The sequence below is a fragment of the Ochotona princeps genome, chromosome 32 (genome assembly GCF_030435755.1).
Source record: "Ochotona princeps isolate mOchPri1 chromosome 32, mOchPri1.hap1, whole genome shotgun sequence".
Lineage (NCBI taxonomy): Eukaryota > Metazoa > Chordata > Mammalia > Lagomorpha > Ochotonidae > Ochotona > Ochotona princeps.
In genome coordinates, this window is record NC_080863.1 from 6,824,002 (window position 1) to 6,887,021 (window position 63,020).

Consider the following 63,020-nt stretch of genomic DNA (forward strand, 5'->3'; position numbering starts at 1 on the left):
AAATATTGCCTGAGCTTTTGCCAGCAAATTTTTGAATATTGAGCCCATCGTCAGATCCACGTTATCTACAAAGTTAATTCTTAAGTCGACACTATCTCACATTCAAGGTCATTTGTCTTAAGGGTGGGGAAATGCAGTCAAGGTGGAATTCACCAAGACTTCTCTCCACCACCACCTCCCCAGGTCCCTCTCCCTCCCGTCCGGAGCTGGGCTCAGCATGGACAGCGTGCAGCTCAGGTATTGCAGCAGGTGCTTAGATATCACATCTCACGGTCAGTGTGTGCAGACGTGAGCCCTGGTAGACGCATCTGTGCCAGGGGACACCCTCCTCACTGTCCCCATGATTGGACTTTAGAAGGTCCCGGACCCAAGGCTGAGGCTGTCACAAATCTTCTTGCAGAAACAAATAAATAAATAATATTGATTGGTTTTTTATATGAAAGGGAGAGCTATAAAGATCAGAAGTGGAGCCGCTGGGATTCAAACCAGGGGATGTTGGTACCTCAGGCAGAGGCTTAACTTGCTAGGCCACAGCAAGAATTTGAACTTGACTCTGGGAGACTGTAGGTCCCTTGGATTTAGGGTGTGAAGCGTTCGTGCGCACAGCAAGATGGCTTCAGTAATCCCTGTTTCTCACGAGGCCAGAGGAGTTGGAATAATAGACAAGTGAGAATATGAAGGTATAGGAGAGACTAGGACATGGCAAGCATGCAAGAGAGGCGAGGCAGAGTAGCTGGGCCCTCTGGGGGCTGGGCTATACCTTGTGGTCTTGGGTTTCATGAAATTCTGTGTCTTTATGCAAGAATCTTGGATTCTTATGAGGAGAATATGCCCTTTGTGTTTCTGTTTGTTGTGAGAGCTCAGAGTATGGGCAGGGGTGAGAACATGTCTAATACACTTAAGAATAGGGCAGTGCTGTGGTGTAGTACGCTAATCCTCTGCCTGCGGGGCTGGCATCCCACATTGGCAACGGCTGGTTTCCAAGCTGCTCTACTTCTGAACTAGCTCTCTGACAATGATCCTGAGAAAGCAGTGCAGGATGGCTCAAGTCCTTGGGTCCTGCAACCATGTGGGAGATGAGGAAGAAGTTCCTGGACCCTTGCTTTGGTCCGGTCCAGCTCCAGCTGTTGCAGTCATTTGGGAAGTAAAGCAGAAGATGGAAGAGCTCTCCCTCTCTCTGCATCTCAGTCTCTCCTCTCCGTGTAAATCTGCCGTTCAGATAAAAAAATAATAATAATAAATAAATAAATAGCCCAAGTTGTTTTTTTTTTAATCTGGCACTTGCCTAAATGTCGTGTGGAAGAATGGGATAAAGCAGCAGAAACACTGCACTGAGTATCAGCCAAAATCTCTAAGTAGACTGTGGCACATGCGTCCTCCCAGGGCCTCGCACACCCCACGGCCCTGCTGCCCCCAGCCCTCAGCCCCGGCATCTCCCCCCCTTCCACCAAACCATCCAGATGACCGTGTGCAGCACCATGGCCTTTCTCCGGTGGAATCCACCACCCTTCACGTTGTCACCCAACACTAGGATGATCATTCATCCAACCCATGCACGTTGAGTGAGTGCCATTTGCAGCCTGTGGCAACACAGCCCAGGTCTGCCCAGGGACAAGCATAGGTAAGCTGCATAGCAGTCTAAGGACACATTATTGCTAATAGACTGACAGAGGGCTCTCAGCCTCAATGGCTATGAAAGGGGGCAAAGCCAACCCAGAAACCCAATCCAAGTCTCCCACATGGGTGGCAGGAATCCAATTACTTGAACCATCACTGCTTCATTCTAGGGTCTGCATTGGCTGGAAGCTGAAGCTAGGAGTGGACTCCAGGTACTATGTTGTAGCACATGGACATCTGTCCACTCCTCAGAAGATCATGTCACACTCTTGTCCTGGCCATCTCTAAGATTTACAGAACTGATGGGAGTTCTTGGTGTCACCAGCCAAGAGAACTTTGTTCTATAGAATAGTCCCTGCAGCTGCTCAGCCCTCAGCCTTCACCACTACTGGATGGAAAATAAGCCAAGAAGAATTGGGACTGGGCCGAGCTGTAGGTGCATGTCAACTTTTTTTTTTAAAGAAGATGCATGCATTTATTTGAAAGTCAGAGCTACAGAAACAAAGGGAGAAACATGGAGAGAAACTAAATTCATCCATCTGCTGGGTCACTCCACAGATGGCCACAGTGGACAGACCTGGACCAGGCCAAAGCTAGGAACTAGAAGCTTCCTCTGGGTCTCCCATGTGGGTGCAGGAGCCCAAAACCTTGAGCCATCCTCCCGTTTTCCCAGACCATTAGCAGAGAGCTGGATTGGAAGTGGAGCAGACAGGGCATGCATCAGCATTCATTCATCACCGCCACATCAACCCCACCCCACTCTTCTTAAACAGTGACCCCCATGTTCCTCCACTCAGAGTGGTTTGCTGAGGTTTGGCCGGAGCAGTGTAGACTCAGGGAAGGCCTCAGCCACCTCTAACTTCCTGAGAAACATAATGATGATAATGATGATGATGATGATGGTAGTGGTAGTGGTAGTGGTAGTGGTGATAATGATGGTGACAGTGATGACAGTGATGACAATGGTGGTGGTGGTAATGATGGTGGTAGTGATGATGGTGACGATGCTGATGATGCTGATTGTTATAAATGGACATTGGACTTGATTCTTGGCATCATTTTTATTACCATTATTAATAGACTCTGAACTTTATCAAGTGCTTTTCCTCCAACTCCAGGATGCTCTTCTTGTTTGCTCTGTTTAGGTGGTGAGTTGGCCTGCAGGCCACCCTGTGTCCACTCGCCACCATGATGGTGACGGTTACCGTTTTCAGACACCAATGGGTCCAGATAGCTAATGCTGTATCCAGAATTCTTTTCATCCATTTTTGCAGGTGAAATGGGCCTGTTTTTCCCCTCCAGGCCTTGTCTGGTTTTAAAGCAATAATTAAGTTCACACCATTAAATGAATCGTTTGGTTTTTTCCGTTTCTCTATTTTCTGGAATAGCATTCACAGGATTGGGACTGTTTTCTCCATAAATGCTTTGTGGAACTCAGTGTAAAACGAAATGAGCCTGGGTCTCTGGGTTTCAATTTCTTGACTCGTTACTACTCTGTCCAAGTTTTCTATTTATTCTTGTCCAATTTCTCACTTTCCTGGGAAAGCATATGATTGACCTAATTTTTCAAATTTATTGGTGTTCCTTACTGTTTCTTAGAAATATTGTTTTACTATTTTTAAAAAGCTATCATCTCACTTTCCTTTTCCATGCAGCCCCTTGTGTAACTACATTTTCATCAGTGAGTCTTGTCAGTGCTTTTCTATCATATTTATCTTTTCAAAAGGCTTGTATTCCATTTGCTCAACTCTTTGGTTTTGCTTGTAATGTGCTAACATCCTCTTCCTCCAGGACCCCTTTACTGCTGCCCTTCCCAGCTTCATGTGACAGGTGCTTAGCGATCTTACAACTCGTGTCTTGTAAGCAACGCACCTGTGGCTATGCCTTTCCCCCTCGATGTGGCTTTACCTGTGCCTCTGAGTGTGACCACGTGGCTGACTCGCTCATTGACCTTTAAAGATTCTGCAACTGTCATTACTACTTGGTTTTTAATCCAAAACTTCATTTTTCAGTTTCCAAATGTGCAAGCTTGGAGAGATTTTGGGGTAAGGAACGTTGTATGGTGTTGACTCTTTGGAAGTGATGGAGGTGGCCTTATTCTCTGATGTGTGGTCACTTTTATGGATGTCTACATATGCTCCAAGAAACTTCGATTTCATGTTAGGGACAATGTTACATAGCTGCACATGTAGATGTACACTTCAGTTCTTAAGACAGTTGTACAAATTCTCTGTACACTTAATAAATTTTGTTTGCATGCTCTATAAACTTACGAAAGGAATATTTCTTCTAATGAAATAGTTCATTGGCCTATTTCTCACTAAGTTCTACTACTGTAGAAACTTCTACTACTTTTTAGTTGTGTATACATGTGCTTTATATACACACACTTATTATAAGTTTGAGGCTGTGTTGCCAGCTATCTATTTGCATAATTGTTAATACCTTTGTAATGTTCTTTATTTCTCTTACTGGAATATAGTGTTCCTCTTTTTTCTCCTTATTGACTTTCTCTTGGTCTGTACTCTCTTTTCCTTCTTTCCACACAAGAGGTAAGATTTTTTTTCCTCTTCTGGTTTGACAGTTAACCATTCTACTTTCATGTGCTAATATACAAATATCTATTAACACACATCAACATGCCAGCTTCCTCCAGTTACACAGCAAACAGTGTTGCAACATTCTCCTTTAAGCCACCTTTTTTTTTTTTCACAGTGTTCATGAACTTCTGACTTACGGCTTCATTCATTTCACTGCCCAAGTTTCTCCATGGAGGCTTTTGTCAGTGGCTTCCTGCTGGGCTCTCTGCTGAGAGAAGTACAATGGACATTTAGACACAAGGTTGGCAGGGTAGGTCCAGTCGGATTCCTTCAGGCAGAAGGCACAACTCCCCCTGCTGTCATGCCTTTGGTTCAAGGATTCCACACTCACCTGGCCGGACCAGTCCAGGCAACCATGCCCAGGCCTCTTCCAGCCCACGCCTCCTGCCTTCAGCCCAGGCCTTGCCTCTCCCTGCCTTCCTGCTCTTTCTCCAGGAAATAGATCCCATAGTGGCTATCTTCTGCTCAGTGCACTGGACCTGATGTGTCTGTTTCATTTACCGCTGTACCCCAGGCCCTTGGACCTGGAGCAGGCGCTCAGAGAGTATCTCTAGATGAAAACCAAAGCTACATCAATTGCGTTCATCTTGGAAGCAGGTGCCAAGTCTCCACTCCAACAGAGTTTACAATAAGATTAGAGTTTACAACAAGGAAGGTGAAGACGTGTCCTTCAGTCTTTCCCTCTGACCAATCAGCTAAAATACAAATCCCAGGGCTCAACTGACCACTCTCACCAGCACTCGCATAGAGTGGGCTAGAATGACAACACCTGCCCTGTGATTCCTATCCCAACCTCATACTGTGTTTTTTAATCCACCCTAAAATTGATTAAAACACACATATGAAACCAGCATCCCCTATGAGCATCAGTTCGTGTCCCAGCTGGTGCACTTCCAGTCCAGCTCCCTGCTTATAGCCTGGGAACACAGTGGAAGAGGGCTCAAGTGCTGAGCCCCTGCACTCTATGGGACACTCAGTAGAAGCGCCTAGTTCCTGGCTTCCGACAGACCCAGCTCCAGGTGTGCAGCCATTTGCAAAGCAAATCAGTAGATGAAAGACTGTCTCACCTTCTTTCTATAAATCTACCCTTCAAATAAAAACAATAAAAGAATCCATATATATATATATATATACACACACACACACACACACACACACACACAAGAGGTTAAGTGGGTTTTGCCCAAGATGCAAACCCAGATGCTTGCATTCCGGCCAAGGCACTTCCCACTGCGTGACACAGCCCACGCAGAAGGGAGAGTGAACAGAAAGTGAGAACGAATGTGATGCCAGCAAGTGTCAGGGAAGTTTCAGCAGGGCGTGGTGGTGCAGGCTTACTGCTAAGTGAAGGGGCAGACACAGATGGGAGGTTTTGCAACTCGGATGTCTTACAGATGTGGTCCCTGCAGCTCAGACTTGAACCAAAGAAGAAACAGGACAGAGATTCAGAGGAAAATAAATGTCTTATCAACCCCGCAGAAGACACAGCTGCACACCGGATGGAGTCTTCTTAACAAGTTCCACCAAGGGTTTCTCCTCAAAGTGAACCTGCAGGGACCTCTCCCCCTCCCAGTGCCACAACCCTGGGAGCTCCTGGACGCCCACCTGCAGAGTCACGTGTACTCAGAGCAGCCAAGCTGGAGCTGTGCAACTGACAACCGAGGCTCAGCTGCCAGGGCAGTGCCCCAGGGAGAAGACAGAGCCAAGGGCCATGTTGGTCATACCCCTCTGGGAACCAGCCAGGGAGTCTGACCGGGCATTCCATCACCAAAAGAGACTCCAGTACAGAGCTGATATCTGGAGCACATGGAACCCACAAAACCCAAGGGAGACCAGCTGCAAAGACGAGGATGCCCAGGGCAGGCTGCAGGGTCAGGGAGGACTCAGAAATGCCAACCTTGGTGACTGAAGTCAAGGAGCAGACACTCACACACACCTCCAGATGCCACAGTTCAGGGCTACTGTTTGGCAAGGAGCAAAGGCGCCCCTTGGGATGCCCGCATCCTGTGTCAGAACACCAGGGTTTGATTTCTGGCTCTGCCCTTGACCTCAGCTTCCCGCTAATGCACCTGGGAGGCAGCCAGGGCGTGGATGGAGCTCAGGGTTCCTGGTGTCAGCCTGGCTCCATCCCAATTGCTGCAAGCATTTTTGGTGAGCAAATCTGCAGGTCAAAGATCTATGTCTGTCTCAATTTCTGTCTGTCTGCCTTTAAAAAAAAAAAAACTAAAAGGCCAGTGTTGTGGCATTGCACGTAAAGATGCTACATGCAATACTATATCCCATATGGGCTCACCTCTGGCTGCTCCACCTCCTATCCAGCTCCCTGCTAATATACCTGGGAAAGCAGCAGCACATGGCCCAAGTGCTAGGGCCACCATCCCACATGGGAGACCTGGAAGAAGCTCCTGGTTTCTGGCTTCAGCCTGGTCCAGCCCTGCATGTTGTGACCATTAGGAAGAAGTGAACTAATGAGTTAAGATCTGGGCGTGTGTATGCGTGTGTCTGTGTTTTCCCCTCTCTGTTTACAAACTCTGACTTTTAAATACACAAGTAAATCTTTCTTTTTAAAAAAAAAATCCGAGTGATTAAATCAATATTCTTCTACTCATTTACGAAAAGGAAAAAATTAAAAGCAGTAGAACTTTGTCATTCAAGCTAACCTTTCAGTGGTACCCTGGACAGCTCAGTTAGGACAAGCTATTAACAGCATGGGTCTGGGAGCCGGGGCAGGAAGTGGGGCAGCTGGGACACACACCGGTGCCAATATGGGATCCCAGCGTGTGCAAGGTGAGGATTTAGCCATTGAGCCACTGTACCAGGCCCAGTCATACTCACTGTTGCAGTATTGATGGCGACATCACAACTCATGTCTCTGCTCTCACTGCTGCCTATCTGGGATAAGCCAGGAGCACCAGGAGAGATGCCTACACACACACACACGTACACACACACGTGAACATACACCAACAGGGCTGGCGCCGCTTACGGGAGCAAGATGGCAGGCGACTTGCTTCCAAGAACATTTATTGGAACCTTTTGCTTAAGCGTGAATGCGGACCACCCCCACCCCCAGCCACAGCCCAGTGAGACCGACGGCAGCCGAGCACACAAGAGCCAGGGAGAGGGGAGGCCGGGAGCCATCCGTCCCCATTATAGACAACGTCATTAAAAAAAATAAACTTTACAATAATACATTTTCGCTCATCTGTTGGGGGTATTATTCTGATAGTCTCATTTCTTTAAAAAAAGGAAAGAACGGAGAACCACATGATACACAAATGTGGATGTATATATACACACGGTGAAAGAGACTGTATGTGCAGCTGACTTGGGTCTCAGAGAGAGACTGAGAAAAAGAGAGGAGAGAGAGAGAAGGGACGCGGAGAGGCGAAAGACGCACATCCACCTGGCAGTCTCTTCTGCCCCTCAGCAGCCCCTCTCCACCAAGGGTCACCTCCTCCACAGACCCCCAAGAAATCACAATGCCAGCAAAGCTTCATTTTTCTTGGACTTGAAACTTCTGACGACCACTCAGAAGGAGGAGGAGGAGGAAGAGGGGGAAGCAGCACTCTGGAGCAGGTGCCCCAGGTAGGCAGGGCCACCCAGGAAGCTCAGGGCACATGGCCCTCTCCACAGGCATCCATGGGGATCCCCAAGACACACGTAAACACCCCAGGCTCCCCTACTGAGGACAGAGACAGGACACCTGCTCTATCTAGCAGGTAAGAGGAGGCGAGGATGGCAGACATGGGCTCCCACAGCCCTCTGCCCCCTCCCCAGGGCAGATGCCCAGCCGGGCCTGTGCTGCCTCAGCCTGCAGCAGGTACAGTCACACAGCCTCTGGGCATCTTGGTCTTTCGCTTCAGCAGGATCCAGAGAAGAAAATCCCCAGAGCGAATAGACGGTGTTTCTCTCCACCCTGCTTGTATGTTTGGCTTTAGAAAAAAAAAAAAAAAAAAACTTCTCCAGAGAAAGAACCTGGGAGAAACAAGGTGGGAAAAAACTTTTGTTGTTGTTTTTGCAAGGTGCATGTGGTGCCCGTGTGTGTCTGCGTGTGCTTCCATCCTGTCCAGTGGGAGTTCTTGTCTGTGGAACTTTCCAGAAACTGGACCAACACACAGTTCCCCAGAGAGGGGTGCCTACAAGGCCAGTTTGAGTATCAGGAGCAGGAGGGCGGTCCAGGCAGTCGATGGCCGGGCTCGGCTGGGGCCTGAGTTTGGTTTGATGACCTTGTTGCTCCCTGGAATGATGCTGGTCGTCAGCTGAGTCCATGGCACAAGGAGGAGGAGACAGAGATCCACAGAATGGAGAGGAGATTGGGAAAAAGAAAAAACAACAGCAGGGCTGCAGTCAGACAGAGCCAGGGACCCAGGCATCCCTCCAGCTGCCCCAACCCCTGGCCATCTGTCTGCCTAGAGGGAGCCTCCTCTGCCCTCTGTTGGCCCGACTGGGCTTCCTCAGAGTCTGGGTGGCGAAAGGAGGGAGGGCAGCAGCGGGCCCCTCCTTTCCCCTGTATCTGGGGAGCAGGACCTGTGCACCCCAGTGAGAAGGCAAATGCATGAAGACCTCAACGGTAGGCTCGCAGGGTCCCCCGGGACTTGAGTCTGCAGAGGAGAGCAGGGGAGAGAGCCACATCTCCTTTGTTCTGAGTATCCAAACCCACCATGCTAACGTGTCTCTCCTCCCTCCGCTCCATGCTCCTAACAGCCCAGAACCAGCGCTGAGCAGAGGCCCCAATGTGCTCATGGGCAAGAGCAAGAAAGGACCAGGAGGGCTTCTGCCCCTGCCCACCCCACAGGCGGATGGCGAGGGCCACACTGCAGCCTGTGCGCCTGCCCCTTGCCTGCCCCTCCAACACCTATACAGGCCGGGCATGGATGGGGCATGTGAGCCTGAGGCTGACCCGAGGACCCACCCTCGTGCACTCACCTCTGTAAAGCACATGCTCAACTCTTTGGAGCTGTTGACTTTCAGGCCCTGTTCCTGTGGGACAGAAGGCACTTGGTAAGTCCAATGGGCAGGGTGACTGTGCGCAGGTGGCATCAGGGACAGGGGACATGACAAGAAGCACTGGATTAACCCCACACAGCATAGCTCTGACTCCCATGAGCTCCCAAAGGACACAAGTGTAACCCAACCAATGGGCGGTCATCAACTGTGGCAGGTGTCTGCACCTTCAGAACACCATATCCCCTTGTCTTTGTCCTGAGCATCATGTGGCTCCCAACAGCAACTTGGCACGGGCTATACTGGATATCATGCAAAACCAAGTGAATGAATGAATGAATGAATGCCAGAGACCAGGAACAGCTTCTGAGTCCCCCCCCCAAAAAAAAAAGGATGCCGATGAACCCTTGTCTGGACTCGGTGGGGGAGGAGAGCTGTGATTGATTAGTGATGCTAGCCACTCTGCATGTCAGCCGGGCAACCCTGCCAGGTGCAAGCTATTTCAACCTTCGGGGCCAGGCCAGGCAAAGCACTGATTTGTGGCTAGTCTTCCCCAGTGTATGGCTCCAACTAGCCTTCTGGCCGATCTTCCCACAATCTGGACATAATCCCCGTCACCTCCACACCCTGACACCCATGGAGCATGGAGGAGGTACAGAGAGCTACATGTGGAGCTGCTGGCAGCATGCAAGCACTTACACACACACCCCACATTCTAGGAGACAACGAGTCCCAAGGCCTCCCAACCCCTGAGATTTGGGAAGAACATTTCACAGGGTCCTCCCAATCTGAACGTGAGCATCATCACGGGGTTCCCACTGGCTGCCCCCTTGGTGGCAGTGGGGAGGCGTGGTCCCTACAGTTTCTCCAAGAAAGAGGAAGCATCGAGTTGGAGAGAGAGAGAGAGAGAGAATGGTAGTCCTGCCTTCCTCTCCCTCTGTCTCTTGGGTCTGGGGTCCCCAGGCTCCCCTGCCAGCTACAGCCACCTGCTACTATCACCTCCCACATAGGCACCCTCTTCTACAGCAGAGCTTCCTTAGTCCCCAGCAGCTTCATAATTGCCAGTATCCACTGTCAGGCAGACGTCCTGAGCCAGCAAAACTAAGGGACGGGAGGCAATGTGGGCTGGGGGGACCAACACAGCACCCCCAAGGAGCCCCAGACAGGACGCGGACCTTATTCCTTCCCAGCTCCCAGCATCCGGTGTGGGAGGGGGCAAGGAAGGCTAGCAGGTCCTGACAAAAACCACATTGGAAGCAGAACGTGGGGTCTTCCTCTTGTATTTCCACTGGGCCTAACCTACCCATCTGTTTCTCTCTTTCCCCTGAGATGGATGAGACCACTGCCCAGAGTGACCAGATCCCAGGTGGGACAGTCACTGAGACCAGGCTTGCATGAGCCCCAGCCCCAGGAGCCCCACCATCCAACGGTTTACAGAACATTTTTCATGTTCACACTGTTCCAGCAAGGGCCCCCCACCATCAACCCAAATAAGTTTAGGCAGAGTCTGGGGGCTCCCAGAAAAGTGCTGGGGAGAAGGAAGAACAGCCGGGGACTCAAAGTCATTAGAGCGCCAAACGGAGGCTGCTGTGAGACAGAACACCACAGCGGGCACACCTGCGTACCCACAGGGCACCATGGGGCCAGCAACGGGCACCACCATCCTGCTGTGTCAGTGTCTTCAGCAAGCTGGCCTCGGAGGGCTTGGCAAGGAAGGAGTGTCATGGGGTACTGGAGTGGTCAGGTAGGGCCCAGAGAGGCATACGGGGGACACATCCTGAACAGCTGAGAGGCCCATCACTCTACCATGAACTTGAACTGGAAACTGTCTATGTGTTTGTAGCTTGGGACCCGCGAGCCCCCTGCCTTCCTGCCTGTCCATAGCTCATTCAAACATGCCCAGTGCAGTTAAGAGCTGTCCAGGGCAGGGAGCAGGTCATCAGATACTCCATGCTGAGTATGGCAAGGCTGCAGGCCAGCGGTGCCTGCGCAGCGGAGCCCTGGGAACAGGGAGCGGCACTAGGAAGCATGCAGCCCTGTACAGAGAGAGTCTCAGCCCAGGGACTGGCTCCAGGCTTCATCCTGGGCCCCGTGAATGCCCACCATGGACTTCAGCCAGCCCGTCGCCCCATTGAGAAAGGTGTCCCTACTGCCTGGCACCAACCAGCCTAATTGCTGTGGCCCCATCTGCTAGCTGGGATGGAGACAGTAGCGTTCAGGTTCCCAAGCCCTGCCTGAACCAGCCACCGTGCCCCGCACCCATTCACCACCTTATCCTGGCTGGCCTCCTGGGCCTGCCCTCCTAGTGGCTCCATCTAAATTCCTTTTCTCTCCTATGGGGGCTGGTGAACCCTTTGGTTTGTGTACATGTGTGTATGTGTGTGTGCATGCACACGTATGTACACACACACGCAGCCCTCCTAAAACCAGCTTCCCAGGCAGAGTCCACAGAGATGCTGAGTGGAGAGGCACAGTGCCACAGGGGCCCCCATGACAAGACCACCGCAGGCCACGACTAAAGCTTACTTAGCTGTTTACCCTCAACAAGACCAGAAGGATGACAAAACCCATGAAGGTGGCCACCTCTTCATCAGCATTCCCCAGGAACTCCTGGAAGACCCGGATGAGGCCTAGCACGGTGGACTGGTGGCTAAAAGTCCTCACCTTGCATGAGCCATATGCTCACTGGTTAGTGTTCTGGCTGCCCCATTTCCCTTCCAGCTCCCTGCCTGTGACCTGGGAAAGCAGTGGAGGATGGCCAAGGGCCTTGGGACCCTGGAGAAGGCTCCTGGCTCCTGGCGTTGGGTCGGCTCAGCTCCGGCCATTGCAACTACTTAGGGGGTGAGTAGGCTGATGGAAGATCTTTCTCTCTGTCTCTCCTTCTTGTAAATCTGTCTTTCCAATAAAAAATAAAGCTTTAAAAAATGTGGGTGGATGGATGGATGGATGGATGGACGGACAGACAGGTTGAGTGGATGGATGGACGGGAGGATGGATGGAAGGACAGATGGATGGATGGACGGACAAATGAACATTTGGCCGTGTAGTCTTAAGTTTGAAACCTTACTCCACCACTAACCAGAAATGTAATCTTAACTATGTTACCTGATCCCTCCAGGTTAGTCTCCTGGGTGTGAAATGAGAACACCAACATTGTCTGAGTACATTCGATGAGGCAAGCACAGGGTACTAGCACACTACACAGCAATTACAGTTAACAAACTGGGACCGTTTCATTTCTCTGGTGTCTCATACAATACTGCCGTGTAGCAGGTGCCAAATACACACAAGGGACTGGCTGTCGTGGTGCAATGAGTTAAGCTATGGCTTAAGATGCCATCATCCCATAAACAGTGCTGGTTTTTAAGTCCCAATTGCTCCACTTCCGATTCAGCACCCTACTAATTGCCTGGGAAAGCAGTAGAGGACAGCCCATAAGCCTTGGGACCCTACATCCACATGGGAGATTTATTAGAAGCCCCTGGCTCCTGGCTTCAGATCAGCTCAGCGCTGGCCATTGTGATCATTTGGGGAGTGAACCAGGGAATGGAAGATCTTTCTCTGCCTCTGCTTCTCTGTATATATGACTCTCCAATAAAAAAATAAATAAAGCTTTGAAAAAATACATAAATCTTGAACAAAAACTACTTGTGAAATGGAACACTTAAATGAATGAGCTAGTGACAAATGATCCCCTGAGTTCATCCCCACCACCCAGGTCCCCAGACTCCAGGGAAGACTCTCTGGGGCTGCCTCCTGGCCCCATGTGAACACGCTGCTCCTGGCTTCCTGCTGTCTCCCAGATCCCACAGCTCACAGTGCACCCTCCCCTCATTCCCCAAGCTCCAGGCCCACGGTCCTCACCTGGACAGACGTACAGGTGGTGATGACACTGGTCCCCAGGCCAGTGCTGTCACTCAGGTCGTCTGGCAAAGAAGGCGGCTTCTCCACCCGAGGGGCCTGAGTGGCCAGGATGGGGGGACTTTTCGGAGATAAGTTCACGTCTGTGCCGTTGCCAAAGGCCTGGATGGCGTTTCCTGGAGTGTGGATGCGAGACAGGTGGATGTAGCGACAGGGGGGCCCTCTACCCATCACCTCTGCACCCGCCCCCACCCTGACCATACCAACTTCCTCGGAGGAGGGGGCACCCATGAGAGAAGAGAGCAGCCAGAGGTAGGCTAAAATGGGACACACACCAGAGGAAATAAAGACTGAAGGATAGAGCAGGGGAAGACAGGAGTGGGGCAGCGGGCAGTGCCAGGATGGCAATAACTATCTCCTCATATCGATGTTGCAGCTCCCCTCCTTTAGAAGCTTCTCAGCCCCCAGTCCCTGGGCACAGAGCCCGCTGTCTCCTCAGCCATGTCCAGACACTTGCAAGGTCCCCAAGAACCCCAGGACCAGCCCTGCTCTCTGTCCCTCAACTTCCATGCCATGGGCATTAATTCACTGGAGACCATGCTCCTGGCATCAGGCTCTGTGCCCAAGGCTTGATCCCTATCACCAAGAGCCAAGAGCAAGCCGTACCTCTGCCCTACACCTGGAGGGCCATCTCGCCTAACTCTGCACTCGACGGCTCTTCCTAACAGCCACCCCACCTGCCGTCAGTGGAGCCACCTGCTGAAGCTCTCTCCCCACCAGCCTCTCTTCCCCTGCCCTGGTTCCCCAGCTGCTGCAGCCTGCTGGTGCAACTCTGTCCCTAACTCCACCATCCCCACACAGGAGCAGGTGAACTGCACGGAGAGGCAGATCCCATCCGGGCAGGGTCAGCTGACGGCCCTTCCATGACTCATCATCACCACCATCTTCAGGTCTGCCAGGCCACACTTTAGGAGACAGACGCTGGCCCACCTGTGCACTGAATGTTCAACCCCATGTGGCTGGGCTAATTCCCTCCATGGGCTTCTGGGGAGTCCAGAGGACACTGACCCTGCCTCTTCAAGCAACCACTGCCTTCCTTATTCACCCACCAAGGGCTACACAGCCTCTGAGAAGCCGTCAGGCATGGAGACATCCAGCCCCCATCCTGTGATGTCCTCCTCAGGCCTCCTCCATCAGACACACATGCTCATGAACATTACCCATGCACAGCCCCAGCAACAAGCACAAACAGGCAGGAGAGAAGGACAGAGGGGCAGACAGACACAAGGAAAAGGAGGAGAAGGGATGGCGCTCCATGCGGCCCAGGCAGCAATGGCTGTCAGCCTGCCAAGATCGGAGCTGTGGCTGCCGAATCCCTACATGCCCATGCTCTCTAACCACTGAGAAAGGGGTCCAGGGATGTCACGGTGATGTCACCAACTGCAGAGGAAACAGACGCACTACAGGGAGCGGGCAAGAGAGGACAGCTGCCCTAAAGCCCCTAACCTTCAGCCTTCGCCCAACACATACTCAAGGCCACCGTGGTGAACTTGACTGCTCTGGAGTCAGTCTCCAAGAGCTACATACACACACACCACCACCACCTCCTGCCGCAGGGAAGGCAAAAAGGAGACGGTAAATGCTGGGGTGTACCCAAGGACTCCCCACACGGTGTCCCCAACTTACGGAGGCACGGGTTCTCTGTGAAGTCGCTCAGGAACCTCTCGCACTCCTCCTCCGCATTGCCACTGCCACGACAGCTGCACCAGGGGGATATCACGATGCCCGTAGGGCTGGAGTCCACGTAGTTAGGAGTCATGTCAAAACCTGGCCAGGAGAAGGGCAGAACAGGAAAGCAGTGGGACCTTGCCTCTGGACCCCAGGCCCCTTGTGCACACGCGCACACATGCATCCCAGCTCACCATTCTTCCTGAGCATTGCTATCCCAGCAACTAACAGGGCTCAGCAGAGGGCACAGGGCTAGGCACGGGGGCGGGGGGGACAAGAGAGTGGAGAGGACACCCAGCAGGTCCACTCCCCAACCACAAGCTCACAGCCAGGTGGTAGGGAACCCAGAGCCTGTGGGCACAAGCTGAGCCAATCAGGCACCTTCCCTGAGCCTCAGTCTGCTCATCTGTAAAGTGAGAATGCTGACCCACACACCCTGTCCAAGCAGAGCATTGATCAAACCATTTACGCAAACTGCTCAGCACAAATGAAACCAATGGCAATCTCTTCTTACACAAAAGCTTTATAAAGGTTCCCCTTCCCCCAGGAAAACGGGGTGGGGTCTCTTCCTCCTCCTCCTCCTCCTCCACGCAGGGATGTCTTCCCTCAAGTCCCTCTCGCAGCTCTTGGTCTGCAGTAGCAAAGGTCAAGTTCAGGGTGCAGCGTACATGTGGAGGGGCAGGACTTACCGATCATGCCTGCGTAGGAGCCCAGACAGGCCTGGTAATTGTCCCCGGGGCAGCTGGTGAGCGTCCGGTAGGAGGCGCGACAGTTGGCGTGGAAGTCGGCCAGCCGAGACCTGTGGCAGGAGGGGACATAATGAAAGAAACAGGAGTTCACTTTGGTGGCCTTCCCTGCCTCCTCTGCCCGAGGCAGGTCCCCCTGGACCTAGGGAGCTTGGAAGGTGGATGGGAAGTGTAGGGACTGGGGCCAGGGTTGGTGGCTCTTCCCAAGAGCCAGGCACAAGGTGCAGCTATCCCTCTTCCTCCTGAATCACCCCCCCAACCCATGTCTTTCACAGCACAGCAGTCTTACCGCCTGCCAATAATCCTGACCCCAGCTTGTTGCACAGGCATCCTGTGTACTTCTAACGAACCAGCCCCCAGCAGACATTCCTGCTTGCCTCTGCTATGCGCCACGTCACAGCCTGACCACCCCCTCTAGCCACTTCCTCCAAGACCACCAGATAGCAGCAGCCCACTCCTCCCCAGAAAACTGGAACCCACCATCATCCACTGCATGTCCACCAGCACCCTAAGCACCTGTGCATGGCTCTTGGCCCAGCCAGGAGGTGCCAGCAGGCCCAGGCACGAAGCACGGAGCACACAGCAAGCCTTGGTGAGCATGTCTCTTCCCAACCCACCCTCCTCCAATCCAGTGACAAATAACAATCAGCTTCCTACGGATGGAGTCCTCCACCACACAGTCCTCTTATATTTGTGTCTGGTTCAAGGGCATTTTGCAAATGGAACTCAACTGGACAGGAAAGACAGAATCCCTCACGCTCCCTCCCAGCACTAAGCCCAAGTTCTCTGCCACAACGGTGGCCCATCTGAGAAAGGGGCAGGGAGACAGAGGAGAAGATGAGAGACTGAAACGGCCCGCCCGAGGAGGAAGAACTCAGACTCCAAATGAGGCTTACACAACTTAGGGTCCTAGAGGTTCAAGGCCACGCTCAGGGGAGGACCCCACAGAGAGAGAATAGGAAGTCCGGGACAAAGCCAGAGCAAGCACACAGCCCAGCCGCTGTCCGTTCAGAACCACCCTCCTGCAGACAGAACTCAGGGGTCCCAGGGGAACTACCTTAGTGCTTGCTGAGGGCAAGGTCTCCAGGGACCCCTGGACCTGCCACTAGGCCCCCCTGCTCACTCAGGACCAAAGCTCCAACCCATGAACCCTCAGGGAACACACGCAAACCCAGCCAGTAGCCCTCCCCTCAACGAGGCCTCACGTGTCCCAGGCCCTGCAGTCGATGGATGATCAGGAATGCCCTCAGGGAGGCTTTCAGTGAGGACTCTCAGCTTGGGCTGTGCCCTAAGTCAGGCCAGGCAATTCTCTGAGAGCAGCCACTTCTTAATGGGTCACAGCTGTAAACAGTGCTCCCAGCTTGTACTCTGAGAGGTGCTTTCCCAGTTGTGGAAGCAGGCTCTGCAGATGGGCAGTGGTAAAAGGCGCAGAACGCTGTGAGTGGTTTCCATACCAGCTCACTGTGCGCCTGAAGAGGCTAACTAATGAGGAGAGCTGGCACTGTGGGGCAGAGGGTTAAGCCATCACCTGCAATACTGGCATCCTATCTTAGAACACCGGATTGAGTCCTGTCTGCTCCACGTCCATCCTACTCCCTGTTGGTGCACCCAGGAATGCAACGAAATATGTCCCAATTACATGGGAGATAGAAATGGTAGCCTAGTGGATAAAGTCCTTGAACACGCCAGGATCCCATATGGGCACGGGTTCTAATCCCGGTAGTTCTGGTTCCCATTCAGCTCCCTGCTTGTGACCTGGGAGGGCAGCAGAGGATGGCTCAAAGCCTTGGGATTCTGCACTCATGTGGGAGACCCTGACAGGACTCCTGGCTCCTGGCTTCAGATTGGCGCAGTTCTGGCCACAGCAGCCGCTTGGCAAATGAATCATTAGACAGAAGATCTTCCTCTCTGTCTCTCCTCCTGTCTGTATATCTGACTTTTCAGTGAAAATAAAATGAAAGAGAGAGAGAGAGAGAGGGAGAGAGAGAGAGTTAGTTAGTTCCTGGCTCCTGTTTCTGCCTGGCTCAGGAATGGCTGATGTGGCCTGTAGGGGGATGGGGGAATGTTGATCAGCAGATGGAAACTCTTTCCCTCTGCCTCCCATCAATATCCCTTTTAAATAAATAAAATCAATAAATTTTATTTTTAAAATGGTTAAAAGGGTCTATTTGATGTTCATGTATTTTGCCACAATTATTTTCTTTTATATTTATTTATTTTTATTGGAAAAGCAGGTTTACGGAGAGGACAGACAGAGAAAGATCCTCCATCTGCTAGTTCACTTTCCAAGTGGCCACAATGGCTGGAGCTGAGTCCATCTAAAACCAGGAGCTGGGAGCTTCTTCCAGGTCTCCCCTCGTGAATGCTGGAGTCCAAACACTTGGGCCATCCTCTGCTGCTTTCCCAGGCCACAAGCAGGGAGCTGGATGGGAAGTGGAGCAGCCAGGACACCAACTGGCACCCATATGGGATCCTGGTGCCTGCAAGTGGAGGATTAGCCAGTTGAGCCATTGCACTGGGCCCACCACAATGATTTTTTTTTTAAAAAGCACTTCCATGTCCATCTTCCATCACTTAATCCTCAGCAAAGGCCCACAAGATCTCACAAGGAATTGAGACAGTCTCTAAGACACAGACTTTCACAAAGCTGAGCCTCAGCTTACAAATGTCCCCCCAAGGTCACAGACATACTGAACAGTGCAGCCAGGACTTAGACCCTAAGTTCCAACAATGAAGTAAGCACATCTTCAGGCAGACTAAGGACCTTCCAGAGTCAGCAATGCTGCTTCCCACAATCATGCTCTCTTCACACTCATACCCGCTGTCTCCTCACCACCAAAGCAAGAACAATAAATTGGGGGCCAGTGCCATGGCACAGCAAGCTAAGCTTCTGGCTGCTCCATTTCATTTCCAGCTCCCTGATAATGGCCTGGGAAATCAGCAGAGGATGGCCCAAGTGTTTGGACTCCAGCATCCACGAGGGGAGACCTGGAAGAAGCTCCTGGCTCCTGGTTTTGGATTGGCTGGACTCTAGTCATTGCAGCCCTTTGTGGAATGAATCAGCAAATGGAAGAGCTATCCCTCCTAACTCTTTCAACTAAAAATAAACAAATATTTTTTTAAAAAAATAAAACGTCTGGTTGTCCAACTCAACACAAGGCGAACACTTACTATGAGCTTTCAATTGTAGCGAAATTCACTAGGTAAACAGGATACTAGCAGCAGCCAACTTGGAAGAGGAAATTGAAGTACAGAGAAGGAAGGAGGAAGGTAACTTTGTAACTCTGATATCCTGAAAGACTGCATGCCCAGCAATACTCAGCCAATCAAGAACTGGGGGAGGGACCTGCACTTCTACCCAGAAAAAGGAGACAGGTAACTTTGTAACAATTCAGAGAGTTCTGGGAAGATTACACACCCCATAGCACTCATCACAGGAACTGGCTAAGGGTGAGGGAACCTATGTATCAGGGTCTAAACCACTTCGTGTAATTATTCCAGGTGCATCTGCTCATCAATCTGAGCTTGCAAGAGCCACAAGAAAGTTTCCCTTTCCCTGCACTTCCTGAGTCTGAGCTCATCTCTTGAGTGGACAGAGGAAGGCATTTTCCACACAGCGAAAAGCAGGGATACCCCACCAGGGCCCCCACATGACTCCCTCTAAAATGCCCAAACGAGCATCTGCCCTGTCCTGCGACCTTCAACAAGAGAAGGTCCCATGAGAGGAGCTGGGGTGGGTTTCCTTATTCCAGCTGCCCCAGGAAGCCAATACACACCTCCAAGGATGCCACCACCTGCTTTGGTCAGAGGGCTGCAGGAAAGCCCCAGAAAACCAGAATGCAACCCTGGCAGGTCCAGGACCAGGAAGCTGCCAGCCACTAACTAACTACCTTCCTTCCCAGCCAAAGAGGTTTCCAGGTGCCACCTACCAGCAGCAACAGAGAAGTCCCTTGCAATCCCATGCAGTCACACATGGGTTTCACCTCCGTCCCTAACCTCAGCTCACCACACAGCTCTCTCCTGCATCTTCCAGAGACACCATCTAAACTAGACAACTGAACACCAGGCCTAGGTGCCTTCGCTGATGACTTTTGCCCTAACCACAATATAGCTTCCAAGAGTTGCCTCTGCTGGTTCCTTAATCTTGTACCCTGTACAACCCCACCCGACAGAGGGAGTAACCGGGTGATGCCCATTTGTTCTCATTCCCAATCAATACGGAGTCCCTGGCTAGTGTACCTGGGAAAACAATGGAGGATGTGCTTGAACCCCTAACAAAATTGCAGAGACAGAGAGACAGAAAAACCTTCCATCCACTGGTTTAACCTCCTCCATGGCCACAACGGCCAAAGCTGAGCCAGCCTGAAGCCAGGAGTTTCTTTTGGGTCTCCCAGGTAGGTGCAGGGTCCCATAAGCAGAAAGCTGAATTGGAATTGCAGCAACTAGACTCCAACTGGCATTCATAAGATAAGCCAACGCCGCAGGCAGATTAACATGATACACCATACCGCTGTCTCCACAAATAAATATATATATTTTTTTAAAAAAGCATATGTCCAGGCACATCCTTGCCTAAACCGTAATCATAATTCCAAGATGTGCTACTCCAGATTTGTGGGACTCTGGGATGAAAGACTCTCACCAAACACCCACACTTTGCCACACTATCCAGCACATGGCTTTTTGCCCTCAGGTTCCTCTCAACTTCCCAAAATTCCCATTCATTGGGCTGCACCTGCTAGGTCACCGCCATGGAAACCAAGGGGCTGCTCCTGGTTGCAGAGAGGAGGAGGAGGAAAACGAAAGGGGTCCAAGACTTTACTGGTGACCTACTGTGAGCTCATCGGATCTTTGGCGCAGTCCCACAGGGCAGGCACAGTTCACAACCCATCCATGGTAGCTCAGTTCAGGCTAGGTGGCATTGTGCCACCCACTGCAGCAGGCACCATATAGCCTGGAGCAAATGAATGGGGCCCTTAGAAAGTTCCCAGAACTGGGAGTTACCATAGCAGGTTTTGCAATTTATGGGAAGACACCCCCCCCCCCAAAAAAAGCAATATGTTTAATCGAGCAAATGTGCCTCTGGCATGGCTTGGTTTGGAGGGTTCAGTGAGTCAAGGCATTGAGAATGGATATAAGGAGCTCCCCGACGGGACTGCACTGAGTCTGCACCCTCTCTGCCACCTGCCCCGGAAGACAGCCGCTATTCCATCCGCTCAGGACCTTCCCATTGCCATTAACTATTTCACTATTATGCTTTCTGCCAAGTAGAGAAGTCCCCTGGAGGTGACTAGAGGGAGAGACTTCCTTCAAAGCTCTAACACCTCCTGGCCCAATGGAACACCTGTCACAGGCTGGGCCAACCACAGAGCCTTTCTCTGCTAGCCAGCACAACCTCGGCACAATAAGGTAATACCACCTAGACTAGTGTGTTCCCTTTTATTAAGTAATTCTCATGAGAAAACACACACACACTCCTGTTAGGCAAGGAGAAAGGGGCCATGCTGCCAGTCCTGGCTGCTCCACTTCCCATCCAGCTCCCTGCTAATGCACCTGGGAAAAGTTGATCATTTTTTTATAGATTTATTTATTTTTATTGGAAAGGCAAATTTACAGAGAAAATGAGGGAGAGAAAGTTCTTCCATCTGCTGGTTCACTACCCAAGTGGCTGCAATGGCTGAATCTGAGCTGATCTGAAGCTAGGAGCCAGGAGACTCTTTTGGGTCTCTCCCATGGTGCAGGGTCCCCAGACATTGAGTCATTCTCTATTGTTTTCCCAAGCAGGGGGCTGGATGGGAGGTAGAGCAGCCAGGACATGAACCAATGTCCTTAGTGTTGCTTAGAGGTGGAGGTTTAGCCAGTTGAACCAAAGTACTGGCGCCCCAAAGGTAAATTTCAAAAAGGAAGCTATTCCCTATTGATAAAGTTGTGTTAAGATTGTCATTATGCAGGCTGGCACAGTTGTGTAGCAAAATTAGCCTCCACTTGCAGGACTGGTATGCCCTTTGGGAAAACCCTAGGATCTCTGAGTGCCAACTTCTTCTTTCTCACATCCCCACCCACTTCCTCCCACGTAGTCCAGAGCTCACTTGGCACCCATCACTCTCTGGGTGAGCCCTAAAGGTATCCATGGGCAGAGGACTGTGGCTGGAGCCACTGGACCCCAGCTAACTGAAGCCATCAGCCAGACCCTAAACACCATCAAGGATCCAGAACAGTGGGTTTGGGTGAAGCGAGACCAACCCAAGCCCTCTGGATTGCCACCACAGAGCCCAGAGGTAGGCACCAAGGTCACCTACAAGAGACACTGCTGGACACACCTCTTCATATCCTCCAAACACAGGTGGTGGGCATGCCCTCTCATCTCCATTTCCCCTATCCCTTCACTCAGGTTCCAAACCTATTATTACGCAGTAAGAAAGAAAAGAATTAAATGTATGCATCATTTGATTTTAATTGAAGGACTGTTCTATTTCATTGAACTGCTAAGTAAGCTGAACAAGAGATTGTGTTTACATAAGCAAACCCCAAGTCACTATAGACTTGCTGTCACATTAAGTCAATACTTATGAAGGCTCTCTATTTAATTATTCAGTGAGGATTGACTTATTATTGTGTTAAGACTGTGGTTAGCCTTGAGCTAGGTGGCCAGCCAGCTGAAAGATTTCTTTCAACTTTTCTCTGAATGCTGATAGGGTTCTGGTGCTGGTTCAGGTTTGGTTTCTTTCCTCCCTCCCCGTTCACCCCACCCTGAGACCCTCCCTTCTGCTACAAAGCACCATGCCAGAAGCAGCAGGTGGCAGCTGGTCCACCTCCCTACGAGTCATCCTAAGATGCAGCATTTCTCTTATGATCCCATTGCCCAAGTCCCATTCTCAACCAAGTTTCAGTCTTTATTCCTGATGCTCGCCCCGCCATCTAAGGACCTTCTCCCTCACCCCAAGTCTTGCAGCAGCACCAATGGTTCCCCCACCACAATGTTTCATGTCATCTTCATCCTGGGCTGCCTTCCCCCTGCCAGGAACACCTTACCCAAACTTGTCTTTCAGCAAACCTCTTCTACAGAACCCTGCCTAGACACACCTGTTCCAGACATGTTTCTGAGCCACACTTCACAGGCTCCAGTTACTACATTGCTCACACCAGCACCATGATCTTGTATCTTCCATCCTATCTCTCCCTTTAAACTGCAGATTCTTTCAGAACAGAAACCATCTTGCTCATGTTTGAAACCTCAGTGCCCAAAAAAGTGACCTACACCCAATGAGGACTTGGCAGGCACTAGATGGAGGGGAAGGAACGGAAGGGAAAGGTGGGTGGCTGGATGAGCTAAGGTTGGAAGTGCACAGGCAGGCAGATACATAAGTGGATGGGTAGGTAGCTGGGTAGATGGTGGATGGGTGAGTTAATGAATAGGATGGAGGGATGCATGAGTGAATAAGTAGAGGGATGGATGGATAAATGGATGGATTAATGTGCAGATGGATGGATGGACAGATGAATGGATGAGTAGATACAAAGATGGATGGTAGATGGGGTGAATAGACAAGTAGTTGGATGAGTGGATGGGTGAAAGATCAAGTACTGAGGGTGAGTGGATGAATAAGCAGGTGGAAGGATGGATGGCTAAGTGGGTCGATGGGTTAATGTGTGGGTGGTGGGTAGGGGAGTGGATGGATGGATGTGTGGATGGATGGATGGATGGATGGATGGATGGATAGGATGCCACACCTGGAAGCATGGAGACCTTCCCTGTAAGCAGCAAAAAGCCTGAGAACTCTAACACATTTCCTCGAAAAAAACACAACTACAGGCAGCCTCTTAGCTATCAGCCCACAGATGCATCCCTGGCACACTCATTTGGGTCCCGGGACAGCTCAACACTCACTTTCCCCTCTACATGAGTCCATCGTTCGTCCTTCCTCCCATGCTGCCTGGTAGCTGTTAGGACCTTGGGAAACAACTGTGGCTGTTGCCGGTAACAGCATTTGCTGAAAGAGGCCCCAGTGGCCTACAGAATTAACACACCTCCTTAAGAAGCACTCTGAGTGTGAGCAAGTGCCTTGGGGACCTACAGAGGCGAGACCAACAGGTCCCTGAGGAGCAGGGCTGGGGAAAGCGTCCTTCTCAGACCAGTGAACAAGCACAAGAAGATGGGGACAGGACATGGGATTTGGGTCCCAAACATTTGCCTGGCTCCTGAGCTACATAACCCAGGATCGTCACAACCCCTTTTGTGACTGTGTGTCTGGCACACTCACTCACTACAGTGTGTGGAGGGAGACCAGACCAACCCACACCTGCAAAAACACCTTCTAGAGACGGGAAATCTGGCATACGCCAATTGAGCATCTTTCCTCTTTACATGGAACAACAGGAGGACGCACGCAACAGTCCCACCACACTGATTCCCGGCATCAGCTGACCTGAAGGGCTGTAGGCCAGGGACTGGAAACAGATGTGGGCAGAGTGGACTAGAAGCCTGCACACCACTGCCCTAGACCTGCCAGGCAGCAGGAATGGCCAGTAGAACTGTCTGGCCCTAAGGAAAGCACTGGGGTGGGAGCTCCCTTCCCCTGCCCCAGACTCCTTTCCACAGTCAGCCGTGTCAACACCGATTTTTTTTCCTATCAGGCAGATAGCTGAGCAGCTATGCAAGCCCTCATCCTCTCCCTCATTATATAGACTAAAGGGCGCCCAGCACATCTCAGTAGCCGCCATTCATCAGAGCGACATCTATTCTAAGTGACATTTTCCCTGAGCTAACAAAGGCTACGACGCCAATTTCAGCACTCCATTCAGAAATTAATTAGCCAGTCCCTTACTGGCCAGTGTGTCCCCGGGGAGCTTCTCCTCCCACCTAACTCTGGGTGTGTGTGTGTGTGTGTGTGTGTGTGTGGTGGGGGTACACCTGTGCCACGAGCCCAGGAAGGGAGCAAAGGTGACAACGACAGGAGAGCGGAAGCATAAGCTACTGCCTCGCTGGAGCATGTAAGACCAGATTATTTGTGGTCCCAACTTGCTGATGCAAGATGAAAAATACAGCAAACCGTGGCTGCTGAACTCAGCTTTTTTTTTTTCCATATTTTCTTCCTCCTTCCCCCTTCGCTGAGGTTAGTGTTTTACAAAAAGAGCGTTAAGAAAAAATAAAATCTATATGCTAAGGAATTCCAGACTGCCGGCCTGAGACAGGCCCACAGAGCGCAGTATGTACTGGCCTCTGTCCCCATTGCACGTGCGATGCTCCCCCACATGTGTCCCCACGTACATATATGACCACGTGAAGGCCCCCACCACTCCCTGATAGACCCAGGCAAGGCCCCACCTGCCTCCTTCAGGGCCCTCAGTCTTGGCTCTGCCCCCAGCCTCCACAACAAACAGGAACATCAGATCTCCCTCTGACGTCAGAGGGCTGGGTGCCCCACCCCTGGTCGAGGCCTGGGATCCCATGCAGGCATTGCCTGTACCAGCACTGACCAAGTCATCTCCCATGAGGCCTCCTCATATGCAGTGGGCACACAGCCAACCAGAAGAGGAGACGTCCGAGGCCAAAGGTCGTTAAGTCAATACCGAATCTTCTGGAAAACCTCCACAGTAGAAAGGCTGAGCACCAGGACCTGGTGGATCTGAGAATCTGAACTTAGATAATGCATCCAGCAATGCCACTTCATGAATTGGGACAAAAATGGTGACTGGGGCCCAACACGATAACCCAGTAGCTAAATCCTCACCTTGCACGCGTCAGGGTCCCATATGGGCACAATTTGTGCCCTGGCTGCTCCACTTCCCATTCAGCTCCCTGCTTGTGGCCTGGAAAAGCAGTCGAGGACAGACCAAAGTCTTGGGACCCTGCACCCGTGTGGGAGACCCGCAAAAGGTTCCTGGTTTCAGACCAGCTTAGATCTGGCCCTTGTAGCCATTTGGGGAATGAAACAACAGCCAGATTTTTCTCTCTGTATCTTCTTCTCTCTGTAAATCTACCTTTCCAATAAAATAAATAAATAAATCTTTTTTTAAAAAAAAAATGGTGACTGGACGTGACAACTGGACGCCAAACACAAGGAACACAGAGCAGAAATGGGCATCCAAGAAAGTGACCTGCTTCTCCACGGGAGTACTTCATGCATCTCACACACACACTGTCCACACACACACAACCCACCAGGGCTCTGCTAAGACCAAAGTTCAAGGGTCAGGGGGCAAGACACAGAATGCAAGGCACGGAGGGAGAAAAATTTGCCTGGAAAATCAAGATCCAAGCCAGGGCAGGCCCAGCAACAAGGAGGAAGGCTGGAGACAGAGGCTCCAGCAGGAGGAAGGGATAGGTGAGGGATTTCTCAAGGTACAATCGAGAGGATGCCCAGGGCTGCTGGGCTCCAGCAGGCTCTGACAGCTCCAGCAGGAGCCTGGTCCTAACGCTGTGTGCGGAGGCGACGGTCCCCATTCAACACCTGCATCCACATAGCCCGTGACAAGTGTACATGGCAGAATCACAAGGGGAACAAGGCCCAGGAAGATTGCTTGTATGGCAGTAAGCTGGCACAGCCACCCGCCCTTCCCATCGCAACACAGCTCTGACTCCAAAGGCCTTCATCACACACTCCCTGGTCCCTCTGCCAAGGTCACCTTAAAATAATCTTTATATATATATATATATTTCATCTAAAATAACTCCACTGGGACAGTCCACGTGGAGTTCACTCAGTTGGCAGCCTGCCATTGAAGAGTTGTGACAAAGTCCGTATACCTTACTCCTACAGAAATGCTTAGGGTCTAGCCTAATGGCTCAATTGGCTAATCCTCCCCTCGCAAAGCACTGAGATCCCATATGGTCACTGGTTCGTGTCCTGGCTGCTCCACTTCCCATCCAGCTCCCTACTTGTGGTCTGGGAAAGCAGCAAAGGATGGCCCAAAGCCTTGGGACCCTGCATCCTCATGGGAGACCTGGAAAAAGCTCCTGGCTCCTGGCTTCGGATCGACTCAACTCCGGTCTTCGCGGCCATTTGGGGAATGAACCAGCAGATGGAGGAGGACCTTTCTCTGTGTTTCCCCTTCTCTCCATTAATCTGCCTTTCCAACAAAAATTTTTCCAAAAAAAAAAAATGCTTCAGCTCATGGCTCCTGATACATACATTTATAACTCATAACCCACTCGTGTAACTGATGTGCCGTCCACCTGGAAAACCAGCCACGGAGAAAACATGACAGAAGGAGGCTTTGTAAGGGCAGACAGAGCCTTGGGCAAGAAGTGACAACAAGCACGATGAAGGAGGCCAAAGTGCCAGAGAAGCAAGCGACACTGACTCAACGCCTCGGTACCCACAACTAATGAGCAGAGGAGCAAACAGTTCCATATGAAGTGCGTGGCAAGTGACAGCACCGTGTCACAGCCAGTGCAACTTCACCGGGAGCCAGCGGAACTCTGGCATCAAGGAAAGGCAGCGAGAGTGCTTTGTCCAACCTCTGGGTAAGACAAAAAAAGAGGGCTCCTTCCGTGGTGTCAGAAGTTAAGCTGCCACCTGCAGTGCCAGCATGCCCTCCAAGCAGGATCAGAGTTCTGCCTACTCCATTTCCAACCCAGCTTCCTGCTAACGGCCTGGGAAAATGGTGGAAGATGGCCCACATGGCTTGGGCCCCATCTCCATGTGGGAGACCTGGATGAAGCTCCTGACTCCTGGCTTTGGCCTGGCTCAGCCCTGACCACTGTAGCCATTGGAGGAATAAACCAATAAATAGAAGATACATCTCTCTCTCTCTCTCTCCCTTTCTCTCTATAATGTCGCCTTTTAATAAATAAATCTTCAAAAAAGAGAATGTCCAAGAACTGCACACCCTCTGACTCTAACAGGTGTGGGTGGGCAGGTGCAGGAGTGGGCAGGCAAGCAGCTGGGCCAGAGGTCCTCAGGGTGCCCGAGACAGGCTGTTCTCACATCCCCACAGGAGCAACAGAGGGACAGAAACAAAGACGGCAGGAGGCAGGTGCTCCTGCACCTTCCACACCCTTCCAGTACGCCTAGCAGGACCCAGAGGCCTAGGCTGCTCAAATATAGTCCTTGCCACTCAGAGGGAGATGCCCAGGGCTGGCTGAGGGCTCGCTGGCCAAGCAGGTGAGCAGGCCCTGAGTGCTGGCCCCTGGGAGCCCACAGCAGGGCAGCCATCTTATGGAGATGGATGTCTGGGAGAAAAGGAGGGAAGATCTGTCTGGGATTCGTAGAATTCACAAACACAGGGGGTTGGTGATCCTGGGGGTGGGGTGCAAAGAGACTCAGCACCCACTGGGGAGCCCCTGCATGGCTGGCAGGAGGAATCACACAGGACTGAAGACCAAGCAGGACAGCTGTATGAGCTGAGCAGGGCATTTCCTGCTGGCTGGCAGGGAACCCCAGAGTTACTGGGAAGTGAGACCTGTGTATAGGATGGCTGTGATACATGCTCAGAGGATCTCTGTCCAGGTCGTGGTGGGAGCCCATGAACAGAGAAGGACTTCAGGAAGTGGCAGCCTGGGTGATGGGTCCTACAAGGTCTTCCTGAAGGGAGAGTGATCCCTTGGGAAAGGCCAGGATTGGTGGCTGCCCAAACCAGCTTGAGGGAAGAGACAGGCAGGGGGTCTCAGACACCACCCTCTGCTCCAGATTCTGCTAGAACGACAAAAGCTCATCCCAAGGACTTCTCAGATGGCTGCTCACAGCCAGGCAGGTTCATGGCAAAATCCATTCCAAATTGGTGGCTTGTGTGTGGGCAGCTTCCAGAGACCATACATCAGGGCAGCCACCCCCAGCCACCCAGCGCCCTGCTCCACACAGACCTAGCCTGCAGGTCCCCACCCCTCTCACCTTCCCCTGCCCTTCCACTCCCCTCGCACTGGCTCCCCCCAGGCCAAGCAAGCACCTGCTCAAACAGCCAAACTCAAGCAGAGGAGAGTCTCAAGGGATAGTTAGGTCCATCTGACCACGGAACAAGATCAGCCGAGGCCACAACAGTGCACAAGTCCCAATTCTGAGCCTTGCCCAGCTCCCACCCCCAGCCTGAAGATGTGCACACTCAGAAAGAATAAGAACAAGCCCCCCGCCAACGCCCCAGCTACAGAACCGGCTGTCAGGTTATCCCAAGCCCTGGCAGTGGGCCTCTAGAAGCCCTGCTCTAGTTAAAATACATCTATCCGCCGCGTTCAGAAAAATAGCTATCTACAGTATTGCTTTCAGCTATAATGGAAAACTGATGGCTTTTATCTCCCCAACTTTATGACTATTGATGGGCTAGAGGCTGAGGTTTGATGACCAGTTAATAGCCGACCCCGCACAGTTAGAGGAGCATCAGAAGGCGATGAAAGCGCCAAGATGATTGTCTGGCAGAGAATTCTCCACTGAAGTCCAGGAAGCCAAACACCCCCCCTCCCCAGGCTCCTGCAGAAGCCGCAGGGGGAGGGGAGGAGAGGGGCCCAAAGTCATCATTCCTGCTGCTCCTTCCTCACCTCCTCCCTGCCATTGACATCTTGGAGGTTGGTCCAAACGGGGGAGAAGACCCAAGGCTTCAGGGGGAAAGGGGTGGTGGCGGGGAGGGTGGGGCGTGCTGGACTCCAAGAACCCCTAACACCTCCACTTCACCACTCCCTTGCTACCCAGCCTTCAGGGTGCCAGGGGCTGTCTGGGCTGCCAGAAGGTCCAACTGCTCTCAGGCCTTTTGGCCACAGCTCCCAGCCAAAGCCATGTCCAGGGCTCATGCGCGCCGTGTGTGTGTGTGTGTGTGTGTGTGTGTGTGTGTGTGTGTGTATGTGTGTGTGTGTAAAAACACCACAACCACTGGGCAGTTTTCGGGCCAATCAGCACACCAGCACCTCCAGGACACCTGCCCTCCCTTGCTCTCAAGGAAATCAAAGAAAGTCTTTAGTGGATTGGGGGCACTGGGAGACATCACACATCCGCCATGCAGTCCCCACCTTCCCCCACGCAGGAACCCCCTCAGCCGTTCCTTGAGCTTCTGCCCTACCCCGCGAACCGACTGTCCAGGTTCGGACACCTGACCCCTCCCCCAGCTGCAGCCCAGGCTTTCAATGCACCAAGTCTTGCTTGGCTATGTCAGCAGGGGCAGACAACTCTACCCCTCTCACTAGGCTCTGGCTGCTTCATCTTTTAACAGCTGCTCTACCTCTGGCTCAGGTTGAACTGGGGGAGGAGGGGTCCTTGTGGCCACAGCAGCCTCACGGATGCAAGGCCTGATCTCTGGCGATCTCTGAGTGGCTCTCTCGGTCTAACCCACATGAGGCATGCCAAGGCAAGCACCAAGGCCTCCCACCTACCCCTGCCAGCCCTCTTATGGCACACCCCAGCTGGCTAGAAGGGATACTTTCCAAGCTTGGAGAGCAGGTGCAGCAGACCGGGCAGGATGCTCCAGCCAGCAGGCACCGCCAGCCTGTGCAACGGGCACCCTCCTTTATCCATCCACTCACAGTCCATGTCTCTCAAAGCCACACAAAGGGACAACAGGAGAAGGGGGCTCTCCCTCTCTCTGTAACTCTGCCTTTCAATAAACAAATCTCAAAAAAAAAAAAAAAAAAAAGCAGGAGGAAACAGACCAGCTTTCTTTCCAGCCCTCCGCCCCTTCTGCTGGGACACATGAGACTCTTGCAGGGCCCCAGCTGGTTCATGTCCAGGCTGCTCCACTTCCCATCTAGCTCTCTACCTAAGGCTGGCAAGGCAGTAAAGGATGGCCCAAGTCCTTGGGATCCTGCACCCACTTTGGAGACCTAGAAGAGGCTCCCGGCTCCTGGCTTCAGATCAGTTCAGCTTCCATCACATCATTTCCAATTAAAAAAAAAAACTAAGCATGGACTGCACAAACCTTTGTGACACAACAAGTAAAGCAGCTACTTTGGGAGGAGATGGGCACCCCGTATAGGAGTGTCAGCTCAACTCCCGACTGCTCCACTTCCGGTCCAGCTCCCTGCTAATGTGCCCAGCAAAGCAGCAGAGGACGGCCCAAGTGCTTGGGTCCCTGCCCCCATGCGGGAGACCTGAAGCAATTTCTACCTTCTGACTTCAGCTGGGCCCAGGACTGGCTGTTGCGGTCATCTGAGGAGTGGATCGGCACATGGAAAATTCTTTCTCTCACTTTCTCTCTGTTGCTCTGCCTTGCGAATGAATAAAACTTTTTTTATGAAGTTTGCAAAAAAAATAATAATGCTTGAATTTCACTTTCATGAACGTTTCAAAGTTCCCACACCTGGACTGTCCCAAGTGACCACGGTCTTGCTCTCAACACCTCCATCTCGCTTGTGTTTAAAGATTTATTTTTGAAAAGCAGAGCTATAAAAAGAGATTTAACATCTGCTAGTTCACTCCACAGATGGCTTTAACAACTAAAGCCGGTCCAGGTGTAAGCCAGGAGCCCTATCCAGGTCTCCCATGTAAGTAGCAATGACCCAAGCACCTGGGCCGTCCTTCCACTGCTTCCCACTGCTGCACTTCCGATCTAGCCCCCTGCTAATGCACCCAGGAAGGCAGCAGAGGACGGCCCAAGTGCAAGGCTCCTGCACCCATGTCAGCATCCTGGAAAGAGTTCTAGACTTCTGGCTTCAACCATCCCCTACAGCCATGGGGGGGGAGCGAACCAGCAAATGGAAAATCTCTCCCCTCCTCTCTCTGTCACTCTACCTTTCAAGCAAGTTAAAAATAATAATAAAAATTAAAATAATAAGAAAATAAATAGTAGGAGTGAACAGACAGTATACAAACACACGCTTCTCAAACCACCTACAGGCACACAAAACCCGCGAGGGAGGTTCATTAAGAACCAGGTAACCGTGTGTACCAAGACGGGGAAATGCTAACATTGTATTTGGAGGAAAAAAAATCGCTGGCATCGTCACTTTTGTTAAAATAACACATATATGCGCAGACAGGGGGCCTATTTTGGGGTGCTGGGCTTGGAGTCCATTCCTTCTTTTGTCTGGCCAGGATTATTTCTGAGCACATCTCACTTTCGTAACCAGCAGAACACGAAAGTGAATTTTATTTTGAGAACGAGGAAAGAAGGAAGGAGAGAGAGAGAGAGAGAGAGAGAGAGAGAGCATGGAGGGTGAGGCAGAAGCGAAGGGAAGAGAGACATGCTCTATCTCTCTTTCTCATGCTCCAACAGCCGGGATACTGGCCGTACACACCCTGAAACGGAGGAACAAACGACCCTGACCAGCCCCGCACCTGAGGCTGGCGGGGGGGCCCTCCTAGAGGATGGGGCTACTCACACTAGTTCCCACCAAGAGCATCCAGTTGGCTCCTGGCAGAGGGGACACACACACACCACATCCACAAGGATTCATTCTACAACACCCCCGCCCCAAAGCCCTGCATGGACACCACAACCTGGGGATGCACAAACGCCTTAAATAAGATGGCACGATATTGACTCAGAAGCAAAAAGAAAAAAAAGAAAAAGAGGCAGGCATTCATCACGACGTCAAAGACACTGAATGGGAAGTTGACATCCCACATCCCCACTGACATACGGGAGACAGGAATGCTTAGGTTCAAGGCCTGGATAAGCTCCCAGTGCCAGCTTCCTGCTACTGGGCACCACTCTGGGATGCAGCAGGCAAAGGAGGACTCTGCTCCCTAACATGGGAGACCCAGCCGGAGCTGCTGGCTCCTAGCTTGGGCCTGGCCCAGCCCTGGCTGTTGTGGACATTTGGGAAGTAGGTAAGCAGATGGAAGAGCGCTCTCTCCCTCTCTCTCTGTCTTCCAAATAAACTGAAAAGGAATTTTAAAAACAGATTTGCATATAGCCCACACACCTCCTCCCATATGCTTTAAATCATCTCTAGATTACTTACAATCCCGAACACAATGAAAATGCTATGCAAATCGTTCTATATTGTATTGTTTAAGGAATAATAATGAGCAAAAATGCCCATGTTAAGCACACATGCAATTTTTGCTTCATTATAGTCGATCTGCATTAGGGTGAGGCGATACAGAAACTGCAGCTACAGAAGGCTGATGGTTAGGGATTTAGCCCAACTCCTAACCCAGGGCAGATTACCCCCTACTTCTTCATCGCCCTAGGAAGTAGCAAGCTGAGAGGATCCTGGTGCCTGATAGACTTGGGTATGGGCAGGTGGGAAGCCCAGGACTGCCCAACTGTGCCGAATCTCCCGTCTCTACCTGCCCCATCCACATACACCAAGTCCTCCTCTTTCTTTCCCACCATGCTTGGACCTGCCTCCCCCCTCCTGGCCCTATGTCCACATACCGTCCCCTCCCCGAAGGCCCACAGCCAAGCAGCTCAACCCTGAAGACACTGAATGAAGCAGAGCCTCCTCCTGGCAGGTGCCATGGCTGAGTCTGGTCTGCCCCCACAAGCTTAGATGCTCTTTGAAGAAACTAGTGCCCACCGCGTGCCTATCACCAGACCAAGTCACACTGCTCCTTAGGCGTGATGTTCCTGAATCCCATAGTCTCTACCCTAAACTCATGCCTCTCTCCTCAACTTCCAGTTAAACAAGAACCTTTAGCTTTTGATGTCTCCACTCGCATGTTCCAGAGGCTTCCAACGACAGCTGCTTCCTCCTCTTCCCCTTCTCCCTTCTGCTCAGAAGATGGCATTACTACTAGGCCAGGGACCTTGTGTCAAAGCTTCCTTCCACAGTGATCACAACATAAGAAAGGCGACATGGCCAGCATCACGGCATAGCGGGTGATGCCACCGTCTGTGATTGCAGCATCCTGTATGAGTGCTGGTTCCCATTCCAGTACTCCACTTTCAGTGCAGCTCCCTACGGATGTGCCTTGGAAAAGCAGCAACCCATGATGGAGACCCAAATGGAATTCCTGGCTTCAACCTAACCCCAGTGTTGGTCTGTCACAGCCATCTGGGGAATGAACCAATGGGCAGAGGATCTCTCGCTCTCTCTCGCTCGCGCTCTCTGTCATCTGGAGAAAGAAACAGTGGTAGGAGACGTGTGTGTGTGTGTGTGTGTGTGTGTGTGTGTAATTGTGACTTTCAAATAAATACATAAATTGAACACAGACAAGTACTCCAGGGCATCACAGGAGTGGCCTAGAGAAGGCTTAAGGAGCCAGGGACCAAACACCATGTGTCCCCACCAAACTCCCCCAACTGAAACCTTAATCCCTGGAGTGATGACACCTGGTGATCAGGGTTGTATGAGGTCTGTAAAGTGCAGCAAGCCTCAAGGAGACACCAAAAATCTCTCTTCACACACTTCCACGAGACCCAAGCAAGGACACTCCACTGGTCATCACCACAGAGTGGCCCCTTGACCTGACTGTGACCTCAGTAACACTCTTCCCCGTCCCCAAAAGCCCTCTCCTCTTCTAGGGAGGGGCCGCACCCCATCTACCCAGAGGAGCCCAGGACAAACAAAGCTAAAGACATTCCAGGGTGGGTGGAGGGGATGCGGGATGGTGCTGGGGGCAGCCAAGAGCCCCGCAGGGATACTGGCTGGATGTGTGGGTTAGACCCTCTGTCTCCAAGGCCAGCAATGGGAGCCAGCAGGAGACTCCCCTGAGGGGACAGTGGGCCCCAGGATGTCCCTGGCTGCTTCATCTCTGATTCTCCAACCCTAACACCACACTTGATCCAAAGCAGGTGATCGGTAAGCAGTAATACTAGAACAGTTGCGCAATGGCATGGTGGCACAGGAAGCTAATCTTCTGCCCTGCGGTGCTGGCATCCTATATGGTTGCCGATTCATGTCCCAGCTGGTCCACTTCCAATCCAGCTCCCTGTTAATGGTCTGGGAAAGCAGCAGAGGATGGCTCAAGACCTTGGGATCCTGTACCCATGCGGGAGACATGGAAAGAAGCTCTTGACTCCAGCCATATGCGGAATGAACCAGCGGTTGCAAGACCTTCTTTGTATCTCTCCTCTCTGTAAAATCGTCCTTTCCAATAAAAATAAACATGTAATTTTTTTTTTGAAAGAATAGTTGTGAGACGCCCATTCCTCCTGTGTTATTATTTGGCCCAACCCTGGCTGGATCACAAGACCCAGGGTTGGATCGCAGCATGTAAATCTAATCCACCCCTCGCACACCCATGGCAGGCATCACTAATCCATCCCCGGCCTCACTACTCCAAGCAAGGAGGAACACTGGAAAGTCTCCTACAGGCAGAAGATCCCAGCTGTTCACCCAGAGAAGGTGCAAACACTGAGGTCGGTGACTGTCTGGCAACGGAACACCTAACTGTGTCTCCCTTCCACACAGCCAAGGCACTCGCCTTCAAGTGCAGGAGTGATCCCGGGCTCCACCCACAATCATCTGCTGACATTTGGAGATAATCCGCTCACCACAGCCGCCAATGGCTCTCAGAGAGCCACAAAGAAGCTGGCAGACAGGCCCACGGAGCCAAAAGTCGAAACCGAGACATGTGCCACGCACGCTGCCTGGGCTGGGCGGGAGGCAGCACCTTGCCAGAGAGGCTCCCAGGCCCCCCACTGCCTCGTGATGATCTCCAAGCAGGGGAGCCCAGTTCCCTGTGCCCCACTACAGAACGTCCTATCGCTCAGACAAGGACGCTGTCTACCACGCAGGGGCCCCCTCAGCTGTCGGGACAGCTCCGGCCTGGACTCTATTAATACCCATTGTCAGCGGCCGAGGTTAAATTACAGCCCAGGGGATGGCATGGGGCCAGCACAGAGCTATTTATATCCTCTTGGCAAAAGAAGGGGAAGGGGCGGAGGGGTACATTGGACAGCCCCTTCCCAGGGAAGCCTGAAAGCAGCCCAGCACACAGGACATCAGAATTCTGGTTTTTGGAAGCCCCCACCCCAAGTGTCCTCCCTTGCTACACACACATGCGCACACAACACACACACACACACACACACACACACACACACACACACACACACACACACACTGAGACCCTCTCTACAATGAGTGTAAGCTGAGAGGCTTGTGGTTAACAAACAGATAAATAAACTGTAGATGACGGAGCCCGTCAAGCCAAATTCCATGGGAGGCTCTCCCAGCTCCATGATCAGATGACTGGGGCGGAAATACCTCCTCCTTCTGTTTCCCAGGCCCCACGCAAGCTGAGTCCACAGCCCTGAAGATTCAGACCAAAGCACGCATAGGGAGAGGTTGGATGTCCCTGCCCCAGGGGGCTACAACTTCCAAAGACAGCGGAACTGAGCAAGCAGCTTCTGAATTCCCACCCAGCCGGGAGCTCCAGCCTGAGCCACTGACCCCAAACCGCCCTCCTGGGCCCAGGAGCGTGGGAGAACATCTCTGAATGCTTGCGATGGGCCAAGGCCCAGTGTGCAGACAGCCTGGTGTGAGCGCGGCTCCTCAGACAAGAGACAGCATGGGAGGAAGTCTGTTAAACATGCCCCACACTGTGCTAACCAGAGGCCTTGCTTGAATGCAGTGCCAGGTGACAATGGTTCTGGCAGGGCTATACCCAAAGATCGCAGACCAAAAGCCGTGCATCAGTAAACCCCAGCCCAAACAGGCGGACAGCCAGGTAAGGGGAGGCCTGGCCAGCGGGGCTAAATCACCGTACGCTATTGGCTCGGGAGCGAGGGGGTTACAGAAGGGCACCCCTGGTTTCCCAAACCCCAACTCAGAGTTGCTTCCATTCATGAAACCATCCTGGAAGAGAAGGTTCCAAGGCATCTCCAGTTCCTGTTCCAAACACCTCGGCCTGGGGCATTCCCATTTTTTCACAGTAAATGGTACCCTACTTGTAGCACACTTGCCCGGCCTGCTCCAGAGGGTACCAACCCCTAGGAAAGGAAGGGCACCGCGGATGGCTAAGCCCAGGCTTCCTGCTCTGTCCCCCACCGGCTGTGACTGGCACTGTCCCAGTGCTGCTGAGTAGGGGATCCATGTGGTCAGTGGCTCACACTCGCCCCGCAGGAGAAGGAAGGAAGGCAACTCCTCCCCTTTGCGGGTCACAGGAAAAGGCAGACCACCTGGACAGATCAAGACCACACACACAAGGAGCCCGGAGGTCCTTGGAGACGGCCAGGGAGTGAGCAGGGAAAGGGTTCCTGAGCACAGGGTGAGGCCATCCAGGCTGGGTGCACCCACCAGAACACGGTCGAAGCCTTGAGAGAAAGCAGGTGGCCACTTCCACCTACCACCTGCTGCCACCATGCACCCCGGGTTCTGCTCTCCCCAGTACCTGTCTCCAATCATCCCACCTAAAAATTCATGTTACAGCCTCATACCTTCCCTATGACCCTGTTTGCTTGTTTGAGAGGCGGCAATGGTGCCAACACCAGGAGACAGCAACCAAAACTCCAGGTCTCCTACATGGGTCTGCAGGAAGTCTGAACCATCACCTTGCCCTTCCTTTCACAGCACACATGAGCAGGGAGCCAGAGGCGGGGGCTTACAGCCAGATACCAAACCCAAGTATTCAGGCATGGGTCGCAGGCATGTTAGCCAGCTTCACATCCACTCGGCCTGAACGCCAGCCCTCCCAGGACTGTGCTTTCAACCTGCACATGGGTAGGTGTGTTGGGCAGGGTTGGGGATCATGGGAGAGATGGGCCATAGCGTGAACTTCATCACCCAGGTCTCTGCCTCTTCTGGGCTTCTCCCCTCGGGTTCAAGTTCAATCCTTTCTGCCAAGGACTATTTGGATCTTTAAAAGCAGCATGTGCAGGCCACACAGAATTATCAACTGAAAATTCAGCCTGCCGTGGGGCTTACTGAATTTCGAGTCGTGCCTGCAGTTGCCTTGGCAGAGCCAGGGGAGATCATGTCACAGGCGGTAGGCAGCCCACAGGTCAGACAGGGCCCATCCCCGTTTCGGGGCTACTATAGCAAATACCTGACACAAGCGATTTGTAAAGACTATAGAGATTGCATCATACGTGCCCCTGGGGAAGTACAAATCGAAGTGACAAGGAGAAACCGCCTCCTCCCTGCCACCAGGATGACTGGTACCAGGAGGACAAGAAAGAACCAGCACTGGCAAGGATGCCAAGCAGGAGCGTAAATTAGTGCAGCCGCAGTGGAGAACAGTACTGAGGTTTCTCAGACAACCCACAACAGAGCTCTCCTATGCTCCAAGCCTCCCGCTTCTAGGAACGTAACCAAGGGGCATGAAGAGACACCTGCACACCTGTGTTTGCTGTAGCTCCATTCACAGCTGCCAGGACGTGGAATCAACCAAGGTGATTAATCACTGACATGTGAACGGATAAAGAAAACGCAATGTTTAGATACAGAATGGAATATTATTCAGCCATAAAAGCAAGCAAGCAGGAAGCTGCAGCAATGCAAGTAGAGGTCATGTGTGAAGGAGAATAAGGGTGGCACAGACAGGCAAGAACTGCGTGTCCTCCCTCCTAGGTGGAAGCTAAAACGCTGCCCTTGTGGAAGCAGAGAACGGAATTGTGGTTGCAGGGGCCAGGGGATGTGTGGGAGGGGAGGTAACGGGAACTATTAGGGAATGCCGGGTGTGGCTGGATTGAAGCCGTAATTCCCGATGCTCCACAGCACACAGGAATAACTGTGGCTGGTAACAATTAACTGTATTTCCAAACAGCTAACAGAAAGGATTTTGAATGTCACCAACACAAACAAATTCTGAAGCGAGGCATATGTGAGTTATGTATAATCTACTCCAATATGAGCAATACTCGTTTTACGCATACATTAAAAGGCCACACCATGGGCCCAGCACAATGGTGCATCAGACTAGCCTCCAACTGTGGCGCCGACATCCCATACGGGTACCAATTTCAAATCCCACTTGCTCCACTTCTGATGCAGCTCGCCGCTGATGGCCTGGGAAAGCAGAAGAGGATGGCCCAAGTACTTGGGACCCCGAGCCCATGTGGGAGACCCAGATGCAGTTCTCAGACCACAGCTTCAACTGTTGCCCAATTCTGGCTGCTGTGGGCATCTGTGAAGTCAACCAGCAGATGAGAGCCCTGAGTGTGTGTGTGTGTGTGTGTGTCACAGGTTTTTACAATTCTTTTTATTTTTTTTATTATTATTTTAAAAAGAGCAGGATTTGTTTGACACAGGCTTGGGAAACCCAAGTGTTTGATGCTGACATCTGCATGGCTCCTTGGTAGCATAGATGGAAATACAAAAGACACAGACAAGTGCGGGCAGAAGAGGGAGCAGGCTGGGCTCCCTCACCAGCCATCCCTCTGCCCCATCACCCAACCCTACCCATCAGGCCCCACTTCCCAACACTGCCACACACAGAACACAGCAATCACCTCTAGAAAAACAAAGAAAACCATCCAGTTCAGACAACTCCAAATACCTCCACCTCACCCAGAGAAACAACACCCTCTTCTCTCTCCCCCCATCTGCACACCAACAATGTGGGAGTCAGGAAGTCGAGACTTTCAAGTGGCTGGACTCCCAGACCATAGCACCAACCTCTTAAAGTTCCCCCAGTTTTGTGGGGACACTGACCTGTGCCCTAGCACGAACAGGCCCCTGGGTGACACACACCTCAAGGCTGGTTCCTCATCTGCCCTGTCACCGGGCCTGATGTGTTGCTGAGGCTGTTTCAGCATTTAGAACAGAGAGAACTTAAGAATTAGCATGCGCTCTTCCCCTATATTCGAGGAAGTACATGGCCCTTCAAGCTTTCCCTCCTGCCCTGCTATGGGGGACCTGACCTCAGACGCTAGGTTCAGGCACCCAACCAAATCGTACAGGTAAGGCCAATTAACCCCAGACACAGCCAAAGGGACGCCTGTCCTGCATCACCTCCACCTGCTGACCCCATAGCACTCGGCAGTCGTCACCCTTTCACGGACCAACAGTGCACAGCTCCCCACACACGGGGTTCTCCATGCAGGATGAGGTGTGGCCAACACAGAATGGAAATGAACATCACCCAGTCATCAACCCATCTTCTCATCTAACACACAGAGCTGACGCAAACACCTTCCTTGACCCTCCACTGAGGGACTAAGTGAGACGGGAGCAGTGTGCAGCACACAGCCGAAAATCCATAAACACCAGCACCTAGGGCAGCAAATCGCCCTCTCTACACCAGCTTCCCACCAGGACCCATGCCCCGAGTGCCCCTGCCTTACCTGCAAGCTCATCTCAAGACCCTCCCACCCTGAGCACCCAGGCAGAGGCCAGTGCCACCCCCATACTGCCTCCCCTGGTGACCCTCAGCATCATCCCACTGAACCTGGGTGCCCCTTGCAAGAGCTTCAAATTCGCCCTCAAGCCCAACACTGTACACAACAGGGGTTCAATGAAGACTAGTACACAACCAACAGGAGAAACATGAGAACTGATGAAGAGATTGCAACCCGTTGGAACCCGAAAACATTTCTCAGTCATAAAGCTGCACAGACTGATTAACCTGACTGCCCACCACTCCTGTGCCAAGCCTTGGATACGTCATCAAATGCTTCACCGTTACTCTATAGGACACTGCTCATCTTGTCTCGGTGGGTGAAGGCATGGAGACCAGAAAACTGCGTCAACTCCAGCAAGTCATCAAGCCAGGATGCAAGCCCAGTACTACCATGCTGCAGAATCCACTCTCCACTCAATCTCGGCTGCCTCACACCTCGGGCTGGAGGGAGCTGGCTCTGACCTATCAGCATCTTTGCCGTGACCTTACCGACACAGGTGGTCGGTGCGGCACACGCTGCGCAGCTCCAGGCAGTTGGGCTTCTCCTTGTCCTCGTAGGAGCAGCTGGGCAGGATGGTCTGCCGGCGGCGCTCAGCACATGCCTGGTCTTGGCAGGAGCAGAAGAGCATGCGGTAGGTGTATTCGCTGGGCACACGGTCGAAGAACTGGCGCAAGGCCTTGTGGCACTTGCGGCGGTTGCAGCGTTCGGTGGGCGAGATCTCGCGGTTGCAGATAGAGATGTAGGACGAACGCAGCTTCTTGCAGTTGTCATTCAGGTTGCAGGCCTTGGCTGCGTCTAGGCAGTGGTTGCTCTTGGCGCTGACCGCTGGGTCTGCCCCTGTCCCTGGAGGAGAAGGGTGTGGAGGAAGAGCCGTCAGAAGCAGACACAGAGGCGCAGCTGGCTAAGCTGTCATCTGTCAAGTCGTATGAATGTCAGCTCCCAGCTGCTCCGCTTCCCATCCAGCTCACTGCTTGTGGCCTGGGAAGATAACAGAGCATGGCCCAAAGCCTTGGGACCCTGGAGCCACATGGGAGACCAGGAAAGAAGCTCCTGGCTGCTGGCTTCGGATTGGCCTCACTCTTGCTGTTGCACTCATTTGGGGAGGGAACCAGTAGATGGAATCTCTCTCTCTGTCTCTCTCTCTTTCCCCCTCCTCCATCTGGGGAATAAATCAGCATACGGAATCTCTCTCCCCACCTGTCTATCTTATTCTCTCTCTATATAACTCTGCCTCTCAAATAAACAGATCTTTGAGAGAGAGCAAGCACAGAGGCCTGAGGGAGGACACAGCTGCCAAGGGTTGACAGGCCTGCGTGTGCACGCTCTCCACCCGTTTCCTTGTCCGTAAGATGGTGCTCATGTCACAGGATCTGCACCTGAAATTTGTGGCGAGAATTCACAAGATTAAACCACAGTTGCCCAAGGTGCTCAGGCTGGCATCTGGCCCAGCCTAAGCCATCACACATCATGAGCTGTGCCAACGATAATCTTTACCGCAAAATCTGTGCCACAGTCCACAGAGCAGAAAGCCATGGGCACAGAGCAGGATTCCCAGCAGTCGCCAGGAACAGCAGTCGCTGTTCTGGGGGGAACACTCATCATGATGCCCACCTACCCCTGCATTGTCAACTGATCCCCACCTAGAGAGTCCTGATGACTGGCAGAAAGAAGGAACAGGCACCCCTGTCTGTAAAGCCTTTCCACCTGAGACCCCCGCTGCCCAGATAGGGAGACTGAATCCTGGAGTGGGCAGGAGCAGATCCCTAGCTCCTCAGGTACGCTGGCAGCAAACTAGAGCAGGAGCGACATCACTCCTCACGCTATGCTAGGCACCAGCCCTGCCCTTTCACCCACTCATCACCCCCAGACACTCTTCCGGGTGCCCTGAATGGCACACTGGGCAGGAGCACCTAGCTCCCGGCATTCTCACCACTGGATCATTAAAGCTAGAATTCCACCTCCACACACAGCCAAGTGCTGGATAAGAAGGTGAGCAAGGGGGATGAAGAGGGGGAGAAGGAAATAACAGGTCAGATGCCCCTGGGACATCCCATTCCCAGACTGGCAGCAGCAGCCCTGGGCACAGGAGCTCCCCCTTACCCCCCTGACTCCCTTTCTTGCCGGATGTCCAGCACCCTCTGCAAAGCCTGCTTTATAAGTCCTGTCTTCCCCACGCAGGGCTCATTGCCCTCTTCTCAACGTTGCACCTGTTCCCTGGAACTCAACATGTGGCCTCACATGGGACCAAGACGCTGTGGACTCGCAGGTTCAGATCCCCAGTGCTGGACCTCTTCGCTGAATCCCAGACCCGTCATCCAACTGTGCACATGAAAACAAGACCCGGGAACCACTTCTTACCAGCACCTTCGCCACTACCTTGGTCCAGGTCAGCCCACTCTGTGCTATAACCATCCTCACCCTATGACTTCCTTCACTGACCTCAACAGCTGGGAGTGAACCTTCTGGAAACTGAGGCAGACATGGACATTCCTGGAAGGGGGAAAACTGAAAGCCCCTGGCCTAGCTAGCTGTGGCCAGAGGTGATCAGGATGCCAACGAGAGAAGGATGGGCCTGAGGCCAAGACCCAAACATGTATGTCAGCACAGAAGCTGAAAATAGGGACCCTGCCTCCATGGGCAGGACCGTGAGTGAGGATCCGACTAGGGCTCCAGCAGCAGGGTAGCCAAGCAGGATGGGCTCAGGAGAGGGGCGTGCAAAAGGAGCAGCGGCTAATTGAGGCCACCGGCTGCTGCGGCTGCGTGCACGCTCCCCAGGTGCAACGTCCCTGCTCGCAGCAGCAGGCGCCTGCGCTGACGCCAGTGTAATTATAGCCTCTGTGGCTTCCATTCAGAGCTGGAAGAGCAAAAGCTTTTGCTAGGGGGTGGGAAATGCATACCCCTGGGCCCAAACTTGGTAAGTTTCCTGGACTAGAAGAAAAAAATAAATAAAATCAAGAAATGTACAGAGCCACACCAACTGCCTGCTTACTGGAAGACTAGCCCCCACCCTGATCCTCCTTTCCTAGGGAGAGAAGGTAATCAGGGAGCCCCACTCCACTACTGGGAGACAGGACCCCAGGCTGGCCCCTCACCAAGCAGGGGGCGCCTCCCCAGCCTTTCTATCCAGAGAAGACTCCAAGTCCCCATGCAGTGAGGAAGACAAAAGGAGACAGAGGATTCCAGATTCAGCTACCCACCCCCACCCCCAAATCCACCCCACACTTCAGTCTGCAAAGGGCAGGAATGAGGCTTCACTCTTCCAACCCAGCCCAGCCCAACAGAGAGAGCTGACAAGACCACCCAAGACCTGCAAGGATTCAAGCACTCAGAGATGCAGGCCAGGCCGCCGGGACGCATGCTGTGGGGCTCCCACCCAGCTGCAGCTCTCCTAGGCCCCTCTGGGGACAGCTGAGATGTGCCAAGGAAGAAATGGAAAACAGCTGCCCAGGGCAGATGAGGCGGATTAAACAGCTCTTGGCACTCTCCAAAGACCCAGTTAAAGTCACGCTCCCAGCCCCAGCCCTGGAGACACCCTTGGCTCACTCATCTCCCGCAGAAGGGAAAGGAGGCTGCTGCAGAGGCAGGACACAGCCTCCCAACCAGAGGCTCAAAAAGCCCCCAGCTTCTGCCCACCGTGCACCTCTACCTCATCTGCAACGTGTCCAAGCCCAATCTTGCCCACGCTCCTATAGCTGTCGCCATGGGCAGTCATCTGAGCCATCTTCAAGCTGCTGCTCCGTAGATAGCTGTCCTAGTTGAGATAGGTGTTTGGCTTAGCAGGTAGGATACCTAACCCCCCGCCAGTATGCCTGAGTTCACTTCCCAGCTCCAGCTTCCTGCTCAGGCAGACCCTGGGAGGGCATCAGGAATGGCTGAGGTGACTGGGTCCCTGATGCCTGCCCAGGAAACCTGGATGGAGTTCTTGGCTCCTGGCTTTACCCCAGCGCAGCCCTGGCCTTTGGAGAGTGAACCAGCAGATGGGAGCCCTCTGTGGCTTGCTTGCTCTGACTCTCAGGTGAGTACATGTAGAATGAAACTTAACCATCTTTGACGTATCTATAGAGCAGTGCGCACCAAACTTTAGTAACCCAAGAGCCACTTCCATTATATCACTTGGACCCTACTACCTGCTAACACCTGCGCGAATATTTGGTTCACTTTTTTCTCCAAATCCCTATATCCTTTTTTTTTTTTTCTAGGGAATTATTTCAATGGCAATTACAGACAGAGAGAGACAGAGTGAGAGACTCTTCATTCCACTGGCTTACTTCCCAAATGGCCAAAATGCCCACAGCTAGGGACTGTCTGAAGCCGGGAGCCAAGAGCTGCATCCAGGTCTCCCACGCAGGTGCAGGGGCCCAAGCACCTGGGCCATCCTCTGCTCATTTCTCAGGGCATTAGCAGGGAGCTGAGTGGGAAGTGGAGTAGCTGGGACAGACACTGGTACCTATACAGTATGTCAGTGCCAAAAGTGGAGGGTTAGCCTGCTCTACCACTGCACCAGCCCCAGTTCTAGATTTTTGTAACACGCATTACAACACACTGCTAGGGAAAGAAAGCTAGGTCTCCACGCACCCATCTCCTACTCCAGTTGGACGTGAGTCACTCGGAGAAGAGGCATGTCTGCAACTCCTAGCCCTGTGCCAGCCCCCCGCCCCCGCTCGGATGACTGTAGCTGGCCCCCAGGCCTCAGGGTTCATAGTCCCCCAGAACTCTGAGGCTACCCTTCCAGGTTGGAGATGCAAAACTTCAGGGAGCAGCTCCCAGGCTCCTGAGCTTCCGGGCTCCTGGCCTGCACCCTCCTCAAATAGACACAGCACCCTCGGTTGTGTGTTTGGCCAATCATCAGTCAGCAGGCCAACGTGGTCAAGCACGGGTCTCAGGAAACCAGAAACCCAAATATGGGGACCAGCACTGTGGTGCAGCACGTGAAGACGCCATCTGTCATGCCGGCATCTCATGCAGACGTTAAGGTTCAAGTCCTGGCTGCTCCACTTTCAATCCAGCTCCCTGCTTATGTCCTGGGAAAGCAAAAGAGGCTGGCCCCAGTGCTTGGACCACGGCCATCCACATGGGAGACCCAAAAGAAACTCGGGGCTCTTGCCTTCAGTCTGGCCTAGAGCTGGCTGTTGTGGTCATTTGGGAAGTGAGCCAGCAGAAATCTCTCTCTCTCTTTCTCTTGAACTCTGACTTTCAAAGAAATAAATACATTTTTTGAAAGAAGGCAACCCAACTATGAACAGAAGTTCACAGGGGAAGAGTGGTGATCAACCACACACTGCCTAGTGTGATGCAGTACCTGCAAGGACATTTAGAAAACAGTGACCGTGACCAGGACTGTCACAGGGCCTCTTCTGGGAGAGCTCACGAAAGAGCCAGGAGGTCAGACGCACACAGAAGCCCACAGCAAGAAGACCTAGCCAAATGCAAGGGCAGGTATGAAGGGTTTAAAGCAGGAATGCACCAGGTATGTTCTGATCACAAGGACAGGTGGGAACCTCCAAGACAAGGGGAGCAGGTGGGAGGAAGGCAGGGGAGACCCTGCAGAACCATGCTGGGCAGGGCAAGAATTGGCTAAGTAAACACAAAGCTGTCAGAACAGACAGGCGACAAGCCCCACGTGCTCACGGGCTGGCAGACAGGAGAGGGGGCGTCACAGAGCAGGGGCAGGAGGGGTGGGCCGGGGACAGCTGTCGCAGCAACAAGTGACAGACAGTGGCAACCTGTGTGGGGTGGTGACCACAGGCGAGGATGGCTAAAGTGAGCCCAGCCTCACCTCCTCCAGGGAGAATGCCGCCAGTTCTGGAGTCTGGGAGAGAAGGGAGAGGAGAGAGAACAGAGGAGGGAGAGACAGCAAGAGAGTGAGAGAAAGAGAGGAGAGAGGGGAGAAGAGAAAGAAGAGAGGAGAGGGTGAGAGAGAGAGAGGTGTCGGGGAGGGTTGGGGCTGCAGTCCAGCCAGGGGGGCTTGCCAGGAGGGGAGCCTCTTCCTGTTAAACAGGACAGAACACCTGCCTGCCCACACCCCGGAGGACTCAGAGATGAAATGGGATATAACGCCCACAGCCCATATGCAGCACTGCTCTGTTTAGAAGTGGGTCCTCCAGAGGCAGGTGTTCGGGGGCTGTGGTTAGCACATCACTGTGATGATGTCCGAGTCTCCTACAGGAGTCCCTGTAGCTTACAACCAACTTTCTGCCGATGCGCGCCCTGGGAGGACTCAAATCCCCAACATGCCCATCAGATGGATGGAGTTCTGGGCTTCTGGCTTATACCTGGCCCTGTCCCCCATCCCTCACAACCACCCAGCACTCCCCAGGGGAAGCGACCCAAGCCACCACCGGGAATCCATCCAACATACGGACTGCAGATTCACCCAAGATCAATGGAGCAGGGACCCATGCGGGGGGCTCAACCATCTAATCCCCCACCTGTAGTATGGACATCCCATATGGGTGCCAGTTCACATCCCAGCTGCTCCACTTCCCACCCTGCTCCCTGCTTATGACCTGGGAAAGCCGAAGTAAATGGCCCAGGTCCTTGGAAGACACTCCTGGCCACCAGCTTCAGATCAGCTTAGTAATGTAGCAGTAGTGGGAAGTAAACCAGAGAACGGAAGATCTCTCTGTCTCTCATCTCTATAAAGCTGCCTTTCCAATAAAAATGAATAAAACTTTATCTAAAGAGAAGATCAGTGAGGGAAAATAGCAACACAGATACGGATGTTATATTCAACGTCTTGGCACATTTCAACCAGGCTGAGAAATCTCCAATTCCTTGGGAGGCCAATGAAAACCTGCTTAATTTTGCGGTTCTGATGATTAAAAATTTACAGTCCATTGTGCACATTTGAACGGGGCCATTCCAGCCACGTGTGAGTGCTTTGTTCCTTGGAAATGGATTCTTGGCATTTGGGGAGGTATGTATATACATGCATATATATTAAAGATTTTTGGTATCGTTTTCCTAATTATTCCCACAATGACCTGTTCATTCTCACTTTGCAGTGACAACGCTAGCAACCAAAGTGAAGGTGTTTCACACATGATGGACCTGAAAACTTCCTCTTTTAAAGCCATGGTGAGGGGCCCTACGCAATAGCCTAGCATCTAGTGTCCTTGCTTTGCACACGCTGGGATCCCAAACGGGCACCAGTTTGTGACCCGGCAGCCCCGCTTCCCATCCAGCTCCCTGCTTGTGGCCTGGGAAAGCAGTGGAGGACGGCCCAGACCCTTGGGAGAGACCTGGAGGAAGCTCCTGGCTCCTGGCTTCGGATCAACTCAGCTTCAGTCATTATGGCCACTTGGAGAGTGAATCAGCAGATCTTCCTCTCTGTTCTCCTCTCTGTATATCTGACTTTCCAATAAAATAAATAAATCTTGGGGGGAAAAAAAAGATTTACTTACTGGGTCCAGCAGAATGGTTCAATGGCTAAATCCTCATCCTGCAACCTCCAAGATCCCATACGGGTGCCAGTTCGTTCCCTGGCTGCTTCACTTATCATCCAGTTTATAGCCTGGGAAAGCAGCAGAGGATGGCCCAAAGTCTTGGGCCCCTGCACCCATGTGGGAGACCTGGAAAAAGCTCCTGGCCCCTGGCTTTGGATGGGATCAGCTCCAGCCATTGTGGTCATTTGGGGAATGAACCAGCAGATGAAAGATCTTTCTCTCTGTCTCTCCTTCTCTCTGTAAACCTGATCTGCCTTTCCAATAAAAACAAATAACTAAAAAAAGATAAGCTTGCTTACTGGAAAGGCACAGTAGACATAAAAAGAGAGAGAGCTTCCATCCAATGGTTCACTCCCCAACTGGCCACAATGGGCAGGGTTGAGTCAAGCCGAAGGTAGGAGCCTGGAGTGGTAAGGACCTCGGCACCCAGGCCATCTGCACTGTTTTCCCAGGCGCATAAGCATGGGGCGTGATTGGAAGTGAAGCAGCCAGGACTTTTGGCATTCTTAGCGGATGCTGGCCTCACAGGCAGTGGCTTTACACACTATGCCACAACGAGTTCTTGCTTGTACACAACAGCAACCAAAGACGCAGCCCCAATCCCCACTCACTGAGAGCTAGCTTCTAGGCCTGACAGGGGCACAGAACCAAAAGAGAGAGTGTGTTTCCAAAGCGAGGAGCCAGGAACTCGGTCCAGGTCTCCCACGCTGAGTGGCAGGGATCCAACCACTGGTGCCATCACTTGGGGAGTCTGCATGAGCCACAGCCAGGATGCAAACCCAACTACTACAGCTCACTCAGCTTCCGAGCCAAGCAGCCGCCCCCACAACCATTTCCAAGCAGCTCCACATTTTAGCTGGAACACACAGGTACTAGGAGAGCACACACAGCCAGCATGTCATGGGTCTTTACAAAAAACCCTAGAAGGCAAGTATTTCTACCAGCCCCATGTCAAGTAAGAGGAGAAGCACCTGCATAAGGAGCACACTGGGCCGGGAGGGGACCGGAAGTGGAGCCCTGGTCTCTCCTTCCCATGTCTTCACTTGCCTACGCTGTCAGGTGGAGGGGTGGGCCTGCATGACCCCCAAATTCCCTTCCAGCTGCAGGAGAGCTTTCCAGACCCCGCCGACCAAGGCCACCTGCCCATCACTCCTCTATAAGGCAGAGACCTAGTGGCCCTGCACATTTAGCCTCGTCTCCCACTCCCCCCTCACTGATGGATGGCTCCAAGTCACACAAGGTCACCAGGCGGGGGAACATCAGCTTCAGTGGCTCCACCTGCTCCGTCCCTTGCAAATGTCTTCCCGCCTCTATCGAACACACTGGGCAGGGACGAGGGTAATCCCCGACCACAGCCTCACTCACAGGGGGTGCCCGACCCCTCCTGCTCAATGCCAACATGCCAAGACCACTAACACAACACCAACAGGCACCAGGTCACAAGGCTGCAGGGAGACCTGAGACCACAAAACCTGGAGCGCCCAAACCAAGAGCAGACCTGGGCCAGTCTGCTCAAGGCCTCTGCTCTCCCTCCTCCAACCCTCCCACCTCTAGGAACCCCACATGATATTTTCTAGGTCTGTGTACTTTGCTGCTGCAAGCAGGACCAATCTCCCTGCTTTACGCCCTACCCCAGCCCACCACACAGGGCCCCTAGACCACACATAGTGGGTGACAAAACCCCAAAGCCAGCCCTCTCGGAGGGCAGGGGAGGGATCCTTTCAGAGTACAGAGACACAGGATTCCCTGGGTCCTGCTACCTCCCAGTATCAGGGAGCTGGGGTGGGGAGAGGATGCGTGCAGCTGCAGACGGAGTAACTTCCTCATTTGTCTGGTCAACATCCTTGTCCCAGGGACTGTCAAGTCCTCTATGTCAAGATTTCCTGCTTAGGGAGACGTTCAATGTGAGCCCAGGAAACAGCAGGGGGTGGAGGAGCTGGGTTAGAGAGGCCACATGCAGGGAGCAAGCCAAGGGGCAGGGTATTCAGTCAAGGAAAAACATGCAGGGGGACACAGGACAGGCACCTGGGCTGCTGGCAGGGCCAGGCACAGGTGCATCTGAGGCTCCCTAGGCAGCCTCACCGTGGGGTGCACCTGCCAGGAGCACTGTCTGGGGTCTAATGAGATGTGAGAACCAGGACATTCTAGAAGGGACCTCGGTCAGCCCATCACCACACAGGCAAGACTAGAGGAAGCAGGATGGAAGAGCCCAGCGTACCCGCCATGGTCCAGCAAGGGGGATCTCAGGCATCCACCTCCCTTCGGACACCTGCTGCCCCTGGAGCCCGAGGCCACGCCCAGACAGTCCCTTCCCACAGGAGCCTGGGATGTGTTTCAGCAGGTGCATGCAAACACACATCCAGTCACGCCACAGCAGGCATTCCCAACAGTGGGGGGCCAAGGCGAGGACGGTCACAGCACATCTGTTCTCAGGTGAGCAAACAGGGCAGATCTCACAATTACCGTGGAATCTGGAACTCCCAAAACCCAATTCTTTGCAACCAAACCCTATGCCTCAGTACTTAATTTCGCTGTTTCGGAGAGGCCATCATAAAAAACAACTTTTTTAAAACATGAAACCCAGGGCTGGCACAGTGGTATGGCACGCTAATCCTCTGCCTGAAGTGCCAGGATCCCATATGGCTACTGGTTCAATTCCTGGCTGCTCCACTTCCCATTCAGCTCCCTGCTTATGGCCTGGGAAAGCAGCAGAGGATGGTCCAAAGCCTGGGGACCTTGCACTCACGTGGGAGACCCAGAAGTTCCTGGCTCCTAGCTTCCGCCAGGCCCAGCCCTAGTTGTTGTAACCATATGGGTAACGGAACAGCAGATGGAAGATTTCTCTTTGCCTTTTTCTGTAACTCTGCCTTTCAGATAAATAATTTAAAAATAGTCATCTAAGGGTTTGTTTAGAGCAGAGTCCTCAGCTGACGGCCACAGTGCAGACACCGGTATGGCAGGGTTTGCAGCCAAGACGTACATCCAGGGCATGGCTGCCAGGTAGATGCTGAACATCCCACAATGCACAAAGCATTTTTCCTGCAAGAACTGCCAGGCAAATCACTAACATGGGTGCCTGGCCAAGGGCCTAGGGATTGCCGCAGATTTCCGAGACAACCACAAAACTGCGCGGACACCTGCAAGCCCCCTCCCCACCCTCAGAGACCCCCAGGGAACAAGCCAGCTCTGATCAATCTCAGACAAGGGCCTGGCAGCATGCTCTGGGGTTCAGGATCCCCCAGATGCCACAAGACCGCACAGGCCAAGAAGAACAAGCCACAGAGCTCAGCAGAGCTCCAACCCGGGGACCCTGCTGGTTGGCTGAGCTAGCACCCAGCACAGTCCTTCTCAGTACCCACCACCACCATTCTGGGCCACAGCTAGCAACGCCCCGTCCCTCCCTACTCTCCAAGAGACGTGGGGGCGGGGGGGAGGGCAGCTGAGGATTTTTAGGGTCCACCGACAACAAGGCAACAAGCCAGGCACTGCCATTCCTCCTGCAAGCCAGCCATGAAAACTGAGAGGCAAAAAGAACTCAACTGAGCAGAAAAGCCAAGGCCTTGGAGAGAAGCAACAAGGGTTCATAGGCCAAAGAACCAGTTCCAGACCCGGGATCCACCGCAGACAGCCAGACCTACAAAGCCTCAATCAAGACAGAGGGCTACCTGGATGAGGCAGGCGGCACAAGCTCCTCCTCCTCCTCTACAGATGGGTAACCGAGGCTCAGACTTGCCGGCAGGGGTGGGGAGGGAGAGGGGACACATTGACCACCTCCCTGACACCTGACCACGAGACCAGGACAACTTACCTGAGAAGATGGAAGCGAGCCTGAAGATGTCCGAGAGACGGGAGGTCACCGGCTCGTAGGGTGAGGCCTCGTAAAACTCCTCACCTACAAGGAAGAAGTAACATCAGGTGCAGTTCCACCTGCCCGGCCCGTCTGCCCAGGATGGAGCAGGTGCACAGGGAGACAGATGCTCAACAATGCATACAGCTAAGTTCTTCCTCAACTTCCCGAGGTCAAAACTGTATCCCTGTCTCCTTCCCCAGATGGGAACTGCCTGCCCCTTCCCCACGTGGCCAACTCTCCTTGCAAGACTTCCACACACATCCAGCACCAATCTCCTGTGATTTCCTTATTTCATGGCTAGGTAACGGGGGTGGAAGGATGGGCGAGAGGCCAGGCAAGGGAGACCACCTGCCTACAGTTGGTCACATCACTACCCATGGATGAGCCAGCCTCTGGATCTGCCCAGAGCATGAGAAAGGTACAATCCCCTCTCTGCTTTCCACCTAAGGGGCTGTCCAGGTTCAAGGGGACCTCACCTCCTACAGGTCAAGTCCTTCCTTCCTCCCTCCCGCTCCTTCCACTAGGCTGTAGGCTATTCCAAGCTTATGAATGGGACAAAACCACACCAGGCTGCCAGCCCCCTGCCCAAAGTGTGGGGGTGGGCAGGAAAGGAATGGCCCTCCCAGGACCTCCTCAGGGAGAAGAAATCAATGGGTGGTCACTCAGACCAAGTGTGTGTGTGGTGAGGGTGGGCAGGCAGCAGAGTGCCTCAGGCTCATGCATCGATTACCCATCCAGGCTTAAGCCCTGCAGCAAGGGAGGCCTGGACAGGGTTGGGGAGCTCCCTGAAGGAGCCGCAGCCAGCCCCTGCTTGCAGGGTGGAGCTCCCGGCAAGCTCTAGGAGTTGCTGAACGACCCTACCTGCAGGCTGACCCCAGTCCTCCTGTCCCCTCCGAGGAGCACCCATGTGCCCTCCAGCCCCTGTCAGACACAGTACAGTGGGTGCCCAACCAGCACCTGCCAGCCAGCCTCATTCACATCCCCTCATTCTTTCTGGCCTTTCCCCCAACCCAAGGGGCTCCTCTTGCCCCATCACCTCCCTGTCCCAGAGCCTTCCCTGCACTTCACTCTAGCCATGGCAATGTAGGGGTGCCAAACAGTCTAAGAATTTAGGGATTGGGGGCAGCACCACGCAATAGAGGGTAAGGCCACCATCTGTGGCACCAGCATCCCCCTATAGGCACCAGTTCAAGTCCCAAGTGCTCCACTTCTCATACAGTTCTCTGGTACTATGTCGGGGAACGCAGTGGAGGATGGCCCAAAAGCACTTGGGTTCTTACACCCATGTGGGAGAATCAGATAATGTTCTTGGCTCCTGGCTTCAGCCTGGCTCAGCTCCAGCTAACATGACCAATGGGGGAGTGAACCAGCAATGGAAGCTCTCTCTCTCCCTCTGTCTCTGTAATAGCTCTCTGCTTTTCCAATAAACAAATCGTAAAAAAAAAAAAAAAAAAAAAAAAAAAAAAAAAAAGCTGATTTTTTTTTAAAAAATAGTCAGTTATTATAATCACAGATCAGCCAATCTCTGGGGTCTCAGCCCAACAGCCTTCTCACGCCTGCCTTTTGCCCATCCCACCTCCCCTTGTGTCCCTAAAGCTGGGACGTTGCAGGGCCTGGCCACTGACGCCAGGCCCAGGATGTCAGATTCTGGGAACAGACTCCTCACTGGGAGAAGTCGGTATCACTGGGGACAGTCCAACAGCCATCAGCAGTAGCTCATAGCTGGCTACCATGTGCCTAGCTGCTGGCCAAAAAGGAAAAGACCCCCGTCCCAGCCACGTACTGCCTACACTCCCCCACCCTGGGAGCAGCAGACAGACACCTGGACATGCAGTTTGAGGGTCCAGGGGGACGGGGGGGGCAGTCCAGTCCACCTCTCTGTGCCTTGGCTTCTCAGCCAAGCTGAGGTGGGCCTGTGCAACCCCAGGTCAGAGGTCATGTACCTGCCACTTCCCACTGCCACCCTAGCTGCTTCCACAAGCTGCCAGCTCCCTGTAATCCATTCCTTGAAACAGTGCACCAGGCGACGGGCGGCTGAACGCACATGGCCCCACGTTGACAGCCATCAGGAAACAGGAACGGCTGGCAGCCCCAGGACACCGAGTTCTGACATGGGCGACGCCCTCAAGAGCCACGGGCATGGCAGAGAGTGTGGGCCCTGTTCAGGTTCTACATACAGTGGACTGTGCACACTGGGCTTCCCTGAAGGCTGACCCAAGTCCTGGAAGGTTCAGGCAGCTGAGGGACCACCTGGCTCAGCAAAGAGCCATCTTGTCACTGGTGGGAATGTCACCACCAACAATCGCAGGGACTTTTTTTCCTTCAAGTTATTTCCGAGACAGAAAGAGCTCTCGCACCTGTTGCTGGCTCACTCCCCTACATGCCCCCTCCCACGGGATGAAGGGAATCCAAATACTTGAGCCATGATCACTGATGCCGCACAGGGATCCATCCCGACGCATGCATCGGGAGGCCAAGTGGGTGCTGCAGCCAGGAACCTCTGTCCTCTGATGTGGGAGGTGGGAGCTTTAACTGGCATCCCAACAGCTAGACCAGATGCCCATCCTGAGAGGCAGCATGCCAGCTTCCCGTCCAGCTCCCTGGAGGGAGGGTTCGTCCTCTGACTGACCTAAGGCTCATCTTCCCCAACCCTGGCCCCAGACCCCTTGCCCATCTGCATGCAGACCCTTTGGTCACTCATCCTAGGCTAGAATCCGAGCTGCTGCATGACCGCCTGCCACCTTTAAACATCCTATTCAAGGGACCAGCATTGTGGGTGTAATGGGTTAAGCCGCTGTCTGGAACACATGGGTGCCAGTTCAAGTCCTAGCTGAACCAGCTCCCTGCTCCCACACCCAGGAAGGCATCGAACGCACTTGAGCCCCTGACACTCATGTGGGACCCCCAAAAGAAGCTCCGGGCTCCTGGTTTTGACCAACCCAGCCCTGGCAATTGCAGCCTTTGCTGGAGTAAACATCTCCATCTCTCTCTCTCCTCTGCCTTCCAAAACACAGTTACAAACCTCTGAAAACATTATATTAACATATCAGCCTCAGATCTTCTCTAATTCAACAGTTTCCTGCCATTATCAATCCTAACCCACCCAACCCCACCCAACTCTAGCAGCACCCAACAGCTCACTGGCCAGGCTCCAGCCCCCAGGGACCACCAAGGACAGCAGGCCACTCTGTTGCTTGCCCACCAGCCTTGGGCACTGCTGCCACAGCCTCCTGCCCTCCATCCCACCTGTCTCCCAACCTCCTCCACAGGCAACTGTGTGCGCCTGGCTCCGCACTGCCCCTCCACCCCAGGGTTCTACCCACCAACCCTCATGCCCTGCAGGACTGCTGGGTATGGGCATCCAGAAGCACCACCTCCTGGCTCCATTCTTTTCCCACTATCCAACTGCCCAGGACAGGAAGCTGAGTGCTCCCAGCTTCCTCCTCTCGCCAGCACCTGCTGATGGCCGATGGGCAAAGCGTGGCCCACCAAATCACTCATCCCCCACCTTCTCCTTTCCCAGCACCACTGTTCCCACCTGCATCCCTCCTCACTGATATCCCCCAATATTTACCTCCCCCACTCGCCAGCTTTCCAGCTCCATGCTCTGCCCGCCTCCACGCTGACCGTCCCCCTGTCTGCCCAACACCCTGCTTTTGGTAAATACTTGTTGAATGACTAAGTGGCCATCTGGCCAAGGTAGCCAACCCTCCACTGACTGACAGGTCTGCAGGGAGAGGGGATGAGAGGCAGAAGAAGGGCAGGGGCTCCTGAGTTCTTCCTGGGACTTGGAAGCCGGCTGGGCAAGGCATGCGCAAAGTATGTAGGGTGGGCCCCTTACAACGCCAACACCAAGGCCTGCACGCAGGGTACTAGGGCCAGGTTCCTGCGTGGAGAAGGGGGAAGACACAGGAAAGGCAGGCCTCCCGAAAACCAGAAAGGGGAGAGAGGGTGGGGCAGCGGCCTGGGGCGGGAGAGGGAGGGAGGAGCGTGCACAGACAGGGCCCCGGCCCTTCTCTCTCCTTCCTTCCCCATCTGTCCTCCCCCAGTCCCCAGCCTGGCCCTCCATCCTCCAGGTACTCCTTCTCTCCACCCCGGTCCCCATCGCCACCCTCATGGAGAGGTGGCGACTTGGCTGGGCATCAGCCACGCCCCTACTCACCCTCGGTCAGCCCCAGGTGAATGCTCCAGTAGATCTGCAAGCACTGTAGCTCCTTCTTCATGCCCCTCTTGCAGCGGCAGTCATAGAGTGGGCTCTCCTGTAACACCTCCAGGGCCGCCTGGCACTCCTTGTTGGCAAGCATGGTGTTGCGGTCCCGGCCGGCCAGGCACTGCCGCAGCGTGCGGTAGCGGGAGCTGCAGTTGGATTCAGCGGCGCACAGCTCATTGGCCCGAACGCAGTCCACCGGGGGCCGCCAGCCGTGGGGTAGCTCCGGGCCCTGCGGGGAGGAAGGGCTGGCCAAAGAGCGGAGGAAGGTCTCGTCTGGGCGGCAGGTGGCAGGAGGGGGAGGGAAGACAAGCATGAATGAGGGCCACGGAGGAGCCACCCACCCAAGACGCAGGCCTGGGGGTTCGGGACAGGGCTGGGCTGAAAACCTCCGCGCCCATCTCACAGTGAGGCACAATGAGGTAGGCCGACCAGCAGGCCTTCGCCAAGGGTTCCCAGCACCAAAGGCTGGGTGAGGACGGCACCGGGCCACAGGATGCTGCGGCCTGCACACGGGGCAGTACAGGGTTATTGTGGGGAGGCACTGTATTGTCTTGCTGGGGTGTAGCCGAATACCGACCTGAATCCCCCATCTTGTCTCATCCCCATCCCAGAGATCTCAGTTGCAGCCAGCGGACCAGGCCTGTGGAGGCCCTGAGAATAGCCTGAAACATCTGTCACAGCCTGCGGGGACCTCACATGGACCCCGCAGCCAGCCAAGCCCCGGGGAAACCGAGGCAAGCCCAGAGAGACAGGACATTGCAATCCAAGGTTACAGGCAGAACCTGGCTCTAGGGTAGGGTCCCTACCACACCTTTTCATTCAGCTTTAGCACCAAGTAGAGACCTGCCAACTTGGCCATCACGCGTCATGCGACAAGGTCCACCACAGCCCCCTCCAAAAGATGGCTGCAGGCCAGCCTGGGTGCCTGGGTGTGCGTCTCTCTGCTCCAGCCCCTGCTGCTGCCTCTCTGCTCTTCCAGTGGCCTCTCTCTCTCTCTCCCCTCCATGCTATCCTGAAGCCCTTTCTCCCTTTAATCCTCTCCCCCTCTGAGACACCAAGCAAGCCAGTAGATGCAACTACACAGCAGCCGGCCCAGGAGAAGGAGGCTGGGGAAAGACGGGACGATGAGGACTAGCCAGGTCCACCCCTCTCAAAGCCCGACTCCAGACCAGGTTCCTGGCACATCAACATCCGGTGGGAGAAGGGGGGTCTCCCTGCCCTCTCGCCTAAGCCCCCAATTCCAGATCCTGCACCCCACCCCACTCCCAAGAAAATGCCCAAGCCACAGCCCAGAGCCATGACTGCCTCTTCCAGGACTCAAAGAGCGCTTGAGAAGGCATTTTCCACGCCGCTCCACCACGAAACCTAATAAAACCCTAGGCCAGAAGTGTCCTCCCAGGAACACAGCAGAGCCAAGTTCTCCCATTCAAACCCATCCCTTTCTCCCTTGCAACGCCCCCAGGAGGCCCTGCTCAGGGGCGTGCTAGCGCAGGGGGACAGCGACACCAAGAGGCAGAGCGCTGCACAGAAAGAGAGCCACTGCCCAGATTCCCCGGGGAAACCGCTGGTGGTGGGGAATAGGGTCAGGAGGTGGCCAGGGCGGCCTGAAGGGCCAGAGCCAAAGACCTTTCCTTCTGCTGCCCAGTCCTCTAAAAGGAGAGACCAGAGGCCGAGTGAGAGGAGGAAGCAGTGTGGACCGGCAGTGGAGTCTTACAGGCTCCTGGCTGGAACCCCGGCCACTACACGAGCTGAGCCAGCATCTCTCCTTCCCTGGCTTCAGCAGATTGCCACACACCCCTTGAGCAGCACCGACGGCTCTGGGCTACACAGAGCAGCCGGGATGACCGGGGTAGCCCCCGTGTGCACCTGCTGTCCACACCACCAAGCTAGCTCTGGGTTCTCCCTCCCACCTGTGTGGGGCAGAGGGCTGACAGAGAATGGGCCCTCCCTGCACCCTGGCCTTCTGGGTATGGAATCCTCGGCAAAGACCTAAGGGGGATGAGGGTCATGACGACATCATTCCGAAGCCTGCCTCAGAGCCCCCTCCCACACAGCCATCCCATCCCACATCCCTGACAGGTTCAACATCAAGGGCTTCCACCCCTATCTTACCAAGGGGGCCCATGACACCCAACCAGGGATACGCTAGACAAGGACCTGGGACATCTCCTTGAAACCAAACCATCTGACTCTCACAGGCGCTTCAAGGCCAGACCGAGAAGAGAGTGGTGGCAGTCCGAAGCCCTCGGCCAAAAACCTAACGGTGACAAGGGCAGCAGGCCATGATACAGTGACACCGCCAAACCTCAGATGGCCAGAAAACCCACCAACCACAGCGTGGACCAGCTCCAGGAGACACAGCTAGGGCTGACAGCATCCCCAGGAAAGCTAAGCAAGCCCCTCGCTCACCTGCCCTGAGTACATCAACGCTAGAGCTCAGGATGGCTGGCCACGTAAGCCTCCCACTCCACCCAGGTCCCCAACCTTCCCAGCTCATGCCAGCCCTCACCCAGGAACCTCCGGACAGGGTACCCCAAAGGCCTGTGCTCCTGGGAAAGGATCTCCCCTTGCAGCCACCCCAGAAAACCCTGTCCCCCCCCCAACAGAATTCCCATCCAAGCTCCACTCATCACCAGGAAGAGGGCCAGGGGCGGGGGAGGGTGCCACCCACTGAATCCTAAACATTAATCCAGCCTGGACCAGGGTCTCTGGCCGCGCCCCCAGTCATCACTGCATTCATAAAACTCCTCAGTCCAGCTTCAGAATGGAGAGAGACCTGACGGGCTTGGATACCCACTCCCCACCCTGAGTGCCAAGGGGCGCCTTCCCCTCCACACACGCCACCTGCCATGCGCTCACACCCACCCCAAGACGACCCTCATTGCCACTTTCAGGAAAGAGCAGGGAGCTTCCCCCGCCTCAGCCCTCTCCCCGCCAGAGTGAGGATATCCCAACAAGAAGGTCTGGGCCTGGAAAGGGCTGCTTTTCCTTGACTGTGGGGAGAGGGTGGGGAGGGCCACCCATGGCTCCTCCCACCCCAGGAAGGAACTGCCTCCAGCCAATAGGTGGGACCCAGGGAAAGCCACACCCTAGAGCAATGCCAGGCCCCCCAGGGGACTTCGCGCCTGGGATGAGGAGGGGGCAGGAAGGAAGCAGGCGAGGCCCAGTGCCCAGGGCCTGAGCAACATCAGACTCCCCTCTCTCCCCCAACACACACAGACTCCAGATGATTCCCCCGCCCGGCGGATGGGGGAGTGTCTGCAGGGTTCTGCCTTCCACCTGCAGGTGCACATCTTGCTAGGACCAGCACCCACCTCTTCCCACCACCTCGCAGGGCAGCGGTAGCACAGTGAGCTGTGTTGCTTACACACACACACACACACACACACACACACAGGCAATGCCCATTGAGCCTGAGGTTTTCACCTCCACCTGGGGGCTGCCTTCTCTGGACAAACACCTCCAGCCCAACCTGCCCAGGTTTCCCCCAGCACGGAGAGCAGGTCCAGAAAAAGCTAGGAAAGCAACTGCAGAGGGGAGTGGGGCTCCCAGGCAGGAGAGGGTTGGCGAGGGGGGGAATCCTGGTAACCAGCTCTCTTCTTCCCTCACCCCTCCTCGCCTTCTACACTGGAGGGGATGGAACAAATTTTCCCTCTGCCACCCCACTTTTCCTCCCCAGCTAAGGGGGTCCCCTGCAGTCAGAGATGAAGACAACCAGGCTGCTCACACCCAGGGCCTGGCTGGCAGAAGGCAGGGGAGTAACTTGAAAGTGTTTTAGGGAGCGCAGCCACCGGGAACGGGCTAGGGCGTCAGGGTGCCTAGCCCCGGAGGCTGACCAGCAGATGGGGGTGACGGCCAGGTGAGCCACTTCCCAGCAACTGTCTGGCCTTGCAGCTCCCCAGAGGAGGAATCATCCACAACACCCCCCAACCCCCGCCCTGCGCCGCCGCCCCCACCGCCCTGCGCCTCGCCACCTCCACCGTCTCGAGGAGCAGCGCTCACCTACCGGTCCCTGCTAAGGACTGGGCCTGAATTTTTCTATCTCCCTTCCCTCCCATCTTCCAGATCCAGAGTTGACTGGATATTATTTTTCCTGAAGTTGCCACAATTTGAATCCAGGATCCAAGGGAGAAACGGGCGCGCTCCCAAGGTATGCGAGCCCTCGGGTGTGCGCGTGTCTGTGTGCGTGCACGCGCGCGCGGGAGTGTGTGTGCGGGGACGCCGTGATGGTCGGTCCCCGAGTCGCCTAGCCGGCCTCGCCTGGGGCTCCACCGCCGCGCGCCCTCCGCGCCCGTCACCTGCCCGCGCGCCCCGCCTGCCCGGCCCCACGCCGGCGGCGGAAGGCGCGACCCCGCGCGATTTGCCCACCCCACGACCACCAGCACCAGCACCACCTCCCCCGGGTTCGCCGTCCGCGGGTACTCACCTAAGAAAAAGAAGAGGCAGAAGGCGTTTGCCAAGATCATGTTAATTAAATCCCACAGTTGTTTTTGGTTTGTTTTGGGGTGGTTTTTTTTTTTTTTTTTTGCTTTATCCCTTGGGGAAAAATAAAATAAAATAACAACAGCGGCAACAATAATAACAATAACAGCCGAGCAGAAATAAGCAGTCGCGAATCCAAGGTGGAGATCCCAGCAGCTAGCGAAACCGGAGCGGATCCGAGAGTCCTGCGATGCTCGCCTCTGACTGGAGGGGGTGGGGCGGCAGCAGGGCGCCGGGCTGCCTCTCGACGCCCCCTCGACCCCCGAATCCAACACACTCACACACACACACACCAGCAGCGAGGTGGACTCCGGCCTCGGCAGCCGGCAGCCCTGATCCCTGAGCTCGTCCGGGGAAGGCGCGCGGGGCTCACCGCCACACACTCACGCGGGCCGGATCTCCCCGCTGGCGCGCCCCAGGAGGGGCTTGGGGAGCGGCCGGAGAGCCGGGGGCTGGAAGGAAGCGGCGAGGCGGGCTTCGGAGCCACACGCACTCGGGAAAGAGCAATCCACCGACGGGTGTCAGCGCCCCGGGAACGATTCACTCGGAGCTTCACGGACCGCGGACCCAGACGAAGCGCAGATTCCAAAAAAAAGAAAAAAGAAAAAAACGGAAAAATCTTCTCCCGCTCACCCTGGCCCGCCTCACTTTTTTCCTGCTGGAATCTTAGCCACCAAAATGCTCCGCGTGCGTCCTCCTCGCTCTCCTTCTCTCTCGCTCGCTCCGGTCTCCCTCGCTCTGGCTCTCGGTTCTCGCTCTCTCCAGCTCTCCCTCGCTCTGCTCGCTCCCTCCCCTTCTCCCTCTCTTCCCCGCTCCTCCCTCCCGCCCTCCCTGCGCCCGCCCCTTCCCCCCTCCGCGCGGCTCCCTCGCCGCGGCTCTCGCGCCCGCGCCCCTCTCCTGCGCCCCGGGCTCGGCGCTCCAGCTCCTAGGCGGCTCGCGGCGCGCGGGGCGCTGGGGCGCGCCGCACAGCAGCCACACTCCGCAGCGGTGGCGGCACGGCGGTGGCGGTGGCGCCGGGAAAGGCTGGCCAAGAGATGAGCTCCGCCGCCCGCACCCCCTGTGCTCCGTCGCCTGCCCTTCCCTGTACTAACCTGGAGCCCGGGCCGAGAACTGACTGGCTCCCCGGCTGTACGGCTTGGGCTCAAACCCATCGAAGCATCAGCACCCTTTCCCTCCTCTTCCTCCTCCTCCTCCTCCTTCCCATCCCGCCCTCTGCCCCGCCACGGGCAACTGCACCCTCCTACCCTCCTTGACCGCTGCCCCCACCCTTGAGCCACGGGATCTCACAGGCCCTGGGAGGCTGAGCCCAAGCCGAAGGGCGCGGAGTCCCCCGTGCCAGGTCCAACCCCATGACGAAGAGGGTCTGGATGCCAAGGGAGGGGCGGGAGAACCCAACCTGGTGCCACGGGCTTGGAATGGGATTCCACCCTCAGCGGGTTACAGCCTCCTTCCGCCAGATCAGGGAACCCATGCTGAGTGTGTCCCAACGGGATAGAAGACCTCCTCCCGGCCCCCCAGCGCCTCCAAGACCACCCTCCCCACCTGCCCCGGTCTAGCCCCGCGCGCACCTACACGCGGGCTTCCCACGCGGAGCTCCAGAACTTTCCCTCACGCCACCATACCCTCAACCCTCCCCGCCCTTCGCCCCAGCCTCCTGGCCCTTCCAGACGCCCCTTCCCCAGTCGGTCTCCCCCTACCTCCCCCTCCCCCGCTGGGCTCGCAGAAGGAAGCAGACTGCTCGGCCCAGAACCCCTCCCCTCTCCTCCGTGTCGGAGGGATCGGACGCGGGAGACGTGGGTGGCTCGCCCCCAGCCCCTGCGGGGAGCGCTCCCAAACCGACCCGGGCCGTGGGCTCCGCCGCCGGGCTCGGCCAACCACCACTTCCTCTACGCTGGTTGGCGACCGCCCGGACTCGGGGAAGCCGGTCCCCGAGAAGCTCCGGGCGGGGACCTGTCCTCCACCGCCGGGAAGGAAGAGGGTGTTGGATCCATCTGCCCCAGCGTGCTTTAGTCACGGAATTTTACAATCAACAACCCGAAAAGGCAGCTTCTGGCTGGGAAAGGGCAGAAGTGAAACTGCGGGCACGTTCCTGCAGAACGGGGCGCGGCAACGGGGCTGCGGTCACTCGAGTACACCTGGCGCAGGACGCCAGGTGTCCAGACGTACCCCCTAACCCGGACACCGCCTGCCCGCGGGCGCGAGGGCCGCCCTACACGCCGGGTCCTTTCGCGCGCTCCTGACTTGCTGCGGCGCGCGTGCACAAAGGCGCGCGCACCCGAACATGGGTGCCGGGCTAGGGGGCGCGCGGTAGTGTGTCCTCAACTTTCGGCGCACTGACCCGAACCGGATCTGGGCTGCGTACGTGGTGCTTGGTCTTGGCTTTTCAGAAAGAATGAAAATGCTGGCTAGGGAGAAAAGAAGAGGGGGTGGGGAGAGAGAGGCTGGAAATCGACCTGGCCGCGAAGGGAGGGGTCGCGCTCAAAAGCAACAAACGTAGCTGGTTGGGAAAGCTAGAGGGAGCAACTTTCATCTGACGGATTTAGGCGGGAACGCGGCTTCTCCCGGCCCCGGGAGCGCCGCGTGCACGCACCCCTCACTTCTCTCCGGTAGTTCTCCCTGGGGCGGATAAAGGGTAAGGGGTGGGGCGGGCAAAGGCTCCGGCTTCTGAATTAGAGCTGCAGCCCTTGCTGGGTAGAGGGTTCGGGCCTGTCTAGCGGGCCCCTTCCCGCCTGCCCTCTCCCCACTCCCAACCCCACCCCGAGTCCTCGGCCAGGACTAGACATCTGACCAGTTCTCTGGATGCTTTCTAAGGCCCTGGCTTCAGGCAGGTGTGGGCTAAGAGATGAATGCTACTAGAGATTAGACTCAGAGACCAAGGGGCAGGAGCCTGGCCAGGAACAGTTCTAACCGTTCCCTCCCTCCAGCATCTCCTGGTGGTGCAGTGCGCCCCCCAAGGCACCTGTTTTCTTATCACATGCACATGCTCTGCTACAATGCCAATTCCCAAACTTTGCAGGGAAGTGGGCAAACAAAGCAGCCGCGAATACTCATCACAGCTCCTACAGGGGCAAGAGAGAGGGGGCTGCGGCATCATGTGAGGGGCTGGAAACTTTCAGGGACCAGGAAGAGCGAGTGGGTGGCCCCAGCCACAGGCAGTGTATGGTTTGTGGTGGCTGCTGAGCACTGACCTGGCACCTTCTCTTTCCTCCTGTCTCTACATGGCCAAGAGTCTGTTATCATGCTCATGAAACAGGGTGGACATTGAGTGTAGCTCTTAAGAATCTGCTGGAGACCCGGTATCCCACCATCTGAGCTCCGGGGTTTGTGTTCTGGCTGCCACTTCTAATATTCGCTCATGTTAGGCAGTAAGGGCTCAAGTACTTGGGTTCCGACCATCACTCACGTGGGCGGAGTTTCTTGGTTCCTGGTTTTGATTTC

The 63,020-nt window shown here is 54.2% G+C and overlaps 1 protein-coding gene across 1 annotated transcript; it reads right to left on the bottom strand.

Annotated features, from left to right (window-relative positions):
• Positions 1–7,913: 7,913 nt before the first annotated feature.
• On the bottom strand, positions 7,914–60,319 carry GFRA2 (GDNF family receptor alpha 2). The gene is made up of 9 exons (XM_004591385.4): positions 59,527–60,319; positions 55,053–55,373; positions 50,849–50,932; positions 40,084–40,438; positions 15,443–15,552; positions 14,712–14,852; positions 13,029–13,201; positions 9,147–9,200; positions 7,914–8,479 (listed from the first exon to the last, which is right to left on the bottom strand). The coding sequence occupies exons 1-9, from the start codon at positions 59,564–59,566 to the stop codon at positions 8,357–8,359; spliced, it is 1,401 nt and encodes a 466-aa protein (XP_004591442.1). The 5' UTR covers positions 59,567–60,319; the 3' UTR covers positions 7,914–8,356.
• Between the last annotated feature and the right edge of the window lie 2,701 nt (positions 60,320–63,020).

Excerpts from the sequence above, each read along its gene's own strand:
- GFRA2 (XM_004591385.4), bottom strand. The coding sequence starts at position 59,566 with ATGATCTTGGCAAACGCCTTCTGCCTCTTCTTTTTCTTAG. Across the intron at positions 50,933-55,052 it reads TCACCTGGGGCTGACCGAGG|GTGAGGAGTTTTACGAGGCC; the intron begins GTGAGTAGGGGC and ends TCTTCCTTGTAG. Across the intron at positions 13,202-14,711 it reads CACAGAGAACCCGTGCCTCC|GAAACGCCATCCAGGCCTTT; the intron begins GTAAGTTGGGGA and ends TCCACACTCCAG.